Source organism: Rutidosis leptorrhynchoides, chromosome 9, assembly GCF_046630445.1.
Source record: "Rutidosis leptorrhynchoides isolate AG116_Rl617_1_P2 chromosome 9, CSIRO_AGI_Rlap_v1, whole genome shotgun sequence".
Taxonomy (NCBI): Eukaryota; Viridiplantae; Streptophyta; class Magnoliopsida; order Asterales; family Asteraceae; genus Rutidosis; species Rutidosis leptorrhynchoides.
Window position 1 is genome coordinate 17,738,577 of NC_092341.1, and position 57,164 is coordinate 17,795,740.

General features: G+C 35.8%; 1 protein-coding gene and 1 pseudogene across 1 annotated transcript; one reads left to right on the forward strand and one right to left on the reverse strand.

Moving 5' to 3' along the window:
• The first annotated feature begins 1,238 nt into the window (after positions 1-1,238).
• LOC139867254 (protein NRT1/ PTR FAMILY 1.2-like) lies at positions 1,239-9,453 on the forward strand (annotated as a pseudogene).
• An 8,693-nt stretch (positions 9,454-18,146) lies between these two features.
• LOC139867787 (cytochrome c-type biogenesis CcmH-like mitochondrial protein) lies at positions 18,147-18,833 on the reverse strand. Its single transcript, XM_071856140.1, has 3 exons — positions 18,738-18,833; positions 18,461-18,574; positions 18,147-18,356 (listed from the first exon to the last, which is right to left on the reverse strand). The coding sequence occupies exons 1-3, from the start codon at positions 18,831-18,833 to the stop codon at positions 18,147-18,149; spliced, it is 420 nt and encodes a 139-aa protein (XP_071712241.1).
• Positions 18,834-57,164: the final 38,331 nt, after the last annotated feature.

Consider the following 57,164-nt stretch of genomic DNA (forward strand, 5'->3'; position numbering starts at 1 on the left):
TAAATTTCAATCGAATCAATACTCGAATGTTACTATCGTTTACTAAATAACTTGAAATCACATATATATATATATATATATATATATATATATATATATATATATATATATATATATATATATATATATATATATATATATATATATATATATATATATTGTTCGTGAATCTTCGAGAACAGTCAAAGAATAATTGATTACATGAATATAGTTCCAAAACTTTCGTGACTCAACATTACAGACTTTGCTTATCGTGTCGGAAACGTTATAGATTAAGTTTAAATTTGGTCAGAAATTTCCGGATCATCAGACAAAACAACATTATATACAATAAAATGTTATATGCGGCTAGCATAAATTTATTTACATTTAGACAATATTTATTGTTGTATCAAGTGTGCCAGTATGCTGCCTGGTCTATCAGCACAAGATAGACAATATTCTTCAACCAGCACATGATGTGTGCCCTCCACATAAAGACTTCAATTTTTTCGGTACCAACTTATTACGCAAGGTCCCACTTAATGAAATATGTGTGGTGAGCACCCTCAAGTCGATAAAGTTGTTAGTTCTTTTGTTGTGAATTGAGCTCCATCACCCGCTTTCCATTTCCAATTATCTCTAGCTTGCGGGTTAAATTTCACACTCACTATCATTTGTTCCAACCTTTGTAGCTTGTCATTTGCCCGACCACTTGGTTCCCTTGCCCATGCCCATGTACCCACCAGGGGCGGAACATTTAAGGGACCAAAGGGGGTATCCGCCCCCCTCGATTTCGGGAAAAAAAAAATTTACACTAAAAAAAAAAATTTACAAAAAAATAAGGTTTTTTTTTAGTGTTTACCCCCTTTGATTAGTTTCGCCCCCCGAGTCGGGGTCAAGTTCCGCCACTGGTACCCACACTTTTTACTCCGTCTCACGTAAGTCTTTCTTGAATCGAAACGTAGCTACGTATTTATTTTTATTTTTTTTACCAGACATATGATCTGAAACGTATACATGAGGATGTATTTGTATATTTGTATTGCTGGCTTAAAAATACTACGAAGTACGTAACTACCAAACTTTGAATCAAATATATTGTGGGCTTGAAAACAGTAGTTAGCAAATTTTAAAGGAGTATATAGTTCTTTTTGTTGTGACCAAAGGAAATAGGTGGTGTCAAAATAACATTGGCAATCGTGGGATTCGTGGGATCAAATATAATAAACTGCATAAATATCCATCCATATTCCATGTTCCATATTTTTCCTATTTTTCCTTATATTAAATTAAAAACTCAAAACATTAAACAAAAAATCATTATCTTTTTCTACTTTTCCCCTTTTCGGTTACACCCTAAACCTGATTTCATCCGTTGTCACCGCACCACAGCCTTCCACCATACGACGCCGTCGCTGGTCGCCGATAACTCCATTTACCGCCTTCATGTTACTAAACTACCCTCTTTCTTTCTACACACAACCGTTTCCCATCTTTCTTTTTTTCTGACCAAACACTTTCTTAATCGTCATCATGTTCCGACAAGTCGGTTACCCTTTAAATTTCAGGTATGTGCATATGTTTAATCAAACATCAAACGGCCCCCAGTTCAGATATAAGCTTTTTTTTCAGATTTTGATTTTGTTTTTCGTCTATATCTATTTTTTTCAGATCTAAGTTTTTTTCAGGGTATATATCTAGTTTTCGTGTTTTAGTTACATTTTCATGTTTTAATCACGTTTTATTTTTTTTCAGATCTGGGAGTTGGTGGTAGTTACCGATGGTTGTAAAGTTGCCGGAAGTGGCAGTCGATGTTGCTTGGTGGTGGAGTTTTGTAGTAGTAGTCCATAAGAATGTATATCATTAAGTATAAAATTAAAAGTTGTTCATAATTGAGTTTATAGTTTTTCAGATTTGAGTTTAGGTCATGATTTTTTTAGATCCATGTTAATATCATATGTACCTTTGTAGATCTGCTTTAATAGTATGTATTTTTTTACTGTGTGGGTGGTGGTCATTGTGGACGTTGTAGCCGACGGTGACTGATGACGGTGGGTGACGGAAGTAAACGCCAGTGAGGTTTGGTATGGCGGTTTGTAGTTTTTTTTAACTAAAATAGTTACTTTCAGAAATTCAGAGGTTTTTAAAAGATGAAATGACGAAGTTACCTCTACTATGAAGAGTGCTTCTTTAGGATATAAGGATAATAAATAAATGAATTCAAATAATAATGTATATAAATATAAATATAAATATAAATATATAAATATAAATTAAATATAAATTAATAAATATATATACATAAAGTTGGACTTAGAAACACAAAAGCCTTACGACTGCATCTTCTAGGGTTTAAGTTGGACTATTATTGTTGCTATTTTTATACTGTATATAATATAAGTTGAGACCTTAAACCTTAGTTTATTGTTTTTTTTGCAGGTTTATCAAGATTAATCATTTCTTCATCTTCAACTGATTACTGCCGCTTTTAGGGTTAGTTATGATTCAACTATATTCATACAATGTTCATATTAATGCTTAAACCCCTGATGATTCTATGATATCTTTTGTGTATACAAAGTCTTGATCTCGATGGAAACATATTGTCGTTTATTGATATATTATTTATTTATTTATAAAAATTATAATATTATGATCGGTTGAATGCGAAACTTTTAAATTGTGATATTTTTATGTTGCTTTGTCTGCTCATTATATTAATGGGTTTTTTTTTGTGAATTACTGGTACCATTTAAATGGTAACATTTGGATTGAAAGAATATGATTTATTGATGTTTTAGGGCTTTTATTAAATTAAAGTTACTTAAGAGGTGCTAAGTCAAATGCAACTTGAAATTACTAATAAATCGAGCCAATTTCAAATTAATTGCTCTGAATTGGGGTTTAGCTAAACCAAATTTGCAAGTTTGTATTAATATGAATATATTTCAAACCTTGAAATTCTGACCTTTATGCTGTATATTTTAAAAGGTTGAATTGTAATTTGTTGAATTTTTCTTTTTTTTTTAAGCCGGAGGTCCTTACAGAACCAATCTCTCTACCCTGGAGTAGAGAGAAGGATGACTTTCTCTTCTTGTGGGTAGAGAATTTTTTTCTCGACTAGTGGTTAGAGAAACGACTTCTTTTCTAGTCTAGGGTAGGGAAGAATTTTCTACATCTCACCTCCCCCTACTTCGCAAATGAGAGATTGGTTAATGTTGTTGTTGTATATACACCAAATCAACTAGATATGTTGAAATAGGTTATAAGTAGAACACATACATATTTGACATCTGTTTTTGTCATTTTAGGTTGCTCAATTATTTGCAAATGGAAATGCAACAAGAAAGCTTTAAAAGCCTCTCGATTTATATATTTTTGGGATTTTGAGAACTACCCTTTCCCTAATCCACTTCACGAGCCTCATAACGTACATCATAACATCTTAAACATGCTCCGTTTAAATGGCTATCGTGGAAAAGTTTTAAAAATAGAAGCATATGGAGACGTCAAGGTGATAAAAGATAAGTGTCATTATGATATCAACGACGGTGGTCTCCTTTTAAATCATGTACCAAAAAGATGTGATTAGTAAATTCAACTATTATTAGATAATTGAAAGTTATCTAAATTTTACAAATAAAAATTGATTTGGCCGAGTTTTTACATGTTAGACCCGTTTTCCTTCTCATTATTGTTATTATTATTATATTTTAATTTTAATATATATATATATATTTTTTTCTTTTTATGATTTAAGGCATCAAAGAATGTGATGATAAGAAGTTGATTTATGAGATATTAGTATGGGCTTTTGAATGGAAATCACAGAATCGGACAGACCGGGTGAGTTTGTTAATAATAACGGGAGACGGAGATTTCTCTTACTTTCTAAATCACCCATATATAGCCAGACACAAAATAATGATAGCATCTCAGTTCAACATCAGCAAAGTTATGAGTAGCATAGCGAGTATACGTTTTAATTGGTTTGATATGGTAAACCCCTATAAGGGAAAAACCAACCGCAAGTCAAACAAAAACTAAAAGTTCCAATCCACTGATGAAAAAAAAATAGATGAGGTTCTAGCCTGTCTCAAGTTCCATAAACTAGATGATGATGCAAACATCGGAAGCTATCAAATATTGTATGAAGTATTTTGGGAATGATGGGAGATGCCGACGAGTTAATGTACATAAGGTTTCAAATGACGGAGTAAAGAAAGAAAGGATAGTTGATTGCGGTGAAGGTATTTACAGAGGGGCTTTACAACATCTGTTGCCATCCATTTGTCCCATGGAGGATAACCCTAACGTGTGTATGAGCTTCATATATTTGGAAAACTTTAGAAATTTTCCATCATAGGAGGAGGGTTAAAGTTTGTTTACAACATCTGAAAACACTAAACCTTAAATCCCAAACTCTAAACCGGGCTAAATTTTGAAAAAAAACTTCATATAAGACGTACAAAAAAATTTAATCCGATTTAGACTTGGTCTAATATTTTGTTTTCAGATGTTGTAAAAAAACTTTGACCCACATCTGATAATAGAAAATTTTCTAAAGTCTCCCAAATATGACGCTTATACACGTTAGGGTTACCCTAGGGCAAACGGATGGCCACAAATGTTGTAAAAGCCCCTATGTAGATTCCTTCACCACAATCAACTATCTTTTCTTTCTTTACTCCGTTATTTAAACCTTAGGTACATTTACTCGTTGGCGTCTCCCATCAGTCCCAACATATTTCATACAACATTTGATAGCTTCCACTGTTGGTATGATCTTTCTCTAGTTCAAGGAACTTGAGACAGGCTAAAACCTCATCTATTTTTTCTTTTTAGTGTAATCTTTATTGGAACTTTGAGTTTTGTTTGTCTTCCAGTTGGTTTTCCCTTAAAAGGTTTACCGTATTGAACTAATTAAAACGTATACACGCTACGCTACTCATAGCTTCGTTGATATTGGACTAAGATGCTATCATTATGTTGTGTCTGGTGACTGATTTAGAAAGTGAGAAAAATCTCCATCTTCCGTTATTATTAACAAAATTCATCCCGTCTGTCCGATTCTGTGATTTCCATTCATTAGCCCACACTAATATCTCATAAATCAACTTTTTATCAGCGCCTTATTTGATGCCCGAAATCATAAAAAGAAAAAATATTAAAAATAAAATATAATAATAACAATAATGAGGAGGAAAAAAGGTAAAAATTCAGCTAAAGTATCAATTTTTATTTGTAAATTTTTTAGATTATTTTCAATTATCTAATAATAGTTGAATTAACTCGTTACCTCTTTTTTGTACATGATTAGAAAAGAGACCACCGTCGTAAATATCAGAATGTCACTTATCTTTTATTGACGTCTCCATATGCTTCTATTTTTACAACTTCTCCACGATAGCCATTTAAACGGAGCGTGTTTAAGTTGTTACGACGTACTTTACGGGGCTCGTGAAGTGGGTTAGACAAGGGCAGTTCTCAAAATTTCTAGAAAATATAAATTGGGGCGCTTTCAAATTGCATTTGCAAATAATTCAGCAACCTAAAATGACAAAAACATATCAAATATGTATGTGTTGTGTTTTTACATGTCAAATATGTATGTGTTGTGTTTTTAGCCTATTTCAACATATCTAGTTGATTTGGTGTATATCTCAATACCAAATTCATTATGAAAAACTCAACAAATTACAATTCAGCCTTTTAAAGGTCAAAATTTCAAGGTTTTAAATATATTCATATTTAATACAAACTTGCAAATTTGGTTTTAGCTGAACCCCAATTCAGAGCAATTAATTTGAAATTGAATCGGTTTTTCAGTAATTTCAAGCTGCATTCGAAATTATATTTGTAGGGAATGTTCTTGCTATGGTTAACAACAATGTTTCCAGATCTAAAACCACCTCCATCTAATCAATTAACTGAAACATGTAAACAGTCAACACATTCTCAAATTGCTTTCATGATATTTGCATTCATATTCATCTCAATGGGTTCTGGTGGTGAACAGATTGACATCAAAAAATGTCAATAATGAAAGAGCTTTAGAAAGCTTTTTTGGGTGGTATTACGCAGCCGGTGCAATCGGTGTCCTTCGCGTTTATCGGTATTTTTTATATTCAAGATCATGCTGGTTGGAAAGTTGGATTTTGTGTTCCTGCAACTCTTATGCTGTTATGCTTCTTCACTTTATGTGAAAATGGAAGTTAAAAAGCTTATTTACTAGCTTTTTGTAAGTGATTGTTGTTGCTTATAAGAACCGAAAACTACCGTTGCAATCACCAAATGCTGATGGGTGGCTTTATCATAAGGATTCACTTGATGCGTTGCCCACAAATAGACCAAGGTACACCATTTTTGTTTTGATTGTTGTTACTTTATTATAAATAGATTGAAACCCTTAAAGTGAGAAGGTGAATGGGTCGGGCAAGTTGGGTAACGGGTCAAAACAGATACAGTAAATTTTTGGGTACATGTTGTGATGGGTTGGTTTTGACCATTTTGTCCATTTTTTAAATACATAGCTAGCATGTCAAAGGTGATTACAGAATGTTATTTATTATTCTTAATTCACATATAATTAATTTGGAAGGGTCTATATTGAATGAAAATTTGGTGATTTTTGACCCATTTGACCTGCTTACTGTTGAACTAATCCATCCGTTTGACTTGCTTGGTACATGTCAAAATGGGTCGGGTTGGTTTACACCACTTCTGATTCAATTTGTGCAACTTTTGCTATAGTTGGATGCTTTTTAATTGTTTATTAGGTTCTTGAACAAGCTTGCATCATTCATCATTCAGAACCCATTAGATTTGACCTCGGATGGAATTGCATTAGACCCATGGAGTTTATGTACAGTAATACAAATCGAAGAACTAAAAGCACTAATCAGAGTTTTACCAATATGGTCATCATGAATCATGATGCCGATTAAGGTTAGTCAATCTTCGTTTCCCGTAATCCAAGCAAGCACAATGGATGGACATTTAAGGTCAAGTTTCCAAATTCCCGCAGGCTCATTTGCTTTCTTCACAATCGCAGTTTTAGCCCTTTGGGTCATGTTATACGATCGTGTTGTAATCCCGTTAGCGTCACAAAAAAGTGGTAAACCGGTTCATATTGGTGTTAAGTTAAATCGTGTTGTAATCCCGTTAGCGTCACAAAAAAGTGGTAAACCGGTTCATATTGGTGTTAAGTTAAGAATGGGAATTGGGCTACTTATCTCAACAATGGCGGTAGTGGTTTCAGCCATTGTTGAACATGCAAGAAGAAAACAAGCATTTAAACAAGGATTAGTGAATAATCCACAAGTTGTTGTTGCCATGTCAGCAATTTGGTTGGTCCCACAATACTGCTTGCATGGATTAGCCGAAGCCTACCATGAGTTATATCGAGCTGTGCCGAATGTTTTCACTTGGTGAAAAAATTGAAGAACCGAGCACAAAGATTAACGTGTTACTGCAAGCTTATATTTGTCTGCTGGACGTTGAGGGACTTTCGTTGGCTTCTGATTTGGTGTTCATAACTCAGGTGTGTGTGTTTTGTTTTTAGTATAACATTCTTAGTTAAGCTTTCTTTTTTTCCTTGTTTATTCGTTTCCCCTGATGTGATATTTGTACTTGGTATTTACCACTGTTGTAAACAGTAAAAATCCCCATTTAATCCTATCAAGGAATCAGGCCGATCCAATTTTCCAATGGGTGGAAATTGGATATTGCCGTTCAAAGTGGGGAATTTAGTTGGTAGTCAAAATAGGTCAAAGCCAAAAGTTGGTCAACTTTTAAATCTGAATTTTTAAATCAAGAATTAATTCAAGCTTGGTTTATGTTTATGGTTTCCTTGTATATATTATACACACAGCGTTTTTAATCCTTACCGTTTATACAATTCGGCTTGGTTTTCACTGGTTTGGTTTGGATTCGATTCGGCCTTTGGATTAAATGGTGTCAGACCAAATATTATCGAATATCCTTCCCCTTGATACTTCAGGATATAGTTTGTTGATCAAAACTTGACTTTTTTGCAGAGCACGGGGCGTCTATTGCGTGCTCTCTTTTCGAGATCGTGTTGAAAAGAGGGTGGGCCCAATTAGCTGAAAAAGCTTTAAACTAGTGCAAAATTGTGATATAGGTATGTCACTAGGGGCTATATCAAGAGAAACGAATGAAGCAATTGCAATTGCTACGAATAGGATGGACGGAAAATCTAATTCTGGACGGAAAATCTATTCCTCGTATGCTAATTGACCGTTTTGTATAAAATAAAATAAGTTCTAAGTTATAATGGACCGTTTCGTGTAACTAATGTATGATAATATATTTGGTAATTCAATCCAGCACCCAAGCGTTTTAAAAATAATCAGCAAATTTTCAGTAATAGTACGTTTTTTTTGAATAAAATGATTCATGATGTTTATTGTCAAAATCAATCAACCTCTGTCAACCTTGGTCAATGTCAGTTAAACTCGATCAATACTCGATTTCTCTGAAAATGTGTCAAAATTGGTCAAAGTTCGTCAACATCGAGTTCTCCCCGAGTGCCGAGTTCTACCCACACTCTACAAATAACTACTCTCATGTACAACATTTTTTTTGTAAAAATTTAAATCATATGGATAGCCCTTAGGGGGCTATTCATAGAAAAATTCCAATATTTCTAAGTAGCAATAATTTGGGAACTTTTATTACTACCACGACATGTAATTTGTTCATTGTCGGATATTTTTTCATTTTTCTGTTTAAACATGATCTAAAGGGGGCGCCTGATTATTATGTTGGAACGGACTGATCACCCATTTCCGTATATGCGTTAAGGTGGCAAAATGGGTGGGTCGGTCAGGTTGTTTAATGCCTCAAAATGAATAAATATTTATCTGCACATTGTTAATCAGAATATTAAATCTTAGTAGTAAATCCCTAGATAGTGTGTTAAAATTGGTTTATCCTGAAATAATAATTAATAATTTCAGACTTTTGAGGATGCATTGGTGGATGAAGCAATAGCAAGAAACCATAGCACAACAGGGGAAGCCATTGAAGTTGGTAGCGCTGCAGGTGCATATCGAATCATCATAACGCATTTCAGTAAAAGATACCCTAAAATTCCAGTTTTTTGAAGAAAGTCACATGCATTGCTTTTGACATGATGAGTATCAACTTTTCAGATTTACATGTGCTTCCAAGAGTACTTCCATACCTTAAACTGTTGTTTAAGAATAAAATGATTGTTGATGAATCTGACGATGTTGAGGATGCTGTTATTTTAGCTGCTTGAAACACATCGTTATTGAGTACCGATTCTTTTTAAGGCTTTTTTGTTATCTTTTTTGTGAGATTTTGTTATGTGCAGTTGGCCAATTTGTTTGTCTTTCTAGTTTACAATATGATGAGTACAAAACTGAGCCATGAAGCTTGTTTGTTATTATCCCTTGCCTTATTATCAAACTAAATTCTCATTCACTTTGTATCTATGGCTAATAAATTTATGCAATTTGTTATTATAGGTCAGAACTTTGTATTATTTCATGCAAGTATTATAAAAAACTACCATGGTGCCAAACACCTTAAGTTACATAATTCTAAAATTCAAATAAGTCTGCTTTAAATTGAAATTTTGATTCAACTTATTTTTACTTTTATTTTGTATATGAAGATGAAAGAAATATTCACCAGAGTGTGAAAACATAGATATACTTGAAACATAACTAATGTAAAATATATGGATTAGTGTAAAAGAAATCACACATTGATGAGACAAGGGACGATTTCAGACCAAACCATACCTCCTTTTACTCTGTTTCACTGCATTCATTCTGAAAGTTTCTTTTAGAATGACAAACATACAATTTTTTAATTTATTTTCTTGAAAGGCAACAAACATACAATCTAACATGCATACACTGCTCACGGCTTGTATTGTATATGTAATATGTATATATTTATACCCAATGAGTTACATATTTGTATATTACCTAATCCAACCCATGATTATAAGTACTTATTGTTGGGTTTTTATTTGATTTCCAAAATGAGGAACTTATAGCCCAATGTCCAAAGCTCAACAAAATAGGCCCAAGATGCTAATTGACTTAGTCAATCATTCTAGGGCATTTTAAACTTCAAGTGTGCAGCTATTTTGGTCATAAGAGAGATCAGAGATAAGAAAAAGAGTGAGATATTCCATTCCCGTTTTTGAAAATAGCAGGTCAGAACAGAGACGATCCCCGAAGATCTAACCGTTGGATCTTCATAAAATTTAGGCTGTGTCTTCCTGACTTCAGTGCCAAGGTTTTCAACCGTTGAATTCGTCTAAAGAGGTCTGTAGCTCGAGTTATAGCTTCTGGATCAGACTGCAGTTTTTGGGTGAAATCATTCCTCTTTTGTCTTTAATTGTTTCATATACTTGTTGATTGTTGTAGTTCAAGAGTATGATGATGTTGTATACCTCTAGTTGATCTAGAGAAGGATTATTGTATTGCTCTCTTGTTGATGATAGTGGAATTTAAGTGGCTTACGAGTCCCGTGGTTTTTACTCTCGATTTTGAGAGGTTTTCCACGTAAAAAAGTCTCGTGTGTATTGTGTGTGCTTGATTATTGCTTAGCTACTGATTTGGTATTGTTTAGCTACTGATTTGGGTTGGATTTGGTATAGCTTGTTTGTTAGCATCCTCACGGGTTCATACGGGTCGGGAAAGTGTTGGTCAAACGGGTTTGTTTTCGCTTTGTAGATTGTCCGTTGTGACTATTTTTCCATCAAATTGGTATCTAGAGCTTAAGGTTATTTGATTGACATGTGTGAAAGATGGAAGCTAATACAAGTAAAATGATCAGTTAAATGGTTCAAATTATCATGTTTGGAAATGCAAGATGGAGGATCTTCTTTATGTGAAAGATTATTATTTGTCTGTTTTTACTGAGGATAAACCTGAGGAAAAATCTGATGCTCAATGAAAAATTTTGCATAGACAAGTATGTGGGTATATTCGGCAGTGGGTTGATGATAATGTTGTGAATCATATTACTGGGGAGACTGATGCTAAAGCCTTATGGAAAAAGCTTGAGCAGTTATATGAACGAAAGACTGGGAATAACAAGTTGTTCTTAATTAAGCAGATGATGGCTTTGAAGTATCATGATGGGACTCCTATTACAGATCACCTAAATGCATATCAGGGTATTATAAATCAGCTTGCAGGTATGGGTATCAAGTTTGAGGATGAGATTCAGGGTCTCTGGTTACTTGGTACATTACCGGACTCTTGGGAGACTTTTAGGACATCTTTGTCCAACTCTGCACCGAATGGTACTATCACCATGGAATTGGCTAAGGGTAGTATTTTGAATGAAGAGATGAGAAGAAAGTCACAAGGTTCCTCTTCACAGTCAGATATCTTGGTCACAGAAATGCGAGGGAGAAGTCATAGTAGAGGTCAGGGTAAAAGATGCAATCATCGTAGCAGCACACGCAAAGGTAAATTTGCTAATGTTGAGTGTTATAATTGTCATGAAAAGGGGCACACAAAGTGGTATTGTCCAAAGTTAAAGAACGAGAAGAAAAAAGCATACGACAAGAATAAACAAAAGAAAAGTGATGGTGGTGATGATAAGGTTGAAGTTAATGCTATCGCGGATGAGTTCTTTGTTTGTATTGATTATGATATGATCAATCTTACTCATGATGACACGAGTTGGATTGTTAATAGTGGTGCTACATATCATGTTGCAACATGTAGAGACCACTACTCATCTTACACTTCGGGTGACTATGAATTTGCTAGGATGGGTAATGTCGGGTTATTAAAGATCGTTGGTATTGGAGATGTTTGTTTGAAATTTGACACGGGAATGGAGTTAGTTTTGCATAATGTAAAACATGTTTCGGATATGAGACTTAATGTTATTTCAACAGGCATTCTTGATAATGATGGTTATTATAGCAGTTTTGGTAATGGTATTTGAAAACTAACTCTTGGTTCTGATAGTGGGAAGAGGCAAGAAAGACTCAAAATTATACATTACGCGTCCGAAGATCATCCAGAACATTTTCAATGCGGTGGACAATGTTGACTCTACTGATTTGTGGCATAAAAGACTTGGCCACATGAGTGAAAAGGGAATGTCTATCTTGTTAAAGAAGAATGTGTTGTCAGGTGTTAGTGGTATTGATTTGAGTAAGTGTTCTCACTGTTTGGCAGGGAAACAGACCAGAGTTGTGTTTAAGAGTCATTCTTCTTTTCGAATGGAGAACGTACTTGATCTAGTTCATTCGGATGTTTGTGGGCCTATGAAGACTAGAACACTTGGTGGATGTTCCTACTTTGTTACATTCATTGATGATCATTCCAGGAAGGTGTGGGTTTACACCTTAAAGTCAAAAGATCAAGTATTTGAAAAGTTCAAGGAATTTCATGCACTAGTTGAAAGGTAAACAGGGAAGAAACTCAAGTGTATTCGGACTGATAATGGTGGTGAATACATTGACAGATTTGATGCTTATTGTAAGGAGAATGGTATTCGGCATCAAAAGACTCCACCAAAGACACCTCAGTTGAATGGCTTAGCAGAGAGGATAAACAGAACTTTGGTTGAGAGAGTTAGATGTTTGCTTTCACATGCAGGGTTGTCTGATTCCTTTTGGGGTGAGGCTTTAAATACGACAGTTCATATTATTAATCTAACCCCTTGTGTACCTTTGCGTTTTGATGTTCCTAACAGGGTTTGGAGCGGAAAAGATGTTTCTTACCATCATTTACGAGTCTTTGGATGTAAAGCATTTGTTCATGTTTCCAAAGATGAAAGGTTAAAGCTTGATATGAAGACTAAGCCATGTGTATTCCTCGGCTATGGTGAAGATGATTTTGGGTACAGGTTATATGATCCAGTTCAAAAGAAACTTGCACGAAGCCGAGATGTTGTTTTTTCAGAAGATCAAATGTTGAAAGATGTTGAGAAGACAGAGTCAGTTCCTCAACATAATGTCGATCTTGCTGATTTGGATCTGGTTACTCCACAACATGTTGATTCACATGTTGATGATGATGTTCATGATAATGAACATGATACTGATGATAATGATACTCCGGAGCAGGTAGAGATTCTAGTACCAGATATTCCCTCATTTGTCCCACTTAGGCGGTCTACCCGAGATCGTCATCCTTCTGTTAGATATTCTGCTGATGACTATGTACTACTCACTGATGGGGGAGAACCAGAGTGTTATGCAGAAGCTATGAAAGATGAGCATAAGAAAGAGTGGGGTGAAGCCATGCAAGATGAGATGAATTCTTTGCATGAGAACAATACTTATGAGCTGGTGAAGTTACCTAAAGGCAAGAGAGCTTTGAGAAACAAATGGGTATTCAAAGTGAAGACATATGAGCTTACTTCACAACCAAGGTACAAAGCTAGGTTAGTCGTTAAAGGATTTAGCCAGAAAAAGGGTATTAATTTTGATGAGATTTTCTCACCGGTTGTGAAGATGGGATCTATTCGAGTGGTTCTTGGGTTAGCTGCTAGTCTTGATCTTGAGGTTGAACAGATGGATGTCAAGACTGCTTTTCTTCACGGTGATTTGAATAAGGAAATATACATGATGCAACCTGAAGGTTTTCGGGTTAAAGGTAAAGAAAATTATGTTTGTAGACTTCAGAAATGTCTATATGGGTTGAAGCAAGCACCGAGACAGTGGTATAAGAAGTTTGAGTCGGTTATAGGAAATCAAGGCTACCGAAAGACAACTTCAGATCATTGTGTTTTCTTTTAGAGGTTTTGGTGATGATGATTTCATGTAAGACCTGGATTCTGATTCTGGCTGGTCGCGCGCCGCGCCAATGGTCGCTGGCAGACTCCTTTGGTTATTTTAAGAGTTTTAAAAGGGCATTTTGGTCTTTTCGCGTTTGAGCCAGATTTGAGGACTTAACCTCATCCACCCATTTCATTTCCCTATTTCTTTTTCCTTTTCTTTCCATTTTCTCTCAACAAACTCAAACACCCATTTGATTCAAAGGGATTTTTGGAAAGGAAGAAGCGGGTTTTGATCTTTGGCGTAGTAGACAAGTTTGTTCTCCTCGTTCTTGGCTACACGGTGATACTAGTGGTAAGCTCTAACTTCGAATTTCATTTTCGTGTTCATCATTCAATTTTGGGGCTTTTGATTGTATGATTCATAAATGGAACCCATTTAGTTGTTAATTGAAGATTAACACCAAGATTCGGGTTTATAAGTGTTAAAGGCGGGTTTTGGGTTGGTTAATGATTTAACCATGATTAAGACTTGTAAATGGTGTATAATCACTAGTATTAGTGATTATTGATGATTTGGAGACCTTTAGGGTTCTTGTGGTTGACTAATTTTGACTAGAGTCAAAATTAGGGTTTGTTGATGATTATGACCCGAATGTCCATTCGATGAGGTTTATAAACTTAAAATGGATTTAGTTGAAGTATAAAACAAAGTTAAATATGTTTTGGTGTCAAAACTTGCAAATGGTGAGATTTTGACTTTATGGGTCAAAATTAGGGTTTATGGGCGATTTTGAGAACAATAAGTGTTTAACACTTGCGATTGAGTTTAACTGGCATATTAGGACCATTATCACTTTTGTTAGTGATTATTGGTTAGTTTGGGCACGGTTTATGCTTGGAAGTGCAATTGGGTCGAAATTGCACTAAGTGTCGAATTGGGTTGGTTTGTAAATCCATCCTAATTGTGTAGTGGTATTTATGATTATGGAATAGGTGCTTTCCATTGACGAGTTGTGGATTATTTGGAAGCGTTTCATCAAGGCGACAAGGTGAGTGTTAATATCCTATGTGCATATGTATGTGTAGGATGGGTGCGGGTCGGGCGAAGTGGTTCTCAGTTATAGAGCTCACTTCACATATAGGTGGTTTTGATGGATTTGTGTATAGGTCCAATTGGCACGGTTATGCGTTTTGGTTGACCTCCTTATGGTGAGGCGTACACTTGTGTGTACGTTATCACATGTATTGTGATGTGGTTTTGGATAACCCCGATGTGGTGGACTTTATAATCCCGTGACCGTGGGTTTTGTTATTGAAGAAGTGAATCGCGTGTAGTTCGGATTCACGATGACTCGTGTAGTTCGGTCATCTTATTGAAGTAGTAATCTCGTGTGGTTTCAGATTACTAAGGCTCGTGTAGTTCGGCCAACCTCGATGTTGTCTTGTTGAAGATAGTAATCTCGTGTGGTTTCGGATTACTAAGGCTCGTGTAGTTCGGCCAATCTTCATTGTGGTGTTTGGTATTTCGGTAATGGGTTAATGGGTTAACCTTATTCGTATATATATTGTTATATATAGATTGTTGTATTGTTGTGATGTAGCTAACCCTCCGGGTGTAGCTTGTTGGTGTTGTTCACATCGTCGTTGGTGACTTACTTTATGGTTGTTGTTATTAGCTTGTTGCTTAGTGATTATACGGTATGCTTAGCTTAGCTTGCCTTTATGCTTGGATGCTCCGGTATGCGGTATTTGATTATTTGTGTGGCGTGTCCATTTTATGCATATATATGTATGTAGTATGTTATCACTCACTAAGCATTAGCTTACCCTCTCGTTGTTGACTTTTTATAGATTGCATGGATGCGGTGGCTCGGGTAAGCGGGGACTAGTGGACTTGCGTAGTTACTTTAGAAGGCTCGCTTTTGGATTGATTAGGATTGGGTAGCGTATCCCCAATCGCCATGCTCGGCTTTGTTTTGTATTAAAAGTCTTGTGGTCGAAAACTTGTATTTGTACTTAAAGGGGTAATTTGGGCATATGTGGGCCCGGTGTCGTAAAACCCTTTTTATAAATGGAACGTGTTAGTTTTACATATTTGAACATGTGGTTAAAAGCGTTTTGTCTAATTAGGTCGGGAAGTGGCCAATCTTTTTTGCATTTCAAACTTTTTGGGACATACCAGTTTGGCGCGCCGCGCGGCCTTATGGCGCGCCGCGCCAGTTGCTAAACGAACAATTTTTTTTATTTTGGTATTTTAAGTGGATTGTTCGTGGTTTGGTTTGGGTTGTTACAAGTGGTATCCGAGCATGGTCTAAGGGATTTAGGTGACTTGAGATAGGTGCCTAGACTTAGACTTTTATGTGTGCTTAATTGTTGCGGGACTTGTAGGATTACGGGTCGTAATAGGTTATAGTTAGTGCCTTGTTTGTAGGTGGACTAACGTTTATATTAGTAATGCGGATATTATTAATATATTAATTGTATTGTGATGATAATTCTCGCGTGTGTTTATATCGCGTAGAATTTCGTTTGTGTTTGTTTATAGCATCGAGCGAGATGGTCGTTGTACTAACAAGTCGATACGGCGTGTGTGCGTAATAAGGACTTGCAAACCTTATTACGGGTACAAATCGTGTCTAGCAAGTGATGTACGACGAGTGTTTAGCAAGATGGGGGCGGTATTGTGTGTGTGCTTTATACGTTCGTGGTCTAATCGCTTTGCATTCCTTAGATAGAGATTGCCCTACTTCAAAGGAGGATGTTGAGGAGATGGAAAAAGTTCCATATGTTTCAGCGGTTGGTAGCTTGATGTATGCTATGGTGTGTACTAGGCCTGATATAGCTCATGCGGTAGGTGTTGTTAGTCGGTTTATGTCAAATACGGGTAAGAAGCATTGGAAAGCAGTTAAATGGATTATGAGATACTTACGAGGTACTTCAAAGTTGGGTATCACATTTAGAAATGGAGAGCCGATGCTTGTTGGTTATACAGACTCATATATGGCAGGAAACAAAGATAACATGAAATCCACTTCTGGATATTTGATGACTTTCGCAGGGGGAGCAGTTTCATTGCAATCAAGGTTACAAAAGTGTGTTGCATTGTCTACAACGGAGGCTGAGTATATGGCAGCAACAGAAGCGTGCAAAGAAATATTGTTGATGAAAATGTTTCTACAAGACATTGGGTTTAAGCAATCACGATATGTGGTTCTTTGTGATAATGAGAGTGCGATTCATTTGGCTAGGAATTCTATGTATCATAAGCGAAAAAAACATATAGATGTGCGGTATCATTGGATTAGAGAACGTCTTGAAGATGGTTCGTTTGAACTTGATAAAGTTCATACCGATGATAATGGTTTCGACATGTTCACAAAGGCTTTAGCAAGTGAGAAGCTTAAGGTATGTTGCTCGATCGCTGGGATGGCGATCCATTCCTCATAATTGAAAAGGGGGAGAATTGTTGGGTTTTTATTTGGTTTCCAAAATGAGGAATTTATAGCCCAATGTCCAAAGCCCAACAAAATAGGCCCAAGATGCTAATTGACTTAGTCAATCATTCTAGGGTATTTTAAACTCAAGTGTGCAGCTATTTTGGTCATAAGAGAGATCAGAGAGATCAAGAAAAAGAGTGAGATATTCCATTTCCGTTTTTGAAAATAGCAGGTTAGAACAGAGACGATCCCCCGGAGATCTAACCGTTGGATCTTCATTAAATTTGGGCTGTGTCTTCCTGACATCAGTGCCAAGGTTTTCAACCGTTGAATTCGTCTAAAGAGGTCTGTAGCTCGAGTTATAGCTTCTGGATCAGACTGCAGTTTTTGGGTGAAATCATTCCTCTTTTGTCTTTAATTGTTTCATATACTTGTTGATTGTTGTAGTTCAAGAGAATGATGATATTGTATACCTCTAGTTTATCTAGAGAAGGATTATTGTATTGCTCTCTTGTTGATGATAGTGGAATTTAAGTGGCTTACGAGTCCCGTGGTTTTTACTCTCGATTTTGAGAGGTTTTCCACGTAAAAAAGTCTTGTGTGTATTGTGTGTGCTTGATTATTGCTTAGCTACTGATTTGCTAATGATTTGGTATTGTTTAGCTACTAATTTGGGTTGGATTTGGTATAACTTATTTGTTAGCATCCTCACGGGTTCATATGGGTCGGGAAAGTGTTGGTCAAACGGGTTTGTTTCCGCTTTGTAGATTGTCCGTTGTGACTATTTTCCCATCACTTATAACCATACTTATCCAGATGAGGTGGTTTATAATCAAATTTTAAGTACTCAAATAGGCAGTTACAATAACACAAACCCGAACAAATACATCAAACTCACTTTAGATGAGATACAAAATAATCAACAAGATCGTTCCACAAATAGATTAATATATCATTCATGTGCAATAATTCTTATTCTTTTTGAAACCACTGTTTCCACCATGGGAATGAAGGAAGAATTCCTTGAGACGGGGGAGGTGTAAGGATCTCGATCATAGTTTCCTTTTCTTTACGAGTTAAAGGAACACGTCTCATAAGATTCAACGCCAGTAAGTGGACATTAGTCCTTTGCCTGTGTCTGCCATATGCCCATATTCCTCCAGCGGTCGCAGCAATCAGAAGCTGTTAAGAAAATCACAAATACTAATAGTTAAAACAAAAATCATTAATAATATAGATTAATGAAATGTAGCTTTGAATGCGAGATTAAACTGACCGGTGACAACCACAAGCCTGCAAATCGAACTTTGGAGTGTAAAGTATTGTCTCCCCATATTCCTCTCCAACTTCTTATAGATATCTTTGTCACTTTTGCCAGATCTTATTTCACCACGAATAAGCTACAATAGAAGGTAAAGATAATGAGTCTGTAAGCATGTATTTGTAATATCAATTTAGTGTAATTCTAATTACGAGCCTGTTAATATTATACACGCACATTATAATTAGAATTTTGATTATGAAACCATCTAAGGGTTAACACCATCTAAGGGTTGGTAAAACTTCTTTTGATAGAGCATATCTTCCATTTGCATCTTCCAAAAAACTAAAGTCGGTTCCATCAAACCGATCGATCTTCACATCACTCTTTTCCGCCATTGTTCCCGAATACTCGTAAACCCGAGAGCTCTTGATACCACTTGTTAGGAAACCCGACTAGGTGAGCCCAAACAAGACTAGATAACCCCAAGTTATCAACCCACTTCCAACAAACGAAAAATATAGTGATAATCGTAAAACTAGCAAGAATGATAAAAACACGGGAATTTAACGTGGTTATATGCAATGACTTATGATTGCTTTAGTCCACGACCAACCAAAGAGTGTTCTATATTGATTATTTTCAAGGTGGTGAGTATTACAATGAGTTACTAAGGCCTATTTATAGGAAACTAAGAAAACTCCATGAAAGCTTCAACTTGATCTTCATGATTACAACAAGGAATCAACATGGACAACTAGCATGCCTTTACACCCATACAATGGCATGATCACAACCACCTTTGATGGTGTAAAGCAGCCCAACATGCACCTAAAGTGCAACTCGTGTCCATCAAGATCGGATCCCATGTGCAAAACGTGATCCACTTGCTGCCAGACCAGGGATGTGCCGCATCCCCTCATGATGCGCCGCATCGTGTGCCAAAAATGCGCCATATCACTTAAACATGCCTCATCACAAACTCTCGGTCAAAAGTACTGCATGGATGCGCCGCATCCTTGAGTGATGCGCCGCATCTCCCCTGGAACTCTCAGAATTCAGGTTTCACACTTTAACTCACCCTTTTGTGGCGCTTTTTCCAACTTTGTTTAAATGTCTCCACACCTCAACACTTAACACAATGATGTGGGTGGGAACTTTAATGGGTTTAGTGGTATGAAGATGGGAAGTGAGGACGAGTCAAGTGTGAAGACTAATTTGTGATCAGATATGTAGTTATGGTAATGGTTGTTGTAATCGTTTTACATTAGATAGTATAGGCGAATGCAATAGGAATTGTTGTTGTAGGAATTTTACTGTAATTAGATTAAAAAAAAAAGTGATGGGTGATCATGTAAAACGTCTGAGGAATTCAACAAAAATAATCTCTTTGAGTACATATAATATCAACATGTACATATATTTTGATGATATAAATTTTTACGGGGTAGCATTCAACATTTCTTCTCCTATTTAGCAATGAAAGATAAAGATTATATATACTTAAAAACTATATTATCAGTGTTAATGTTCAAAAATAGAATAGAAATCTACACTTGAAAGATTAAGGTAGCAAGACTTTGTTGCTAAGATTAAAATAGCAAGACTTTGTTGCTAAGTAGATTAGAATAAATAATGAAAGTGTAGAATATAAATAACTAGAAGATTGAGTGTATTATTTGAAGATTTGTTATCTTATACAACTCTTGATTACAACTCCTATTTATAGGCTACAAAAAACTAACTTTCTTAACCTCTAAGAAAACTTAAGAGGTAAGTATCACGAATATCGATAATTACTTAACAACTAAGGATACTAAAATATCTATGTATCCTTAATGGATAAGAATACTTAATGGATAAGAATCCTTAATGGATAAGAATACTTAATGGCTAAGTATCCTTAATGGATAAGAATCCTTAATGGATAAGAATACTTAATGGTTAAGTATCCTTAATGGATAAGAATCCTTAATTGTTAAGTATCCTTAATGGTTAAGAATACTTAATAGCTAAGAATACTTAATAGTTAAGTTTTCTTAGTAACTAAGTTTTCTTAATAACTAAGTTTTCTTAGTAACTAAGTTTACATAACATAAGATTAATGTCTAATAACAAGCTTAGATACGCTAACACTCCTCCTTAAGATTGTTGTTAGACATCATAAGTCGAGTCTTCAATTGATCTAGCTTCATTTCCGTAAGAGATTTGTAAGCATATTTGCCAATTGATCATCGGAGGTGCAATATTTCAGATTGACTTCTCTATTCTTCTCGGCTTCTCGAATAACATGATATTTAACATTGATGTGTTTTGTTCTTCCGTGTTGCACCGGATTCTCTGCTATAGCAATAGCAGACTTGTTATCACAATAGATTACTGTTGGACATTCTTGAGTTAGATCCAAGTCGGACAGCACATTTCTCATCCAAACAGCATGATTAAGAGCATATGCGATTGCTATATATTCTGCCTCTACAGTAGATTGTGCGACAATTCTTTGCTTCTTTGAGTTCCAGTAAAATGCACTTGAACTCCTCCTAAAATTATGATTCATCAAATGAGCGTCGATCTCAGAATACCACGCCTTTGGTGCTTTCTTTAGACCATAAAGTGCCTTATATAGTCTGTACACTTTTTCTTCTTGACCAACTACTTCAAAGCCTTGAGGTTGCTTTACATAAATCTCCTCCTCAAGTTCAGTATTCAAAAATGCAGATTTCACATCAAGATAATGTATTTTCCAACTTTGTTGAGCAGCTATAGCTATCAATAATTTGATCACGTCATGACGAGTAACTGGAGCGAAAATCTCCCCAAAATCTACACCTGCAAACCGAGAATATCCTTTCACTTTTGGTAAATCAACAAGCTTCCATGTTTCATTTTTCTTAATCATTTTGTGTTCTGCTTTCATGGCTTCGTTCCATTCATCATGTTTGGAAGCTTCAATATAGCTTTCAGGCTCCATAACAACGTGATTACAAGACTCGTATACATTAGGAATTTTTCTGGTTCTCAAAACTTCGGTGTCAGTTGTGTCTTCGACATCAAATTCTGGATCATCATAATGAGATTCATTTTGGAGACTTGAAATAGAAGCTTCATGCCTTTTAACTTCCTTCATATTCCAATCCCAGTAGGCTCCTTCATCAACAGTCACATCTCTACTTTTGTGATTGACATGCGATGCCATGAACAAGTGTTCAGTTGCCTCCTGATTTTCTTCAGATACATTTGCCAACTGAAGTTCCTTTGTTTGGCCCTGATTTTTCTTTGCTCTACAATATTTCTCAATATGTCCAAACTTTTTGCAAAAATTACACTTAAAGTTTGGTTTATCTTTGAACCAACAATCAACTTCTTGATGATTTGTATTTTGACAAACTTTACATGGAGGGAAAGTACCTTTGTAATTTCCTTTCTTGTACATGTTTTCTCTTGAATTGCCCGCCTTGTTACTTTTGAAAGAAGCTTGAAAAGCACCTTCAACCTTTTCTTCGGATCTCATAGAGACCCTTTGTTCTTGTGCTTGAAGCTTGCTGGTTAGTTCAGAAACCGTAAGCATGCTAACATCACAAGATTCTTCTATTGCGGAAATTTTGGCTTCAAACTTCTGAGGAACACTTATCATTATCTTCTCCACCACTTTCTGGTCTGAAATCTTATCACCATGAAGTCTAATCTGATTAACAACATCCATTATTCGCGATGAATAATCTTTCACTAGTTCATCATCGTTCATTTTCAACAATTCAAACTCTCGTCTGAGAGTCAATAATCTGACAGCTTTTACTTTATCAGAACCTTCATAGGTATCTTGGATTTTATCCCACACAGCTTTTGGTGTGTCCAAGTCCATTATTGAGGTGAAAATTTGATCAGCAAGTCCTGAATGTAAACAGGTAAGTACCTTATCTTTCTTCAGCAACTCTTCTTCATAATTTCTTAGTTGAGCAACAGTTGGGTTTGCTCTGAGTGCTGGAGGATCTTCATCAGTCTCTACAACCTTCCATAAACCTTGAGACTTCAAATATGTCTTCATCTTTACTGCCCAAATATGATAGTGCAACCCATTAAATGTTGGAATTGCTGGAGCAGTTGAACTAGATGCCATATCTAGTCTAAAATTTCTTTATCGTGAATAAAACAGCCCCTTAAGAAGAAAGCCCTGATACCACTGTTAATGTTCAAGAATAGAATAGAAATCTACACTTGAAATATTAAGGTAGCAAGACTTTGTTGCTAAGATTAAAATAGCAAGACTTTGTTGATAAGTAGATTAGAATAAATAATGAAAGTGTAGAATATAAATAACTAGAAGATTGAGTGTATTATTTGAAGATTTGTTATCTTATACAACTCTTGATTACAACTCCTATTTATAGGCTACAAAAAACTAACTTTCTTAACCTCTAAGAAAACTTAAGAGGTAAGTATCACGAATATCGATAATTACTTAACAACTAAGGATACTAAAATATCTATGTATCCTTAATGGATAAGAATACTTAATGGATAAGAATCCTTAATGGATAAGAATACTTAATGGTTAAGTATCCTTAATGGATAAGAATCCTTAATGGTTAAGTATCCTTAATGGTTAAGAATACTTAATAGCTAAGAATACTTAATAGTTAAGTTTTCTTAGTAATTAAGTTTTCTTAATAACTAAGTTTTCTTAGTAACTAAGTTTACATAACATAAGATTAATGTCTAATAACAAGCTTAGATACGCTAACAATCAGAAGGAAAATCAAACTATAACACAGGTTTATACAATCGCTTTGACATATTTTCATGAGTATTATAAAAACAAAATTTAGTATAATCTAAATCTAAACTAATAATTATTAGAATAAAACAAAGTAAAAATGGAATTCGTATTAATTGATATCCACAGCACAGCACATACGTTTCAGATAAATCTATAAATTAACCTGGGATTGAAACAATCTAATTAATAAGTAGAAAGAATAATATATATTATAAAGAATAGATAGATAGATAGAATTGGAGATGGTAGAGGTCCTATATATCCTAGCTAGCTTAGAAATGAAATCGAGGACATGACCAAGTTAGTTTGAAATATATAGTATTCTGGTACTCGAAACAAGCCAATCCGTCAGGTGAAGTTATCCAGGAGCTTGTTAGGGTCTCCCATTCACATCTCAAATTATTGTCATTTCTTATTTCAACATCCCAACACTCATTTCGGGTTTTCAATCTCAGCATCACCTTTGCAATTAGCTTCCTGAAGGTTCTGCTGTATTTGTATTGGCTTGTTTCTACTTTTACGTAATCGGGATGGAAAATACAAAAAAGTGCATCCAAATATACTTGGTTCACCCACACGCCTTTATCTGAATCAACCCATAACGTGAGTATGTCAACATTTATAGCTGGAACAAGGACCTTGCTTTTCACTTCATTAATGTTAAATGGCACTACTCTCCTCCTCCTCCTCCAATTACCAAAATTAGTAAAATCATTTATTTCAATCTTAAACTTGATTGGGACATAGAGTACTTCCCTCATCTTCAGAAAGAACGATTCATCGATGATGCGTAGTTCACCCGATTTGAAAGTTAGGAGGCTAATATAATTTGGAGAAACAGGAGGTAGAAACATGAGACCTGGTACTTCATAACCCTTGTAATCCAAGATTCGTAATTTTGGATCGTAGACTTGTAGGTCCATTTTCGTGTCTGATAACAGACTTATAATCAAACGCTTCAACGAAACGCACTTAATATCTACAATACCCGGTCCGCAACATACCACTGCAAGTGTCAAACTTTCAAGAAACGGAAACTTGGAATTGATAGTGTCTACAAAGTAATCGTCTATTCTCATATAGCTCAAGTATAATTGCCTCAGGTTCCCTAATGAATGTTGTGTGGCGAACATCATAGGCTTTCTTACAGACAACGAAGATCCCCAGTAAGAAAGAAATTGAAGATTCGGGAGATCGTAAATTTCCAATATAGTATCTTCTCCAACAACATGTATTTTCAACTTGCGGAGATAAGGGAGATTTTTAACTTTGAGTATTGTCTTTGTAAGGATATTAGGACCCAAAACAACGGAAGTGATTCAACAAGATCACTCACTGATAGTAATTCTACAAGATTACTAACCCACTTAATGAACGAAAGATTATAAATGCAAGAAATGTAAATCGACACAAGAGATAACGTGGTTATATGCAATCGTTGTGATTGCTTTAGTCCACGGACCAACTAGAGAATGTATTTACTGAATATTTGTGGTGTATATACAATGAGTTACAAGAGGGTCTATTTATAGAATGATTTAAGGAGTAAGCTAAAAACAATTCCTTGAAGCTTTATGTGAGTTTCCTGACAGCTTCATGGAGGCTACATGTGAGTTTCCTGACAGCTTCGTGGAAGCTACATGTGAATTTCCTCACAACTTCGTGGAAGCTACATGTGAGTTTCCTAACAACTTCGTAGAAGCTACATGTGAGTTTCCTAACAACTTCGTGGAAGCTTCGTGTGAGTTTCCTGGAATCTTCCCTCTAATTGTTTAAAGTTCTCCATATCTCCAATAATCTCCCACTTTGAGACTTTGAACAAACCCAACCTTCATCAACCCAAAATATCAACGATCTAACCAAGAACGTTAAACCACCATTATACCACCAAACTCCATTTGGGACACGCACACTCAACACATACTTCGGATGAGCAGACTTTCGATACAAGGTCTTCAACACTACTTGTTAGAATTGAAACATTAACTCTCTAATTCTCTAGTTGGGGTCTTCTCTCATCAATTCATTAGAAGACCAATTGAGGTAATGCAAAACCTCAATTTCTCTGTCGTAACAACCTTAGTAAACATATCAGCAGGATTCTTCGTACCAAGGATTTTCTCCAGTAATAAAGTACCATCATTTATATGTTGTCGAATAAAATGATACCTTATCTTGATGTGTTTCGTACGACTATGAAACACCGAATTCTTCCCAAGATGAACCGCACTTTGATTATCACAATTCAAGACGCAATAGTCTTGTCTTTTACCCAACTCACCTAAGAAGTTTTTCAACCAAACAAGCTCTTTAGAAGCTTCTGCAATAGCCATATATTCGGCTTCGGTGGTTGATAAAGCAACACTCTTTTGTAGTCGAGACATCCAACTAACCGCCGTCTTCCCTATTGTGAAAACATAACCCGTAGTGCTTTTCCCAGAATCGTCACATCCACCCAAATTAGCATCCGCATAACCTCTAAGTATGACATTGCTTTTAGAGAAGCACAATCCCATATTAGAAGTACCTTTCAAATAACGAAGTAACCATTTAACCGCTTCCCAATGCTCTTTTCCTGGATTAGACATATTACGACTTACAACTCCCACTGCGTGAGCAATATCGGGTCTTGTACAAACCATGGCATACATAACACTACCCACGGCCGATGCATATGGAACCTTTTCCATCTCCATTTTGTCTTCTTCCGTTTTAGGTGATTGACTTTTCGATAGCTTTATCGTGCTACCCAAAGGCATAGAACGAGCCTTTGAATTTTCCATGTTAAACTTCTCTACAACTTTCTCAATATATTTGGATTGAGACAAGTATAGAGTACCCTTCACACGATCACGCACAATACTCATGCCAAGTATTTGCCTAGCACCACCAAGATCTTTCATCTCGAACTCATGGGAAAGTAATCCTTTCAACTTCTTGATTTCGGACATGTTGGAACCTGCAAGTAACATGTCATCAACATACAACAATAAGATTATGTAAGAAGACTTGAATTTCTTCAAGTAGCAACAGTGATCCGCTTCACATCTTACGAAACCAATCTTCTTCGTAAACTCGTCAAACTTCAAGTACCATTGCCGAGGTGCTTGCTTCAATCCATACAAACTTTTCTTTAGCTTACAAACCCACTTCTCTTTACCCTTTACCTCAAAGCCCTCGGGTTGCCTCATATAGATCTCTTCATCAAGGTTACCATGTAATAATGCGGTCTTCACATCTAGTTGCTCTAGATGTAAGTCCTCAGATGCAACCATAGAAAGTACCAAACAAATAGTAGTCATCTTCACCACCGGTGAAAATATCTCTTGGTAGTCAACTCCTTTCTTTTGTTGAAAGCCTTTAACCACCAAACGAGCCTTGTACCTTTTCTTGCCATCCAACTCATTCTTGATTCGATACACCCATTTACTTTTCAACACCCTTTTATCATGAGGTAACTTCACTAGTGACCAAGTTTTATTCTTCTCAAGTGACCCCATCTCTTCTTTCATGGCAAGCTCCCATTGTATGGATTCTTTTGTCTTCCTTGCCTCAAAGTAACTTTTGGGTTCACCAATCTCAGTATAGAGCAAGTAGTTTGCTGATGGAGAATACCTAGGATTAGGTTTGGGCACTCTAGTCGAGCGTCTTAGTGTAGGAGCAACCGAAATGGTTGGACCGGTTTCATTTGTGTCCTCCTCATCACTAGAACTCGCACTATGTTCGGAATCATCACCGCTTTCCGAATCATTTCCATCATTAGCATTTTCGGACGCCTCACCGTTAATTGGCAATTCATTGTTATCCGTACTCTCACTAAAACCTGCAAGATCATCAATAGAAACATCGTCAAAAGTAACATGACCCGGTTTAGGACTCCCCGTTTCCGGTTTGCCATAAACCGAATCTTCATCAAAGGTAACATCACGAGAACGAATCACTTTTCTAGCCTCGTTATCCCAACAATGATAACCCATTTCATCCGACCCGTAAACTATGAAAGTACACTTCTTTGACTTAGCTTCAAGCTTGTCTCTATCCGCATCTTTGGTCTTCACATAAGCATTACACCCAAAGATCCTAAGGTGATTATAACTCACCTTCTTACCTTGCCATTCTTCCTCGGGAATTCGGAAACCCAACGGTGTTGAGGGTCCCCTGTTAATCAAATAAGCCGCCGTATTAACCGCATCTGCCCAAAACATCTTAGGCAAACCGGCATGTAGTCTCATACTCTTAGCCCTTTCATTTAACGTATGATTCATACGTTCGGCGACCCCATTATGTTGCGGTGTCTCCGGTACCGTTTTCAACATTCTAATACCGAGCTTTGCACAATGGTCTTTAAACTCAAGACTACCATATTCTCCTCCATTATCCGACTTCAAGCACTTGACTTTCAAGTTAGTCTCATTTTCTACCATAGCTTTCCACTTCACAAATGTATTAAATACATCAGATTTAGCTTTAAGAAAATAAACCCATACCTTTCGAGTGGAGTCGTCAATGAAGGTGACATAATAGCGAGAACCTCCATGTGATTCTACATTGGTTGGACCAAACACATCCGTATGAACAAGTTCCAATTTCTCCAACTTAGGAGCATTTCCCGATTTCCCAAAAGTCACCTTCTTTTGCTTCCCATATACACATGGTTCACAAAATCCAAGTTCTACCTTTTTTAAATCTGGAATTCTCCCACTCGAAACAAGCATCTTCATACCCTTCTCACTCATATGCCCGAGTCTTCGGTGCCATAGAGTTGATTCGGACTCAAAATTAACCATAGCAACCACCGTGTCTTCATCAAACACTTCAACCATATAAAGAGTTCCCCTTTTATGTCCACGAGCCACGACACAACTACCCTTAACCACCTTCCATTGGTGGTTTTCAAAAGTAACCGCGTTACCTTCATCATCTAATTGACCAACCGAAATAAGTTTCCTTTTTAATTTAGGAATGTACCTTACGTTTTTCAAGGTCCAATTAGAGCCAAGAGTAGTCTTCAATACAACATCTCCAATGCCCTCTATATTGAGTTGTTTGTCGTCCGCCAATCTCACCTTGCCTTGATATGAACGAAAATTCTTCATCATCCTTTTGACATGAGTAGCATGAAATGAAGCTCCTGAATCCAAAATCCAAGACTCCATAGAATTTTCAACACTACATAAAAGTGCATCATCACTTTCTTCCTCGGTCAAGTTCACACCTTTCGCCGGACCATTTTTACAATTCCTTTGAAAGTGCCCTTTTTTATTGCAACCCCAACAAACAGCTTCACTTCTATCTTTCGATGGATACCTCTTCTTAGACTTCTTTCTACCCTTCTTCTCACCGCGATCAAATTTCCTACCACGGTTGTCGGTACTTAACAAAGAACCGGATGTCGATTCCCCCGAGTTTCTCCTACGAGTATCTTCACCAAGAATCAAATCCCTTATTGCTTCAAACGCTAGCTTAGTAGTTCCTGTAGAGCTACTAACCGCGGTAACCGTACCAGACCAACTTTCCGGTAATGATGAAAGCAAGATTAGTGCCTTTAACTCATCATCAAACACAATATCTACCGATGCTAACCTCGATATGATGTTGTTGAACTCGTTGATATGATCCGTTGCACTCGTACCTTCCTTCATCTTCGTATTGAATAATTGTCGCATGAGAAAAACCTTATTAGAAGCGATAGGTTTATCATACATGTTAGAGAGTGCTTTCAAGCAAGCAAACGTCGTCTTCTCATTCACAACGTTGTATGCAACGTTCTTAGCAAGTGAAAGACGAATAGCGCCCAAAGCTTGACGATCCAAACACGTCCAATCGGCATCGTTCATGTTTTCAGGCTTGGTCTCTAACAAGGGTTGGTGTAGCTTCTTTTGATACAAGTAATCTTCAATTTTCATCTTCCAAAAGCCAAAGTCTCTCCCATCGAATCGGTCGATTCTAAATTTCCCATCTTCCGCCATCGTTCCCTTAACGAAACCTTGTGCTCTGATACCAGTTGTATGGATATTAGGACCCAAAACAACGCAAGTGATTCAACAAGATCACTCACCGATAGTAATTCTACAAGATTACTAACCCACTTAATGAACGAAAGATTATAAATGCAAGAAATGTAAATCGACACAAGAGATAACGTGGTTATATGCAATCGTTGTGATTGCTTTAGTCCACGGACCAACTAGAGAATGTATTTACTGAATATTTGTGGTGTATATACAATGAGTTACAAGAGGGTCTATTTATAGAATGATTTAAGGAGTAAGCTAAAAATAATTCCTTGAAGCTTCATGTGAGTTTCCTGACAGCTTCATGGAGGCTACATGTGAGTTTCCTGACAGCTTCGTGGAAGCTACATGTGAATTTCCGCACAACTTCGTGGAAGCTACATGTGAGTTTCCTAACAACTTCCTAGAAGCTACATGTGAGTTTCCTAACAACTTTGTGGAAGCTTCGTGTGAGTTTCCTGGAATCTTCCCTCTAATTGTTTAAAGTTCTCCATATCTCCAACAGTCTTCTTCTTTGAGACTTTGAGATATGAAAGATTAATTTTCTCAAGTAAGGTACATGTTGAGAGTATGTTATTAAGTACCTCTTCGTTTATGTACACTTCGTACAATTTCAGTACTCTTAGGTTCACACAGTTGATCATAAGATTGCTACCAATAACTAGAAGGGAACTGTCTTCTATATCATTGTCGTTGTTATCACTTTATGAGATGCTTATTCTATTCAGGTTCTCACCAGAAAAAAATATCTCATCAGGCAAAGTAAAAGAAGAAGTAACGTTCACAAATACAAAATTAAGACAAATATCCTTTAGACAACTTTTGGAAGCAACTTTTTGGACAAAATCGTTGATAAGTGAATACGATTTTTTTGTCTTGGATGCTGAATTCAAGATCAAAACTTGTGATTGGTATTGTAAGGATATTAGGACCCAAAACAACGCAAGTGATTCAACAAGATCACTCACCGATAGTAATTCTACAAGATTACTAACCCACTTAATGAACGAAAGATTATAAATGCAAGAAATGTAAATCGACACAAGAGATAACGTGGTTATATGCAATCGTTGTGATTGCTTTAGTCCACGGACCAACTAGAGAATGTATTTACTGAATATTTGTGGTGTGTTTACAATGAGTTACAAGAGGGTCTATTTATAGAATGATTTAAGGAGTAAGCTAAAAACAATTCCTTGAAGCTTCATGTGAGTTTCCTGACAGCTTCATGGAGGCTACATGTGAGTTTCCTGACAGCTTCGTGGAGGCTACATGTGAATTTTCTCACAACTTCGTGGAAGCTACATGTGAGTTTCCTAACAATTTCGTAGAAGCTACATGTGAGTTTCCTAACAACTTCGTGAAAGCTTCGTGTGCGTTTCCTGGAATCTTCCCTCTAATTGTTTAAAGTTCTCCATATCTCCAACAATCTCCCACTTGGAGACTTTGAACAAACCCAACCTTCGTCAACCCAAAATATCAACGATCTAACCAAGAACATTAAACCACCATTATACCGCCAAACTCCATTTGGGACACGCACACTCAACACATACTTCGGATGAGCAGACTTTCGATACAAGGTCTTCAACACTACTTGTTAGAATTGAAACATTAACTCTCTAATTCTCTAGTTGGGGTCTTCTCTCATCAACTCATTAGAAGACCAATTGAGGTAATGCAAAACCTCAATTTCTCTGTCGTAACAACCTTAGTAAACATATCAGCAGGATTTTTCGTACCAAGGATTTTCTCCAATAATAAAGTACCATCATTTATATGTTGTCGAATAAAATGATACCTTATATTGATGTGTTTCGTACGACTATGAAACACCGGATTCTTTCCAAGATGAACCGCACTTTGATTATCACAATTCAAGACACAATAGTCTTGTCTTTTACCCAACTCACCTAAGAAGTTTTTCAACCAAACAAGCTCTTTAGAAGCTTCTGCAATAGCCATATATTCGGCTTCGGTGGTTGATAAAGCAACACTCTTTTGTAGTCGAGACATCCAACTAACCGCCGTCTTCCCTATTGTGAAAAAATAACCCGTAGTACTTTTCCCCGAATCATCACATCCACCCAAATCAGCATCCGCATAACCCCTAAGTATGAGATTCTTTTTGGAGAAACATAATCCCATATTAGAAGTACCTTTCAAATAACGAAGCAACCATTTGACCGCTTCCCAATACTCTTTCCCCGGATTAGACATATAACGACTTACAACTCCCACTGCTTGAGCAATATCGGGTTGTGTACAAACCATGGCATACATAATACTACCCACAGCCGATGCATATGGAACCTTTTCCATATCCATTTTGTCTTTTACCGTCTTTGGTGATTGACTTTTTGATAACTTAATCGTGCTACCCAAAGGCATAGAACGAGCCTTTGAATTTTCCATGTTAAACCTCTCTACAACTTTCTCAATATATTTGGATTGAGACAAGTATAGAGTACCCTTCACACGATCACGCACAATACTCATGCCAAGTATTTGCCTAGCACCAACAAGATCTTTCATCTCGAACTCATGGGAAAGTAATCCTTTCAACTTCTTGATTTCGGACATGTTGGAACCTGCAAGTAACATGTCATCAACATACAACAATAAGATTATATAAGAAGACTTGAGTTTCTTCAAGTAGCAACATTGATCCGCTTCACATCTTAAGAAACCAATCTTCTTCATAAAATCATCAAACTTCAAGTACCATTGCCGAGGTGCTTGTTTCAATCCATACAAACTTTTCTTTAGTTTACAAACCCACTTCTCTTTACCCTTTACCTCAAAGCCCTCGGGTTGCCTCATATAGATCTTTTGTCACGACCCGGAAAATTCCGGCTAATTTTAAACGAAACTCTCGATACGATTTAATATTCTTGACACGATAAGAGAAATCTGTTAGGTTGAGTCTCAAAAAAATCTTGAACTGTTTCAAATATTCAATCGACCTTTGACTATGCCCGACGATTCACAAACATCGATGTGTAAATAAAAAAATGTAAATATATATATATATATATATATATTCTATATATATGTAGAACTGTAATGTACATATACATATATAATTAATAAAAATTAAAGATTTAATAAATTCTAGATATTATATAATAAATAGAAATATATTAAACTTAAAATTACAAGTTTAAAAATAACTGTTGTATTAATATTAACATGACTACTCTAATTATTATTTTTATTATTAATATTTAAAAGTATTATTATTATTAATGAATTTATATTTATTAATTATTAACATTAAAATTATAATTCAACTAATCATTTGAGTTGTTAAGTATCACAATCAAATTGATTATCTTCTCATGATTTCTCGCGATTTATGTTGTCAATGAATCATATAATTTGATCCGTGAATTTTAACCATCACCTTTATACTCTTGTTTATGCTCGATCAACTTACTGCACAAACCCCAAACTATCATCTTATATATATCTATCTATATATATACACATACACTACATGAACTAAAACACCATAACACCATTTATTTTCTCATTTAAGAACTACTATCAAAATCACCTTCCTTCTTGTCTTCTATTTCGTGAGACCCCAATTCCACCAAAACCAATCTACAAACCATAATTACTACCATTAAAGCTCGACCCCTTTTCTATCTCTGGTTCAGTTCAACCCAAAGACCCAACACACAACCCATATAAATTCGAACCTGCAACACTTTCATTTCCATTCATGTTTAGCAAATGAAAAGGATCACGAAGATGATAGTGATCGAGGAGAAGAATATAGTATACGGAAGATGAATGTTACTGTGTTGTTTTTGTTACCTTGTCTTTGGTCACCACCAAACCAAGCCATCCACTTTTCTTCACCTTCTTCTCCGAGAACCCACTTTCACCATAACCAAAACTCGACAACTTCACCTTCTCCATAACCACCTTCGATTTACATATTTTTCCTTTCTTCTTCTTTTCGTTCTTATGCTAATCTGTTCCGGTTTAGACCACACACACACACACGCATGAACTACTACTGTTTCCCTAATCGAACGAGCTCACTCAACATCCGCCATCTCTATATCTCTCTCTCTATCACTCTCTCTCCTATCTTTAATTGAAAACCGTAAACAAACATCCAACGAAAACCACCTGAACTGTTGTTATTTCATTCCTATAACTACTACTTATTTTTCTTTTCTGTCAAGTAAAGGATCAAACCGAAACAGTCACCTTGCACCACCATCATCATTATAGCGATACCATGCGCAGCCTCACCATCGAGACATCTCTTGATTGATTGTATACCGCTACTGTACGCCACCAGTTCTACTTCCTTTCTATTTTTCCTTGCTGTTTGTTTTTCTTGTGTGAGCCACCACCCAAAACAACCACGTCCTTGCTACTGCTATTTACTATTACTACTGCTGTTATGTACCCATGAAACCAACGGAAGCTGCTGCAGTTCTCTTTTATATTTCTGTCCAAGAAACCAACTGCAATCTTTGATAACCACTACTGTTACACGCTGCCAATTTCTTTATTCTTTCTTCTTTTCTGTTTCGAACACCACACAAACCCATTTGATTTATGTTGAGGACAATAAATTGAATTATTTGTGTGTTTTTCTTGTGACCGACATATATTAAAGCACATAACCCCATTTGAGATAATAAGGCGATTACATCATGGAATCAATAAGTGGCTGCGTTTTTTTTTTATCAAGTGGAAACTTTGGACCATAAAATAAGAGATTTTATTTATTGATTGATAAAAAGTGACTAGGTGATGATTATGAAAAGGAGTCGTTGATATTGTGATGATATGAAAATGTGATATGATAAGACATAAACCCACTCATAACACGCTAGTTTTTAAATCTTTTCCTATTCTTTTTATAAACCAACAAACTGTCATTATCCATCATATTTGATCTTTCGGTGCAAGGAATTTAAAAGGACACAATAATTCATTATAGTTTTGTGGCAGACAAACTATATATCAAGTGGCCCATGTTGATTTACAATTTGTGTTTTTTTTTTAAATCGAAAATGATCCATACACGATGATGTATGATGAAGATTAGTGATTTTGATTGATGATGAACTGTACGAGGGCAGCTTCGGTTTTGAGAGAGCCGAAAAAGATGATATGATTGATGATGATGATGGATAACAATACATGGTGATGATAATGAAATAGGTTAAGATGATGATGATATTGAATGATAATAGATGATGAGAACTCGCTGTATAATTTTAGGTTATACTCTGGTCGATTTGTTTTCTTGAGTGAAGAAGAAGAAAAAAAAAGGGAAACCAGGATAAATGGATTATATAAGTTTTAATACGGTTTATAACAGAAAGGTAGGAATAGCGTATTGGTTAAGTGTGTGTTGGCTTGAACGTGAGGTTGCGGGTTCGATGGCATTATTTTCTTAAACCCAAAATTTTTGAGGTTCGTGAATCCGAGGCCAACCCTGCATTGTTCAGTTGTTCAATATAGTCATATGTATTTTTACTACAAAATACATTAGGTGAGTTTCATTTGCTCCCTTTTTAATTGCTTTTGCAATATATATATTTTTGGGCTGAGAATACATTCGCTGCTTTTATAAATGTTTACGAAATAGACACAAGTACTTAAAAATATATTCTACGTTGAGTTGTACCACTGGCATACTTCCCTGTAGCTTGGTAACTAATATTTACATGGGTATTGTAAACGCGAATCCTGTTGATAGATCTATCGGGCCTGACAACCCCAACCGGACTGGACGACCAGTATTCAACGGTTGCACAGTACTTCGTTCTGGTGACTACACTTGATACGGTGTAGTGAGATTTCATAATAAAGGGAATATGCGACGTTGATTAAATGTTAAGTATGGTTACCAAGTGCTCAACCACTTAGAATGCTTTACATACACTTGCGAGTGTATTATGTTTATAAATATATGAAATCTTGTGGTCTATTTACATATGGAAATGATTGTTATGATAAACCTATGAACTCACCAACCTTTTGGTTGACACTTTTAAGCATGTTTATTCTCAGGTATGAAAGAAGTCTTCCGCTGTGCATTTGCTCATATTACTTGGAGTCATTCCTGCATATTTAGGACAGTACCTCACAATGGGACCAAATGTTGATGACTTCGTCCAGGTGGATTAGGACGGGTCCTCACAGGTGGTATCAGAGTGGTGGTCTTAGCGAAACAGGTCTTGCATTAATGTGTCTAACTGATAGTTGTTTAGATGCATTAGTGGATCTGGACTTCGACCGTGTCTGCATGTCAAAAGTTTTGCTTATCATTTTTGTCGAAAATCATCTGCTTATCATCTATAGGAAATTACCTGCTCATTTTTCTTAGTCTAGACACATCTTACTGAATTGGCTGCATGATTAGTGTATAGATAAAACTCATATCTTAGCGTATCTGCTAAATCATATCTTAGCGTATCTATTACGATAGACTTTGCCTGATACCTTCCGTAAATTTCTCCGTAACTTAGGGGAATCTGGTACTATATATATTTATGCATATGATGCATTGAGAATACCATCCAACTATCAATTGCTGTCACTAAACTCTTAATACCAAAAATCTTTTCTGAGATCGCGTAAGATGGCCTCTACGAATCGACCAAGTTCCTCTGACTCCGAAGACAGCGTGACAGGAGCACACCAACCAATCAACTACCGTGATTACTGGAGAAAATGGGGGTGGGTTCGCGACATACTCACCCTATGGAGAAGGGAAGAAGGTACTCCATATCATGAACCGAATTTACCACCTAACCTTGGAGTACTTGACCCGCTAACCGGCGAACCCGTTCGCAACACCGTTTATACACTTTTTGCAAGAATTTTTCGTCTTGAGACTACCATTAACGGAACTAGAGAAGATGTCCGACCTTTACCTCACACTGATAACCAACCAGGGTTAGTAGAAGAAGTTAGAGAACTCCGAGCTCGAGTATTAATTTTAGAGAGCACGGTACACAATTTGCAAGCACCAGCAGTACCACCAACACCAGTAATATCACCAACTTCAGCACCAACGGTACCAGTACCACCAATAACCCAAGTTTCAACAATCCATGCCTCACCATCTCATTCTGTACCTCGAGCATAATCATCGTTCTACGTATCATTCTATCTACTTTATCTTCATTTTACATATCGTTCTACATCGATTATCTTCGCTCGACATGGCGATTATGTAATTTCTAAAGTTTTAGAGATTATGTAATCTAGTATTAACGATAAATCAAATGAGTTTAATATCTTATTGACTCATTAAATTCATAATTACATCTGAAGAAAATATATATGCAAGTATATTTTCATAAAGATTGTAGTTAAAATTCTTTTGTACAAACTCTTAATGGTGAAAATATTTTAACGGGTAGGTAATACCCGAGGAATATTTAGATTTCACATTAATCAGTTACACTGTACATTCTTCAATTCAGATTCAACAGTCATCAACAATACTGCTCAAATCTACATATATACATATCCGTTCACCAAAGAACAACTATTTCATTCAAATTCAATTTCATATTTGGATTTTGACCTATCAGAATCCAACAAGTGGCATAATGAAGAAAACATCGGACAAAGTAAAATTTGTTAGAAACAAACGAACTAACTAATTGAAATATTGTTAAGAATCCACGCTAACTGTTCCAGCTAACTATTCCTAGCTAACTGGTTACATTTTATTTATCGCAATTTAATTATCACAATTTACATTCTCGCAATTTTATTTATCGTCATTTAATTTCTGTATTTATTTTACGCACTTTAAATAACGGGACACGTATACAAGGTTTCGACATATCATATTGACCCATCTATATATTTATCTTGGAACAACCATAGACACTCTATATGCAAATGACGGAGTTAGCTATACAGGGTTGAGGTTGATTCCAAAATATATATATATAGTTTGAGTTGTGATCAATACTGAGACCGGTACACGGGTCACGATACATATTAATTAATTCGAATGTTATATATTAAACTATATATGAACTATTGGACTACTAACTTTGGACAATTAAAATGAATTAAAAATATTGATTATAACATATGAAACTAAACAATTCTTCAAATTTGCCACTTGATTTCATCTTAAACCTCATTCGTATCTTGACGATTACAATTTGCGTTCAAACCTTTCATGATTCTTGAAAACATCTCAATCGAGAAGATGAACCAACCGCACTTCATCTACGGAAGAAAAGATCTATGCATACTCTTTATTGTTACCGGGGAACCTTTTATATTCCACCATATTATCATCAACGTTTAATCATCTCAAAACACAATTCTCCTGAAACTACCTCGGTTTGATAACCGATGACCCAGATCCGTTAACTTTGAAAATGCTGACGAAGCAGCATTCTGTAGATAGTCTTAATGGCCAAGAGTTTGATGATAAAGAATGAAGCGTTGGGAGCACTCGATAGAAAATTTGATACTGGAAAACGGATTGAGCAAACCATGAAGGAAATCAAGGACAAATACAAGGACCAAACCCTATATTCAAAGAACCCAGATAAATCTGGATCCGATGAAATCTTTAGAGAATATATTGCTCCGTACCCACGTTAAAATCTTGCGGAAAATTTTTCCTTATCAACTTTCGAACTTAGAAATTCCAAAATATAATCATAAATATCTTCGATATTTCTGAGGATATTTTCATAAACATTCTTGTCCGAAATTATCTACCTCTTCGTGTTTTCTGTATTCTATTATATTGAAAACTTCTATAAAATCTATGTATAAATTATGAATGATTTCCTAGAGAAGTGTTGGGAATTGAAGCATGAGTTAGTATAATATAATGACGTCAGGCCAACGTGATTATATTATAGTAAGTCATGCTAAATTTCTAATGTAACGTGATGATGATTTCCAGACCTTATCCTCATCATGTGCCATGTTACACGACTCTTTCATTCTACTTAATCTTTAAGCACATCACGAAAATATTTCCTTGATATTCCTGTTCTTCCGTAAATTCCAACAGTTTGCTAATAAATCGTGCGATTACATTTTCTTTCTGATTAGAAGATTTCTTTAAAATTCCTTGAATTCTGAAAATCAACCATGACTAGGTCAGAAGTTAAGACGAACCTCTAATCACTTCATTTCACTATTTTGTGATAGCTTCATTCGTACGCTTCGAGTAATCGAATCGTTTTATCTATAATGATAAAACACTATTTATCAACTCATATTCGTCATGAAAATATTTTTATTGTTAGCCATGACGACTTCACTCAAATTTCGGGGACGAAATTTATTTAACGGGTAGGTACTGTCACGACCCGGAAAATTCCGGCTAATTTTAAACGAAACTCTCGATACGATTTAATATTCTTGACACGATAAGAGAAATCTGTTAGGTTGAGTCTCAAAAAAATCTTGAACTGTTTCAAATATTCAATCGACCTTTGACTATGCCCGACGATTCACAAACATCGATGTGTAAATAAAAAAATGTAAATATATATATATATATATATATATATATATATATATATATATATATATATATATATATATATATTCTATATATATGTAGAACTGTAATGTACATATACATATATAATTAATAAAAATTAAAGATTTAATAAATTCTAGATATTATATAATAAATAGAAATATATTAAACTTAAAATTACAAGTTTAAAAATAAATGTTGTATTAATATTAACATGACTACTCTAATTATTATTTTTATTATTAATATTTAAAAGTATTATTATTATTAATGAATTTATATTTATTAATTATTAACATTAAAATTATAATTCAACTAATCATTTGAGTTGTTAAGTATCACAATCAAATTGATTATCTTCTCCTGATTTCTCACGATTTATGTTGTCAATGAATCATATAATTTGATCCGTGAATTTTAACCATCACCTTTATACTCTTGTTTATGCTCGATCAACTTACTGCACAAACCCCAAACTATCATCTTATATATATCTATCTATATATATACACATACACTACATGAACTAAAACACCATAACACCATTTATTTTCTCATTTAAGAACTACTATCAAAATCACCTTCCTTCTTGTCTTCTATTTCGTGAGACCCCAATTCCACCAAAACCAATCTACAAATCATAATTACTACCATTAAAGCTCGACCCCTTTTCTATCTCTGGTTCAGTTCAACCCAAAGACCCAACACACAACCCATATAAATTTGAACCTGCAACACTTTCATTTCCATTCATGTTTAGCAAATGAAAAGGATCACGAAGATGATAGTGATCGAGGAGAAGAATATAGTATACGGAAGATGAATGTTACTGTGTTGTTTTTGTTACCTTGTCTTTGGTCACCACCAAACCAAGCCATCCACTTTTCTTCACCTTCTTCTCCGAGAACCCACTTTCACCATAACCAAAACTCGACAACTTCACCTTCTCCATAACCACCTTCGATTTACATATTTTTCCTTTCTTCTTATTTTCGTTCTTATGCTAATCTGTTCCGGTTTAGACCACACACACACACACACGCATGAACTACTACTGTTTCCCTAATCGAACGAGCTCACTCAACATCCGCCATCTCTATATCTCTCTCTCTCTATCACTCTCTCTCCTATCTTTAATTGAAAACCGTAAACAAACATCCAACGAAAACCACCTGAACTGTTGTTATTTCATTCCTATAACTACTACTTATTTTTCTTTTCTGTCAAGTAAAGGATCAAACCGAAACAGTAACCTTGCACCACCATCATCATTATAGCGATACCATGCGCAGCCTCACCATCGAGACATCTCTTGATTGATTGTATACCGCTACTGTACGCCACCAGTTCTACTTCCTTTCTATTTTTCCTTGCTGTTTGTTTTTCTTGTGTGAGCCACCACCCAAAACAACCACGTCCTTGCTACTGCTATTTACTATTACTACTGCTGTTATGTACCCATGAAACCAACGGAAGCTGCTGCAGTTCTCTTTTATATTTCTGTCCAAGAAACCAACTGCAATCTTTGATAACCACTACTGTTACACGCTGCCAATTTCTTTATTCTTTCTTCTTTTCTGTTTCGAACACCACACAAACCCATTTGATTTATGTTGAGGACAATAAATTGAATTATTTGTGTGTTTTTCTTGTGACTGACATATATTAAAGCACATAACCCCATTTGAGATAATAAGGCGATTACATCATGGAATCAATAAGTGGCTGCGTTTTTTTTTTATCAAGTGGAAACTTTGGACCATAAAATAAGAGATTTTATTTATTGATTGATAAAAAGTGACTAGGTGATGATTATGAAAAGGAGTCGTTGATATTGTGATGATATGAAAATGTGATATGATAAGACATAAACCCACTCATAACACGCTAGTTTTTAAATCTTTTCCTATTCTTTTTATAAACCAACAAACTGTCATTATCCATCATATTTGATCTTTCGGTGCAAGGAATTTAAAAGGACACAATAATTCATTATAGTTTTGTGGCAGACAAACTATATATCAAGTGGCCCATGTTGATTTACAATTTGTGTTTTTTTTTTAAATCGAAAATGATCCATACACGATGATGTATGATGAAGATTAGTGATTTTGATTGATGATGAACTGGACGAGGGCAGCTTCGGTTTTGAGAGAGCCGAAAAAGATGATATGATTGATGATGATGATGGATAACAATACATGGTGATGATAATGAAATAGGTTAAGATGATGATGATATTGAATGATAATAGATGATGAGAACTCGCTGTATAATTTTAGGTTATACTCTGGTCGATTTGTTTTCTTGAGTGAAGAAGAAGAAAAAAAAAGGGAAACCAGGATAAATGGATTATATAAGTTTTAATACGGTTTATAACAGAAAGGTAGGAATAGCGTATTGGTTAAGTGTGTGTTGGCTTGAACGTGAGGTTGCGGGTTCGATGGCATTATTTTCTTAAACCCAAAATTTTTGAGGTTCGTGAATCCGAGGCCAACCCTGCATTGTTCAGTTGTTCAATATAGTCATATGTATTTTTACTACAAAATACATTAGGTGAGTTTCATTTGCTCCCTTTTTAATTGCTTTTGCAATATATATATTTTTGGGCTGAGAATACATTCGCTGCTTTTATAAATGTTTACGAAATAGACACAAGTACTTAAAAATATATTCTACGTTGAGTTGTACCATTGGCATACTTCCCTGTAGCTTGGTAACTAATATTTACATGGGTATTGTAAACGCGAATCCTGTTGATAGATCTATCGGGCCTGACAACCCCAACCGGACTGGACGACCAGTATTCAACGGTTGCACAGTACTTCATTCTGGTGACTACACTTGGTACGGTGTAGTGAGATTTTATAATAAAGGGAATATGCGACGTTGATTAAATGTTAAGTATGGTTACCAAGTGCTCAACCACTTAGAATGCTTTACATACACTTGCGAGTGTATTATGTTTATAAATATATGAAATCTTGTGGTCTATTTACATATGGAAATGATTGTTATGATAAACCTATGAACTCACCAACCTTTTGGTTGACACTTTTAAGCATGTTTATTCTCAGGTATGAAAGAAGTCTTCCGCTGTGCATTTGCTCATATTACTTGGAGTCATTCCTGCATATTTAGGACAGTACCTCACAATGGGACCAAATGTTGATGACTTCGTCCAGGTGGATTAGGACGGGTCCTCACATCTTTTCATCAAGGTTACCATGTAAGAATGCGGTCTTCACATCTAGTTGCTCTAGATGTAAATCCTCGGATGCAACCATAGAAAGTACCAAACGAATAGTAGTCATCTTCACCACCGGTGAAAATATCTCTTGGTAGTCAACTCCTTTCTTTTGTTGAAAGCCTTTAACCACCAAACGAGCCTTGTACCTTTTCTTGCCATCCAACTCATTCTTGATTCGATACACCCATTTACTTTGCAACGCCCTTTTATCATGAGGTAACTTCACTAGTGACCAAGTGTTATTCTTCTCAAGTGACCCCATCTCTTCTTTCATGGCAAGCTCCCATTGTATGGATTCTTTTGTCTTTCTTGCCTCAAAGTAACTTTTGGGTTCACCATTCTCGGTATAGAGCAAGTAGTTTGCTGATGGAGAATACCTAGGATTAGGTTTGGGCACTTTAGTCGAGCGTCTTAGTGTAGGAGTAACCGAAATGGTTGGACCGGTTTCATTTGTATCCTCCTCATCACTAGAACTCGCACTATGTTCGAAATCATCACCGCTTTCCGAACCATCCCCATCATTAGCATTTTTCGACGCCTCACCGTTCATTGGCAATTCATTGTTTCCCGTACTCCCACTAGAACCTGTAAAATCATCAATAGAAACATCGTCAAAAGTAACATGACCCGATTTAGGACTCCCCGTTTCCGGTTTGCCATAGACCGAATCTTCATCAAAAGTAACATCGCGAGAACGAATTACTTTTCTAGCCTCGTTATCCCAACAACGATAGCCCATTTCATCCGACCCATAGCCTATGAAAATACACTTCTTTGACTTAGCTTCAAGCTTGTCTTTATCTGCATCTTTGGTCTTCACATATGCATTACACCCAAAGATCCTAAGGTGACCATAACTCACCTTCTTACCTTGCTATTCTTCCTCGGGAATTCAGAAACCCAACGGTGTTGAGGGTCCCCTATTTATCAAATAAGCCGCCGTGTTAACCGCATCCGCCCAAAAAATTTTAGGCAAACCGGCATGTAGTCTCATACTCTTAGCCCTTTCATTTAACGTACGATTCATACGTTCGGCGACCCCATTGTGTTGCGGTGTCTCCGGTACCGTTTTCAACATTCTAATACCGAGCTTTGCACAATGGTCTTTAAACTCAAGACTACCATATTCTCTTCCATTATCCGACTTCAAGCACTTGACCTTTAAGTTAGTCTCATTTTCTACCATAGCTTTCCACTTCACAAATGTATTAAATACATCAGATTTAGCTTTAAGAAAATAAACCCATACCTTTCGAGTGGAGTCGTCAATGAAGGTGACATAATAGCGAGAACCTCCATGTGATTCTACATTCGTTGGACCAAATACATCCGTATGAACAAGCTCCAATTTCTCCAACTTAGGAGCATTTTCCAATTTCCCAAAAGTCACCTTCTTTTGCTTCCCATATACACATGGTTCGCAAAACCCAAGTTCAACCTTTTTCAAATTCGGAATTCTCCCACTCGAAACAAGCATCTTCATACCCTTCTCACTTATATGCCCGAGTATTCGGTCTCATAGAGTTGATTCAGACTCAACATTAACCGTAGCAACCACCGTGTCTTCATCAAACACTTCAACCATATAAAGAGTTCCCCTTTTATGTCCACGAGCCACTACACAACTACCCTTAACCACCTTCCATTGGCGGTTTTCAAAAGTAACCGCGTTACCTTCATCATCTAATTGACCAACCGAAATAAGTTTCCTTTTTAATTTAGGAATGTACCTTACGTTTTTCAAGGTCCAATTAGAGCCAAGAGTAGTCTTCAATACAACATCTTCAATACCCTCTATATTGAGTTGTTTGTTGTCGGCCAATCTCACCTTGCCTTGATATGATCGAAAATTCTTCATCATGCTTTTGACATGAGTAGCATGAAACGAAGCTCCTGAATCCAAAATCCAAGTCTCCATAGAATTTTCAACACTACACAAAAGTGCATCATCACTTTCATCTGCGGTCAAGTTCACACCTTTCGCCGGACCATTTTTACAATTCCTTTGAAAGTGCCATTTTTGATTGCAACCCCAACAAACAGCTTCACTTCTATCTTTCGATGGATACCTCTTCTTAGACTTCTTTCTACCCTTCTTCTCACAGCGATCAAATTTTCTACCACGGTTGTCGGTACTTAACAAAGAACCGGATGTACCAACTGAAATGTCCCGTTCTTATTGATTAAAAACGTTCCATATTAGTTGATTTCGTTGCGAGGTTTTGACCTCTATATGAGACGTTTTTCAAAGACTGCATTCATTTTAAAACAAACCATAACCTTTATTTCATCAATAAAGGTTTAAAAAGCTTTACGTAGATTATCAAATAATGATAATCTAAAATATCTTGTTTACACACGACCATTACATAATGGTTTACAATACAAATATGTTACAACAAAATAAGTTTCTTGAATGCAGTTTTTACACAATATCATACAAGCATGGACTCCAAATCTCGTCCTTATTTAAGTATGCGACAGCGGAAGCTCTTAATAATCACCTGAGAATAAACATGCTTAAAACGTCAACAAAAATGTTGGTGAGTTATAGGTTTAACCTATATATATCAAATCATAATAATAGACCACAAGATTTCATATTTCACTACACATCCCATACATAGAGATAAAAATCATTCATATGGTGAACACCTGGTAACCGACATTAACAAGATGCATATATAAGAATATCCCATCATTCAGGGACACCCTTCGGATATGATATAAATTTCGAAGTACTAAAGCATCCGGTACTTTGGATGGGGTTTGTTAGGCCCAATAGATCTATCTTTAGGATTCGCGTCAATTAGGGTGTCTGTTCCCTAATTCTTAGATTACCAGACTTAATAAAAAGGGGCATATTCGATTTCGATAATTCAACCATAGAATGTAGTTTCACGTACTTGTGTCTATTTTGTAAATCATTTATAAAACCTGCATGTATTCTCATCCCAAAAATATTAGATTTTAAAAGTGGGATTATAACTCACTTTCACAGATTTTTACTTCGTCGGGAAGTAAGACTTGGCCACTGGTTGATTCACGAACCTATAACAATATATACATATATATCAAAGTATGTTCAAAATATATTTACAACACTTTTAATATATTTTGATGTTTTAAGTTTATTAAGTCAGCTGTCCTAGTTAGTAACCTACAACTAGTTGTCCACAGTTAGATGTACAGAAATAAATCGATAAATATTATCTTGAATCAATCCACGACCTAGTGTATACGTATCTCAGTATTGATCACAACTCAAACTATATATATTTTGGAATCAACCTCAACCCTGTATAGCTAACTCCAACATTCACATATAGAGTGTCTATGGTTGTTCCGAAATATATATAGATGTGTCGACATGATAGGTCGAAACATTGTATACGTGTCTATGGTATCTCAAGATTACATAATATACAATACAAGTTGATTAAGTTATGGTTGGAATAGATTTTTTACCAATTTTCACGTAGCTAAAATGAGAAAAATTATCCAATCTTGTTTTACCCATAACTTCTTCATTTTAAATCCGTTTTGAGTGAATCAAATTGCTATGGTTTCATATTGAACTCTATTTTATGAATCTAAACATAAAAAGTATAGGTTTATAGTCGGAAAAATAAGTTACAAGTCGTTTTTGTAAAGGTAGTCATTTCAGTCGAAAGAACGACGTCTAGATGACCATTTTAGAAAACATACTTCCACTTTGAGTTTAACCATAATTTTTGGATATAGTTTCATGTTCATAATAAAAATCATTTTCTCAGAATAACAACTTTTAAATCAAAGTTTATCATAGTTTTTAATTAACTAACCCAAAACAGCCCGCTGTGTTATTACGACGGCGTAAATCCGGTTTTACGGTGTTTTTCGTGTTTCCAGGTTTTAAATCATTAAGTTAGCATATCATATAGATATAGAACATGTGTTTAGTTGATTTTAAAAGTCAAGTTAGAAGGATTAACTTTTATTTGCAAACACGTTTAGAATTAACTAAACTATGTTCTAGTGATTACAAGTTTAAACCTTCGAATAAGATAGCTTTATATGTATGAATCGAATGATGTTATGAACATCATTACTACCTCAAGTTTTCTGGATAAAGCTACTGGAAATGAGAAAAATGGATCTAGCTTTAAAGGATCCTTGGATGGCTTGAAAGTTCTTGAAGCAGAATCATTACACGAAAACAGTTCAAGTAAGATTTTCACTCGAAATAAGATTGTTATAGTTATAGAAATTGAATCTGTAACATCCCGCGTTTTTCCGTTAAATTTATTTTAATACCGTCTTTTTTTTTTAATAACATCTTTCGTCACCTATATTCGTACACTTCGTTAACTAATGTTCTTGATAATCCCGTTACTCGATTACAACATCTCTCGTTAACTTGCGTTTTAAAAATATTCGATCGGTTAATTCCCGCACCCGACTACAAACTTGAGGGACTAAACTCGCCAAAGAGCCAAACTAGTTGACTAGGTCAACTAGTCAACTCCATCCTCCTCCATTCATTTTCATCTCCACCATCTTCATTACTTCCATCTTTTCTCTCAACCTTCAAACAAAAGATTCATCATCTAATTTCGATTTAGCAAGCAAACATCAAAACAAATTACATTTTCGTGATCCTCTCTTCATCCTCTACATTTTGATACAAATTTCATCAAGTTTGGGTAACTTTCTAAAAACTCTAGATTTCTATAAATTCGTATTTTTGACTTGAAATTGTGTTAGTTAGTGTCTATGGCTCGTGTCTAGCATGAATATATGTTTTGTTTGCTCGATTTGTTGATTTGAGTAACTAGTTTGAACTTTTGAAGTGGGTTAGCTTAATCTTTGATTTTGGATGATTAAAAATTGTTTAATTGTTAAAGTTCATGTTTTAATTGTGTTACTAGTATCATTAGCTACATTTTGATGTGTAGGTTGATTAAGAAAACTTTAAAAAACCCGATTAAGGATTTTGTGATGTTTGACTAGGGTTTGATAGTTCTTGACATGAACTTTTGATGCTTGAATGCCATGAAATGTTAATTGTTAGTGTTTAGTAGTAATGTATGCTTAATTACCTTCGAAACGTATTAAGCTTTTCAAAAAAAAAAATTACCTTCGAAACGGCATATCGTATGTGTAAATTGGATTCCCGAATCATAAAATACGTTTTACGAACTTGAAACTTTGAAAATGGACTTTTATTGATCACTTAATGAGATTTCGGCTATTGTAAATGATGTTTGTGATTGATGAAATGTGTTTATTTGCATTCCTCGTCAAAACACCTTTCCAACGATGTATGATAAGCGTTATATGTATTTGCGGGTCAAGTGTTGTGTTAGAATTGGTTTTGGTTCGTGCATATCTTTGAAAAACAGGAAAATAGCTGAACAGCAGGTGGCGCGGCGCGCACCTCACCCCGCGCGGCGCGCAGAACAACCTGGACAGATTCTGACCTCCGTGTCCCATTTCACGTGAAATGTTTGACTAGCTACCGACCTCCGATTCACATGAAACTTGTTTTAATATACTTATATATGAATAATTAGCATAGAAAATTTGTTCGGGACCCGACCCGAACATGTTGACTTTTTCGTTGACTTTGACCAAGTTTGACTTTTAGTCAAACTTAACCAAACTTTTATGCAATCGTTCTAACATGCTTTTGTACGTGATTCTTGTATGAAACTTGACAAATTGATTCACATGCTATATTTAATCTAGTCGTAACGAGCCATAGGACTAATTGAACACATTTCACCCGACCTTGTATCGTAACCGGTTAATTGACACAACTTACTTGTTTAGGTCAAGGCTAAGCAACTTTCATGCACACGTTTACTTTGTGAAGTACTTTTATACTCGTGCACTCGAGGTGAGATCATAGTCCCACCTTTGCAAATACTTTTATACTTTAAATCGTGGGCTGAGAAACATATACTTTATATACATTTTATACGGTTTATACTTTCATACTTTGAACACAAATACGAATACAAGAGCAAAGAAACATACGAGTTAGAACAAAAATCCTCAAGTTCAATTACCATTAGTTACACTTGTAGGGTGTGAGCGAGAATTTATGTTGTGTGGCCATACGGGTTTGACGAACCCTCGTCTGACGGATGAAACGTATTTTCGGTGTATAGTGTAGGTTCTAACACTATTATGCAGAGGTAAGATTCAGTTAAGTTTTGGTAATTGGGTGCTCGTGATACAGACAACATCTTTTGCGATGTATACGCTTGATATTCACTTTATACAAAATCTTATGGTTTACAAATAACATCTTTTGAGATGTATACTTTTTGATACAAACACATCTTTAGAGATGTATACGCTTGATACTAAACCTTGTGATTCAAAAACATACTTTTACAAATACATTTATGATCTCACCAACGTTTTTCGTTGACAGTTTTCTACATGTTTTCTCAGGTTCATACTTGGCTACTTGATACATGCTTCCGCACTCTTTGATTACTTGATTGGAGTCAACCATGCATGCATACGCTAGGGATAGCACTTTTGGATTCAAACTTTTGTTTACATACTTACGCTATTTATAGCAACTGTGTTTTTAAACTAATTATGTCGCAAGTTATTTCATTTATACTTTATGACTTTTGTAAACTTAGACTTGTTGTCGAACGGTTTTGTAAACTAAACTTGCAAGTCTTGTACCTTTCAAATGAATGCGACATAATTTTGGTCAAACGAGTCTCATATAGGGACTACGACCACGCAACGGGACCTAAGTTAACGGCGCCGTCAATAACGGTTTTGGTCAGGTCGTTACAAGTGGTATCAGAGCGTTGGTTGTAGGGAACTAGGACGTGCATTAGTGTGTCTAACAGAGTCGTTAGGACGCATTAGTGAGTCTAGACTACAACCGGATAGTTAGCATTTGCATTCTGACATACATTTGCTATAGATAGCACTTACTTGACTACTTGTGCATTATACTTGAATCATTCTTAGGCAAACTTTTTAATGGTACCCAACCTTCATCATACGAACTCGTATTCCGCCACTTTTGGTAACACACGTGGATTCATGATTTATACGCGTGAGAATGACGATGACTTCATTGGTCACACTAGTTCGGGAAACGCTTCTTTAGGGTTGCACTAATCCTTTCGATTCAAATACGAGTCACGTTTGAGACGTCGTTACATTTTGTTCATTTTAAACTTCACGATTACACGAACTTGAATCTATAGAGTGATGTGGGAATGGAGGTATGAGTTAGCGTAATATAACGACACTCGATTAACGTGGTTATATTACGGTAAGACATACCAAAGTTCTAGTGACACGTGATGGTGGTTAGACTCGATCAACCTAAACACCACCATGTGCCATGTACATGACTTCATCCTTTCATGTTTGGACATCTGAAAACTCCGAAAGTACTGACAACCACCATACCAGGGACACATCTTCGATTATTGTCGAACTATATTTATGCTTCCGAATGAATGACGAATTCTCCCAACTTTGACCATACGTTACACGTGTATACTATCTCGTCCTCGCACAGTCTTATTGACTAACTACAACTTACTCGTTATGCTCGCATCGAGGCGGAAACTTCTCTCGCCTTACACTCGTAATTCCGGTTCAGGAAATCTTCTATTTTAAATTCTCAATGGAGAGAGACTCTTCACGTTATGCTAGTATTCGCCTCGAGGGTGAATAGTCCCGACGAACGTTTTTGGAAACCGATAAATCTTCCGCAACGCAAATTTCTTGAGAAACTTGTTCTAACTAACGTTTTCGAGTCCTAACGGATTTGTTCAAATATACCTTACGGAATGTACTCCGTTTCGGACCGAGATCCTCGTTTCATTGCTAGACTTCGGAGTGCCTCACAAAAAGCCTCGAGACCACGTTTAGACATGAGTACCGCGTACCATCCGCAACCCGACGGACCGAACAAACATACGATTTAAACCTTAGAATCCATAATACGAGTTGTATTACTAACTTCAAATTTACTTGAGAAAAGTATTTTCCTTTAGCTTAATCCTCGTACTACAATGATTTTCATTCGAGTTTTAACGTCACACCTTTTGAAACCACATGTGACCGGAAACGTCATCCTCCTTTTTGTCGAAACCAAGTAAACGATGATCAATTCACCGGGGCCGAGCTTATTCATGAGCAATCGAGAGGATTTATTCATATTCAAGCAAGACCCAACGCGACTCGTAATCACCAGGAGCTATGCCGATGTTACACGTAAACCTTTCGAATTCCATGGGAAACCGCGTCACGTTAAAAGTCGCACTTTGAGGAGGTGTAATCCGTTTCGGGAAACATAGAAAGCTAAATCCGTGATATTTTAATCCTTTTGAAATCTTGGGGCGTTTTAGACCCGTTGCTAGCCGTTTAGATTCTCCGGCTCATTTCGAGTCTCCGTTTATCCTACATTCGATGTATCAACTTAAAGACGTGTTTTGCGAAACAAGAACTTGTCATTCCTTTTCGATAAGCTTACTATCGACGATAAACTTCATTCCTAGGAGGACTGGTTGAAACCATGAATTGTGAACCCAAACTTTAAGACGACGTTAAACCCCGACCGTCAAAGTTCGTTGAAATACCCTAGAACGTACTCCTCCCTCACTCATAGAATTGGCAACACAAGATCTCGAGGAAGATTCAACAACTACTACTTCCAACTAAATTTCGGGACGAAATTTCTTTTGAGGTGTGGATAATGTAACATCCCGCGTTTTTCCGTTAAATTTATTTTAATACCGTCTTTTTTTTTAATAACATCTTTCGTCACCTATATTCGTACACTTCGTTAACTAATGTTCTTGATAATCCCGTTACTCGATTACAACATCTCTCGTTAACTTGCGTTTTAAAAATATTCGATCGGTTAATTCCCGCACCCGACTACAAACTTGAGGGACTAAACTCGCCAAAGAGCCAAACTAGTTGACTAGGTCAACTAGTCAACTCCATCCTCCTCCATTCATTTTCATCTCCACCATCTTCATTACTTCCATCTTTTCTCTCAACCTTCAAACAAAAGATTCATCATCTAATTTCGATTTAGCAAGCAAACATCAAAACAAATTACATTTTCGTGATCCTCTCTTCATCCTCTACATTTTGATACAAATTTCATCAAGTTTGGGTAACTTTCTAAAAACTCTAGATTTCTATAAATTCGTGTTTTTGACTTGAAATTGTGTTAGTTAGTTTCTATGGCTCGTGTCTAGCATGAATATATGTTTTGTTTGCTCGATTTGTTGATTTGAGTAACTAGTTTGAACTTTTGAAGTGGGTTAGCTTAATCTTTGATTTTGGATGATTAAAAGTTGTTTAATTGTTAAAGTTCATGTTTTAATTGTGTTACTAGTATCATTAGCTACATTTTGATGTGTAGGTTGATTAAGAAAACTTCAAAAAACCCAATTAAGGATTTTGTGATGTTTGACTAGGGTTTGATAGTTCTTGACATGAACTTTTGATGCTTGAATGCCATGAAATGTTAATTGTTAGTGTTTAGTAGTAATGTATGCTTAATTACCTTCGAAACGGCATATCGTATGTGTAAATTGGATTCCCGAATCATAAAATACGTTTTACGAACTTGAAACTTTGAAAATGGACTTTTATTGATCACTTAATGAGATTTCGGCTATTGTAAATGATGTTTGTGATTGATGAAATGTGTTTAGTTGCATTCCTCGTCAAAACACCTTTCCAACGATGTATGATAAGCGTTATATGTATTTGCGGGTCAAGTGTTGTGTTAGAATTGGTTTTGGTTCGTGCATATCTTTGAAAAACAGGAAAATAGCTGAACAGCAGGTGGCGCGGCGCGCACCTCACCCCGCGCGGCGCGCAGAACAACCTGGACAGATTCTGACCTCCGTGTCCCATTTCACGTGAAATGTTTGACTAGCTACCGACCTCCGATTCACATGAAACTTGTTTTAATATACTTATATATGAATAATTAGCATAGAAAATTTGTTCGGGACCCGACCCGAACATGTTGACTTTTTCGTTGACTTTGACCAAGTTTGACTTTTAGTCAAACTTAACCAAACTTTTATGCAATCGTTCTAACATGCTTTTGTACGTGATTCTTGTATGAAACTTGACAAATTGATTCACATGCTATATTTAATCGAGTCGTAACGAGCCATAGGACTAATTGAACACATTTCACCCGACCTTGTATCGTAACCGGTTAATTGACACAACTTACTTGTTTAGGTCAAGGCTAAGCAACTTTCATGCACACGTTTACTTTGTGAAGTACTTTTATACTCGTGCACTCGAGGTGAGATCATAGTCCCACCTTTGCAAATACTTTTATACTTTAAATCGTGGGCTGAGAAACATATACTTTATATACATTTTATACGGTTTATACTTTCATACTTTGAACACAAATACGAATACAAGAGCAAAGAAACATACGAGTTAGAATAAAAATCCTCAAGTTCAATTACCATTAGTTACACTTGTAGGGTGTGAGCGAGAATTTATGTTGTGTGGCCATACGGGTTTGACGAACCCTCGTCTGACGGATGAAACGTATTTTCGGTGTATAGTGTAGGTTCTAACACTATTATGCAGAGGTAAGATTCAGTTAAGTTTTGGTAATTGGGTGCTCGTGATACAGACAAAATCTTTTGCGATGTATACGCTTGATATTCACTTTATACAAAATCTTATGGTTTACAAATAACATCTTTTGAGATGTATACTTTTTGATACAAACACATCTTTAGAGATGTATACGCTTGATACTAAACCTTGTGATTCAAAAACATACTTTTACAAATACATTTATGATCTCACCAACGTTTTTCGTTGACAGTTTTCTACATGTTTTCTCAGGTTCATACTTGGCTACTTGATACATGCTTCCGCACTCTTTGATTACTTGATTGGAGTCAACCATGCATGCATACGCTAGGGATAGCACTTTTGGATTCAAACTTTTGTTTACATACTTACGCTATTTATAGCAACTGTGTTTTTAAACTAATTATGTCGCAAGTTATTTCATTTATACTTTATGACTTTTGTAAACTTAGACTTGTTGTCGAACGGTTTTGTAAACTAAACTTGCAAGTCTTGTACCTTTCAAATGAATGCGACATAATTTTGGTCAAACGAGTCTCATATAGGGACTACGACCACGCAACGGGACCTAAGTTAACGGCGCCGTCAATAACGGTTTTGGTCGGGTCGTTACAGAATCAAAGTTTGAATATGAGTATTACCTTGTATTAGAAAGATATCTTACTGTAAATAAGAAAGATTTCTTGAGGTTGGATGATCACTCTACAAGATTGGAAGTAAGCTAGCAAACTTGGAAGTATTCTTGATTTTATGAAACTAGAACTTGTAGAATTTATGAAGAACACTTAGAACTTGAAGATAGAACTTGAGAGAGATCAATTAGATGAAGAAAATTGAAGAATGAAAGTGTTTGTAGGTGTTTTTGGTCGTTGGTGTATGGATTAGATATAAAGGATATGTAATTTTGTTTTCATGTAAATAAGTCATGAATGATTACTCATATTTTTGTAATTTTATGAGATATTTCATGCTAGTTGCCAAATGATGGTTCCCACATGTGTTAGGTGACTCACATGGGCTTCTAAGATCTGATCATTGGAGTGTATATACCAATATTGCATACATCTAAAAGCTGTGTATTGTACGAGTACGAATACGGGTGCATACGAGTAGAATTGTTGATGAAACTGAACGAGGATGTAATTGTAAGCATTTTTGTTAAGTAGAAGTATTTTGATAAGTGTCTTGAAGTCTTTCAAAAGTGTATGAATACATATTAAAACACTACATGTATATACATTTTAACTGAATCGTTAAGTCATCGTTAGTCGTTACATGTAAGTGTTATTTTGAAACCTTTAGGTTAACGATCTTGTTAAATGTTGTTAACCCAATGTTTATAATATCAAATGAGATTTTAAATTATTATATTATCATGATATTATCATGTATGAATATCTCTTAATATGATATATATACATTAAATGTCTTTACAACGATAATCGTTACATATATGTCTCGTTTAAAAATCATTAAGTTAGTAGTCTTGTTTTTACATATGTAGTTCATTGTTAATATACTTAATGATATGTTTACTTATCATAGTATCATGTTAACTATATATATATCCATATATATGTCATCATATAGTTTTTACAAGTTTTAACGTTCGTGAATCACCGGTCAACTTGGGTGGTCAATTGTCTATATGAAACATATTTCAATTAATCAAGTCTTAACAAGTTTGATTGCTTAACATGTTGGAAACATTTAATCATGTAAATATCAATCTCAATTAATATATATAAACATGGAAAAGTTCGGGTCACTACAGATTCCCCCGAGTTTCTCCTACGAGTATCTTCACCAAGAATCAAATCCCTTATTCCTTCAAACGCTAGCTTAGTAGTTCCCGTAGAGCTACTAACTGCGGTAACCGTACCCGACTAACTTTTCGATAATGATGAAAGCAAGATTAGTGCCTTTAACTCATCATCAAACACAATATCTACCGATGCTAACCTCAATATGATGTTGTTGAACTCGTTGATATGATCCGTTGCACTCGTACCTTCCTTCATCTTCGTATTGAACAATTGTCGCATGAGAAAAACCTTATTAGAAGCGGTAGGTTTCTCATACATGTTAGAGATTGCTTTCAAGCAAGCAAATGTCGTCTTCTCATTTACAACGTTGTATGCAACTTTCTTAGCAAGTGAAAGACGAATCGCACCCAAAGCTTGACGATCCAAAAGCGTCCAATCGGCATCGCTCATGCTTTCGGGCTTGGTCTCTAACAGAGGTTGATGTAGCTTCTTTTGATACAAGTAATCTTCAATTTGCATCTTCCAAAAGCCAAAGTCTCTCCCATCGAATTGGTCGATTCTAAACTTTCCGTCTTCCGCCATCGTACCCAAAGTCGAAACCTTGAGCTCTGATACCAGTTGTAAGGATATTAGGACCCAAAACAACGCAAGTGATTCAACAAGATCACTCACCGATAGTAATTCTACAAGATTACTAACTCACTTAATGAACGAAAGATTATAAATGCAAGAAATGTAAATCGACACAAGAGATAACGTGGTTATATGCAATCGTTGTGATTGCTTTAGTCCACGGACCAACTAGAGAATGTATTTACTGAATATTTGTGGTGTGTTTACAATGAGTTACAAGAGGGTCTATTTATAGAATGATTTAAGGAGTAAGCTAAAAACAATTCCTTGAAGCTTCATGTGAGTTTCCTGACAGCTTCATGGAGGCTACATGTGAGTTTCCTGACAGCTTCGTGGAGGCTACATGTGAATTTTCTCACAACTTCGTGGAAGCTACATGTGAGTTTCCTAACAACTTCGTAGAAGCTACATGTGAGTTTCCTAACAACTTCGTGAAAGCTTCGTGTGAGTTTTCTGGAATCTTCCCTCTAATTGTTTAAAGTTCTCCATATCTCCAACAGGTATGTTGTCATGAAAATACCTTTCTAGAGTGAGCCCAATCAAGCTAATGTAACTATTCATTTGTTCATTGCTTAAACGCTTTTCAATTTGACGAAACCTGAGTTTAGGAAAAGTATACCAAGCGTGTAGCCAAGATTTGGACAACACACACGTGCGAGCAGCTTCTTCTATTGGCAATAACGATTGTATATGGTGGATCAACTCAGGAACATGTAACTGTTGTGTGCAATTATGGTCGTCGATTTGCGTTCCGTCCATGTATAGTAGAGGAACCGTTCCTGCAGACATAATAACAAAGTATATGTATTTATTTAGTATCTAATTCAAAACAACAAATCTTATTTGCCTTTAAATTTATCGACTACTTCCTCACTTTTATTGTTCACTCTTATTTTTTTTATTATTCACTTAAAGAATTTTCAAACAAATTATTCAATTGCATCATTTAACCATGAAAAATTATTAAAATCTCTCTCTCATTTAAAAGCTAGGTTCAATCATTTATGGCACCAATCAAAAATAAAATAATAAGATTATATCACTTAAATACAGGACCTCACAGTCTTATGCAAGTACAGTAGCTTTTAATCTTATGCTTTATCATGAATAAACCTGGCAGTCGTATTTACAAGAAGCCACAACAACAATTTTGCATTAAGTAATTAACTAAACACATTCGGTCAATTTTTATATACAAAGAATCAAACAATCATGCGAATAACTTATAAAATTACCTTGAAAAATTCTGGCTTTACTTGTTAATCAGGGTGGGTTGATACGGTTTCTTCGTATTCTACAAGTAAAAATTTGGGTTTCGTTATTAGGATTAGGATTGTATTTATAAAAATAAAAATATATACACGTATGAGTAAAAAAGAAACGGCTTATTTTGCTTGACTATGAGTATGATACGTGGTGGGCAAGAAACATAGTCTACCACAATTGGGCTTCATATCGGGCCATGTGCGGGACAAGCTCCTATCGCTATGGACTTGAATTTCTATTTTTTATTTTTTTATGCGGCAATTTATCTATCTATTCTATTCTATACAAACTGATTCATATATCATCAATTTACAACAGTACCATTATTATCATAGATTATTAGTTGTTCGTTTACCAAATACTGTATAAGATAAGAATCTAAAATCTCTACAAAAATAAACTTCCACTTCCACAACACCTAGTTGTATTGTATATGTATACTCAATGAGTTACACATTTGTATATTACCTAATCCAACCCATGGTTATAAGTACTTATAACCATACTTATCCAAATGAACACAAACCCGAACAAATACATCAAAACTCACTTTATATGAGATCAGAGGCGGAGCCAGGAATTTTCATTAGGGGATGCTTCAATTTTTTTTTTTCCACACCAGTTCGGGATCACCCATGAGACTAAACCACCAATGTGTTCATCTGCATAACCCGCCCCCAACTATTACGGTCCAATCCGAGGGCATGAGCGGTATAACCCCACTGCCCCCGCAACTCGATGTGCGAAAGACACTCTTGGGTGCAATGCTGAACCCCACGGGAGTCGAACTCCTAACCTCTCGTTAAAAGAGGCAGACTACTATTACATAAGCTACAACACAAGACTATGGAGACTTCATTTACTTTTAAATAGA

Excerpts from the sequence above, each read along its gene's own strand:
- LOC139867787 (XM_071856140.1), bottom strand. The coding sequence starts at position 18,833 with ATGGCGGAAAAGAGTGATGTGAAGATCGATCGGTTTGATGGAACCGAC. Across the intron at positions 18,575-18,737 it reads GATATGCTCTATCAAAAGAA|CTTATTCGTGGTGAAATAAG; the intron begins GTTTTACCAACC and ends CTTCTATTGTAG. Across the intron at positions 18,357-18,460 it reads GTTCGATTTGCAGGCTTGTG|CTTCTGATTGCTGCGACCGC; the intron begins GTTGTCACCGGT and ends TTTTCTTAACAG.